Raw genomic sequence first — 72,089 nt, 5'->3', positions numbered from 1 at the left:
TATGGAAACCAGTGTGCAGGGTGGATTTGCCTGATGTCGGCCCCACATGTGAATGACCTCAGAAAAACCAGTTTAAAAAAAATAACATGCAGCAGGCGCTGCTGCTGTAGGCGCAGGCAGCGCCTGCGTCATTACGGGCGGGCGGACAGCAGTGACCCACGGCCCCTGTCGTGGGCCCCACCATGATGTATGTTTAGTATCCAAACTGTCCATTGGGTGGGCCCCTCCTTGAAGTGGGCCCCTTCCAAAGATCAGGCCAATCTAAGTCTCAGATGGCCCACATCATGGGAAACAATGGGATTGAACGTCTGCCCTTAAAACCCTTTTGGGTGCCACGAAAGTTTTGGATGATTATGAAATTTATTTTTCCTATTCAGTCAGGTCCGTGCGACCTTATTAACGGATTGGATTGTAAGGAAGCATTATGGTGGGCCCCACGTGGGATCCATAGTGATGTATGTGTTTCATTCACACCGTCCACTGACCGTGGATGGTGGAACCCACCATGATTTATGAGTTTTATCCGCACCGTCCGCACTGGATGGTGGGACCCACTCCACGTATGGGACTGCAGTGTGTATGTGTGTGTGTGTGTGTATAAATATGCATATATATATATATATGTACATTTTATTATATATATATATTATATACTATATATAGATTATATATTATATTATATATAATATATACATGATGGTGGGCCTTCATGTGGACCCCCACCATGATGCATGTGTTGCATCCAATCTGTCCAACCATTTTGAAAGCTTGTTTTAGGGCTTGAGGCTAAAAATAAGACAGATGTATAGTTCAAGTGGACCCCACCTTGGTATATACATGTGGCCCATGTGATGTGGCTCACTTATCATATTTATGACCCATTGTTGAGGCCCACCTTGATGTGTATGAGGCCGTTGTTTAAGCCCACCTTGCTATGAATGTAAGGCCCATGTGATTAGGCCCACTTTGATGTATTATAAGGCCCATGGGTTATGGCCCATTGTAATGTACATAAGGCCCATTGATGTGGCCCACTTGATGAATATAAGGCCCATGCGATATGGCCCATTTGATGTATCTAAGGCCCATGGGTCGAGGCCCAACGGGATGTCCTTAGGGTCCATTGCAATGTGTGATGCCTCTATGATTTGTGTAATGATGTTTTATGGCGGGTCATGCCTTGGGAGCAATGTTGGTTTGACGTCCACATTGTAAGAATAATGTTGGTTTAATGTCCGCATTATAAATCTCCCTAGGGCACATTGATAGGCCCATACATGTTGTGAGTTGGCCGTCTAGGCCCATCTTCGTTGTAAGGATAGTTCATCTTTTTATAACATGCTCAGTATAATTCCATGCTTCATGCCATACGCATCATATGTATGCTTGATATGAGAAATGTTTGATCAGAGCATAAGCCGTTGGGCTGATACATTTACGGGACTCCTTATGAGACCGAGTGCTCCACATGAGCGCATGGTACGTGCGGGATTGCTACATGACTGTACGGTGTGATTCATGCATCTCGCATATGAGTGACTTGATCATTGTACGCCCTAGCGATATCAGGGCCATGGCTCCACAGGCACATCGAGGATGGTCGTATCGGATACTGAAAATGCTTGTTTCTAGCACTGTGGGTACTTAGGATGTCCTTGGGTGAAAGTCCCACAACCTTTTTGGTACTAGGAGATGCTCCAATGTCTAGACCGAGTGGATACACGAGCGCCCGAGTGTCGAATACCAGTAGGCCGCGTCTCCCACTATGTCGTGGTCGGTTGGAAGGGAGTGTGGCCTTATCCACCCGAGTGAGGGGGTTATAAGCTAGGCTGAGTTTGACCAGCTCGCAAATGAGTTCGATATTGATGAGCCGGGTAGGTATTGGCAAACTACTGGTCAGGCAGATAGTGTGGTCTCTTCCACTTGCTTGACTGTGCAGCTAGGGAGGAGGCAGTCAGTGTGAGGTGTATTAGACCCCGGTAATATCCAGAGAGGAACTGTACTGATATGTGTACTTGATGAGGACTGACATGCTTGTTTTGCATCTCGCATATAACATTTGGCTACATAGGCCTCGCATCGCATGGTCTTGGTATGACCAATAGCATTCATGCGTTGCACCACATAGCTTTGGTATAGCTGATAGCATTCATGGACTTACCGCATATTTTTGCATTACTCTAATATTGTACACTTAGCGCTTGCCTTGCGCACACACTTACACCACCCTCTAAGCTTTTGTAAGCTTATGCACGACCGTTGCGTACAGGTGTCGTTGGACAGTAGCAGCGTTGAGGCAGGAGCGCGCATCTGATCATTTTGCTGCTTTTTGATCACCCTGTATTTCTTTTTCCGCATTGTACTTAAGGTTTTTGATATAGTGGATATATGGTGATATTGTTTTGTGACTTAGTTATGCTTGTGGTTATGCTCCATTACAAAAAAAAAAATCATACTGAAAATCCTCCTTGTAGAATCTCAGAATTGAAATCTGGTATGTAAGTGTCGGAATCCGAGAATGGGGCACTACAGAGGCTGTCGGCGCCGGATTCGGTGATCATGAATTTTGTGAGCCCGTTTTCCGATTTTGGGGCGTGACATCAAATACATCTAATCAAGCCCACCATTCTAGGTGAGCTATCTACCCCATACATCTATTTTTAGATATCACCTTCAAGTGTTACCCAAATGAATCATAACGGGAGATCATCTGGGCCATACCACAAATAATCATGGAGATAATGATTCTCACTATTAGATTTATCACAGGTCTCACAATAAAGTTCATTCTCCATCCAATCTGATCACAATGTCATAAAGATCCAGATTAAGAGGGTAAGCAAATATCATATTGATCCAAAAGCCTTTGTGATCCAAATAAAAAAAAATTTAATGGTAGACATTCAATCTCCACTGTTTTGGCAGTGTGGTCCACTGATAAACAAATCTGCCTCATTTTTCTTTTAGTCTCAAGCCTTAAGTCAATCTCACCTTTTAGATGAATGGGTTGGATGTAATACATACATCAATGTGGGCCCGGCAGATGGATGGCGTGGAGATAAAATACATACATCAATGGTGGGTCCCACCGTCCAGCCATCTGGACGGCATGGATAAGACCCATACACCAGTGGTGGGACCCACAGATCTTACTGATGTCAACACGTCAGCTATATAGCTGATGAGAGGTACCCTAACCAATCTGTCCAACAGGTGGGTCTCACATGGGGCCCACCACGTACATATATACATGCATATCATATATATATATTATCATTATTATTTTATATACTGTAAGGTGGGTGGATGGTGTGATACACATCACATATTATATAAGTCCCACCGTCTAGATACTGCAGGGATGAAACACATACATCTAGTGGGCCCCACCTCCACATGTGTAGCACGTGGGGAGTGGGTCTCACACAGACGGCGAAGGATGTACAACACATACCTCTTTCAGACCCAAAGAACCTGCAGGCACTGCAACACCAACTAAATAGCTAGTGTGCGGTACTCCAATCAACCTGCTTCACAACATATGGACCCACCGTACGATGGATGAACGGATGAAACACGTACCTCAAAGTGTGGCCCACGACTATGTCTAGGTAGCTAGACAGTCTGGATAATCACGGGTGGAGCCTTGATGAAGCATACACATTAGTGGTGGGTCTCACTGTCTGGACAAACGATGTGATTATACAATACATACATCTGGTGGGCCCACACGTGTGGGACCCACCAGTAATGGATGGACGGTATTAGATATAATACATACCTCAATATCAGCCCCTCTATTGATGTCAATGCAGCAAATGGACGGCTTAGGGTAGCTCCTGAATCAGATGGGACCCACCGTCTAGCTATTGGATGGTGAGGATATAACATATACATTGAGGTGGGGTCCACGTAGATGGCCCACCAGCTCATGACTGAGCTGATGTTGTGATTTGCCCTCATCTAGCGAGATGGCCTGAAGGTGCAGGAGCACGGCTACGTCCCTGCTGTTGTTAAGGTGCAGTCCACAGAGGTGCTGGATCTGGATATGCTACACATGGACGGTGAGGATGTAACTCACATTAAGGTGGGCCATGCGGTCATCAGGTGGGGTCCAAATGGGCAACAAGGTAGGCCCCAGAATGGACAGCGTCATGGATAAAATACATAAATCATGGTGGTCCACATCTGTGGACGGTGGGTAAAACACTCACATCTAGTGGCCCCACGTCCAGCAGATGATGGACGGTGTGGATTTCACATGTACAACATAGTGGGTCCCACAACAGGAAAGAGAGAGAGAGAGAGACGTGAGAAGGGGAGGGACCCTGCCACTATGGGCCCTCTCTAAACAATGCATACATCAAGATGGGTCCCACCACATGTGGGCCCTCAAATTATCAAATCCAAACAAAATCACCCACCATTAGATCTCCTCTTCCTTCTTCCGCCAATGCATACTAGAGCTCCAATGGATGGACTTCAATGGTTGAGATCCTTCATGGAGGGTGGGATTGGATGGTAGGAAGGTGGGCCACACTAGCTCTTCTCATGGCGAGCCATGGACATTGGGTTCTTCTGTTGGGGTTGGAGAGATAGAGAGAGAAAAATGATGGATGAAGGCTTGGTTTAGTTTGAATTTTGTGTAAATAAGGAATGGGTAGGGAGAGAGAGAGTTTACTTGTGGAAAAGGAGGAATGGAGCTTCTACTTGAGGTATGGGGTGTATTGATTGATTGATTGATGAGACATGATGTTGAGATTCCCTCAAAATTCGCAATGCATGGAGTTTTCTTCAAAATGAACGTGGGCCCACATCTTCTAGCCTGGATATTAGATCGGTGCACGAGTCGCGACGTTAGAACCGCGATGACGGTGCGGTCGCTAAGATACAAGTTTCAGGTCGAGCCAACTTTGGTATGCAGGCATCGGCTTAGGATCACGCGCAAACGTTGGATATAGGCTGAGGGTTGCAGGAATTCGACCGGGAGGACTGCCGAAGCCTACGGAATGGCACGGACTAGGATACGAGCCTTATAACTCTCCCTTCCAAATAAAAATTTTATACTCAAAATTTACATATTCATCGCAACTAAACATAACTCATAAGTAAGAGGAAACATGACATTATCATATATAGATATGTCAAGGCACAAGCGGTTTACAAAGGGATGGGAATATTGCTCCCTAATCTTAACCTCACACTCCTAAGGCGCCTCATCAACACTATGGTGACCCCTACTGAACTTCAAATCCTGGATCAGAAACGATTGAAACTGTGATACCTTGCAGCCTTAGAATTTTATCAACGATTACTCTAACAAGACGGTCCTAAGAACTGGTCGCGCGAATCGTCGGCCACTCCTTCTAACGACTGAGGGTCCTGCTGGGCTGTATAAAGTCTGCCCTATGCCTGTTGGGGAGGTGCATGTCTTCTCTGTGGTTATCGCTGCCGTGGTTACTGTTGGGGTCCCGATGGTAGGAGTTGTTGTCACTGCTACCGGTGCTGAAGGCGGGGACACTCCCTCCAACGGTGTCTTACCTCACCGCACCCATGATAGACACCGGTGAACTACCTCAGAGGTGGTGCTAGGGGTGTTACCGATGCTCAGATGGCTGGGTGATTCCTGTGCCTCTATGGTCGTCGACGCAGCTGCTGCTGGGAGTTGCTAGAGGGGGCCTGCCTTTTTCGGTCTCTTCTTTGGTCACGATCCCTCTGCGAAATGACCGACTCATCCTCATAAATCTTGGCCCTCCATACTAGCTTCTCAAAAGTTGGGAGCTCATGCCCAACAACACGGCCTCGGAGACCATAACGTAAGTCGTTCTCAAAACGGCGAGCCTTCCGCTCCTCATCATCAACCAAATATGGCGTGAATCTGGACAGCGTTGTAAAACGAGCTGCATACTGCGCCACAGACATTTCTCCCTGTACTAAGGTCTCGAACTCTAATGCTCGCTGCCGTCAAGAGTAGTCGGAAAAATACTGTTGGTCGTATCGATCTATGAAATTCTCCCATGTCCAAACAAAATTAGGCCCTGTAACACGGGTAATGGAGGTCCACCAGTGCTCGGCTTCACCCTGGAGAAGAAATATAGCTAACCAGACCCGCTGTTGAGTTGTATATGCCATCATATCAAAAACCTTCTCCACATCAGAGTGCCACCTCTCAGCTGCTATCGGATCTAGCTCGCCCTAGAAACGCGGAGGATCGAGCTATCTGAACTCTCGAAGAAGGGCGCTCTCACGCTCCTGCTCTGCTTGGGCTGGCAAAATAATATGGTGCCTGCCCTGTCCCTGAAGTGCATCCGTCACAGCCTGCAACATCTGCGATAACTGGGAGGCACTCATAGGTACAGTCGGATCCACACCGGTCTCAGGTGGAGGAACGACATCCTCAGGCTAGGGAGCAGGAATCTTTGGGGGTGGAGCAGGAGTCATAGGTGGTAAAGCGGGAGTCGCTCGCGTCGCTCTCCTGAGTGGTATGTCCTATAGGGAGAAACAAAGGCGCCTATTATCCTTAAACACTCTCAAATGCACACACGATATGGAGTTATATTAGGTAAGTTTCTAAGTTATTCGAACTCGAGGATCTAATTATTCTAAGTTCTCAACAATCATAGAGTGCAGGGTAGCTATCAACAAATATGTGATGTTATCTTTAGGTATTCCCAAGTTATGCTCTGATACGAACTTCTGTCACGCCCCAAACCCAGAAATCGAATTCACAGGAACCCCAATCACCGAATCCGGTGCCGACAGCCTCCGTAATACCCCATTCTCGGCTCTCAGCGCCCATATGTCAGGTTCTGATCCTGGGATCCTATAAGGAGGATTTTCCAACGTACATTTATCTCCTAAGAAACATAACCACAAGTTTACCCAAATCACAAAAACAACATCATCATCACATATCCACTGATATAAACATTTAAATACAGTGTTAAAAGGGAAATACATATATCAAAATAAAATCAAGCTCCAGAAGTCAGCTACATGCTCCAAGCTCCACGCTGCTGCAACCTAACATCACCTGCACGCATCTATCGTGAATAAGGTTATAGAAAGCTTAGAGGGTGGTGTAAGTGTGTGCATAAGGTAAGTGCCAAGTATTCAATACAATGCTATAATCATACAATATCGAAAATACTGGTAAGATCATGAATCATACGATATCAGAGTAAGAAATACTGACAAGTCCATGAGTTAATCAATATCAGAATACGCAATACAGATCAGCTATGCAAATGAGGAGTCATAAAGAGCCAAATATCAGATGCTGAAGATGGAATGTAATATACAATTCCTAATGAGTTCACAAATACTGTTAGCCGTATTTAGACTATATAAATGTAGAAACACAGTAACCCAAAATGCCATATACCGCGGATGTAATACAATATGCAGTGCGAATGGAATGACCATGCTAGAGTGTGAAACCGGGATGATAGTACATAGTATCACAGGCTATGTGGTCTATCACAAAGGACTTCTATCCAAACCAATCTCATACCTAAATTTGGATAGATAGACTCAATGTGGTAAGCTCTTGATCTCAGGTTAGTCGCGCGCCCCAACCGAAATCTTGGTCATTGCAAAGGTGCACGTAACAAATAGTTGTGCACCACCAGCCCGAGTGGATAATGAATGGATGAGTGAATGAATATAATGCTAAGTATGTAACTCCTGCTCCACAAATCAGTACTGTACATTTCTAGGATCATCACCGGGGTCTAGTACACTCTACACCAGTTTGCCGCCCCATCAAGTGCACAACTGGGTAAGTGGAAGAGACCTCACTATCTGCCTAGCCAGTAGTCAGCCAATATCTACCTGGCACATCGATAGCGGACCCATTCACGAGCTGGTCAAACACAGCCTAGCTATGCCAACTCCCTCAGGCAGGTAAGGCCACACCCCTTCCCAACCGACCACGGCATAGTGGAGATGTGGCCTACTGGTATACGGCCCTCATGCGCTCATATATATCTACTCGGTCTCGACATAGGGGCATCCTCTGGTACCAAGAGGGTTTAGGAATTTTCACCCAGGGCTGTCTATAATAGCCTGATGCTAGTAACAGATTTTCGGTGTCCCATCTGGCCATCCACGATATGTTTGTGGTGGCTTCGGCCCTGATGTCGCTAGGGCATATAATAATCATAACACATAATGCAAGGTGCATGAGTCATACAATCCAGTCATGCATCAACGTTGCGCATAACGAGCGCTCATGTGAGATAACCTCCACCTATCAAGGAGTCTCATAACAACCTGTCATATGCAATGGTCAACCACATCTAATAACAAACATGCAGATGATGCGTATGGGCATGTATCATGATGCTATGCTGTCACATACTCATAAATTGGTATCAATAACCGGCATCGACAATTGACCTCGATAATGTGGACATTTAACCAACATTGCCCCTAAGGAATGGCCCATATAGAGCCTAACATATAGTGGACCCATGACCTCACACACAAGGGCCAAATATATAACACCATGGACCTCACTCAAGGGCTTAATACACATCACGATGGGCCTTTCACATGGGCCTAACATACATCACAATGGACTCCATCGCCTGGCCCTCAAATGCATCACAATGGGCCTCATATACATCACATTAGGCCTTAGACACGGGCTGAATACACATCACAATAGGCCTCAAATACGGGCCGCATATACATCACATTGGGCCTCGATATCTAGCCACGACAATCGGAATCAGCCTCAATAACTGACCTCAGCAATCGGCCTCGACAATCGGAATCGGAATCAGCCTCAGCAATCGGCCTCGACATTCAAAATCGAAATCGGCCTCAGCAATCGGCCTTAACAATTAGAATCGGCCACGACATTCGAAATCGGCCTCGATAATCGACCTCAACAATTGGAATCAGCCTCGACAATTGGCCTCGACATTCGGAATCAGCCTCGATAATCAGATTCAGCCTCGACAATTGGAATTGGCCTCGACAATTGGCCTAACAAAAGACCTAAGGGAATGTTACAATGTGGACATTTAAACATCATCGCACATCAATGTGGACATTTAACCATCATTGATCCCAAGAAGTGGCCCACATAAAGCCAAATGTATAGTGGGCCCACGGCCTCACATAAGGGCCTAATATACATCATCATGAGGCCTCACTTAAGGGCCCAAATACATCAAATGGGCTATATCAAATGGGTCGATACAAATGGGTCATATCAAATGGGCCAAATCAAATGGGACGAATCATATGGGTCTAATATACATCACAATGGATCGCTCACACGGGCCTAATATACATTAAGTCGGGCCTCATCACATAAGCCTAATATACATCGAAATGGGCCACTTACACGGGCCTCCTACACGACAAGTGGGCCGCATCAATGGGCCGCACCAATGGGCCTCCTATATAACATGTGGGCCGCATCAATGGGTTGTACCAATGGGCCTCCTATACAACAAGTGGGTCGCACCAATAGGCCTCCTATACAACAAGTGGGCCGCATTAATGAGCCGCACCAATGGGCCTCCTATACAACAAGTGGGCCGCACCAATGGGCCTCAAATACAACAAGTGGGCTACATCATTGGGCCACACTAATGGGCCTCCTATACAACAAGTGGGCCGCACCAATGGGCCTCAAATACATAATAGGTGGCCTCAAATACATCTAATCGGGCCCACCATTCTATGTGAGCTATCTACACCATACATCTATTTTTAGATATCACCTTAGAGTGTTACCCAAATGGATCATAACGGGAGATCATCTGGGCCATAACACAAATAATCGTGGAGATAATGATTCTCACTGTTAGATTAATCACAGGGCCCACCATAAAGTTCATTCTCCATCTAATCTGATCACAAGGTCACAAAGACCCAGATTAAGGGGGTAAACAAATATCATATTGATCCAAAAGCCTCTGTGATCCAAATAAAAAAGTTTTAATGGTGGACATTCAATCTCCACTGTTTTGGCAGTGTGGTCCACTGATAAACAGATCTACCTCATTTTTATTTATTTTTTTAGTCTCAAGCCTTAAGTCGATCTCACCTTTTGGATGGACAGGTTGGATGTAATACATACATCAATGTGGCCCCGGTAGATGGATGGCGTGGAGATAAAATACATACATCAATGGTGGGTCCCACCGTCCAGCCATCTGGACGGCATGGATAAGACCCATACACCAGTGGTGGGACCCACAGATCTTACTGATGTCAACAGGTCAGCTATATAGCTGATGTGAGGTACCCTAACCAATCTGTCCAATAGGTGGGTCCCTCATGGGTCCCACCACGTACATATATATATATATATATATATATATATATATATATATATTATAATCTTATATTATTATCATTATTATTTTATATACTGTAAGGTGGGTGGACGGTGTGATACACATCACATATTGTATGGGTCCCACCGTCCATATTTGGACGGTGGACTGCATGGATGAAATGCATACATCTAGTGGGCCCCACCTCCACATGTGTAGCATGTGTAGAGTGGGTCCCACATGGACGGCGAAGGATGTATAACACATGCCTCTTTCAGACCCAAAGAACCTGCAAGCGCTGCAACATCAACTAAATAGCTGGTGTGCGATACTCCAATCAACCTGCTTCACAACAGGTGGACCCACCGTACGATGGATTGACGGATGAAAGACGTACCTCAAAGTGTGGCCTACGACTACGTCCAGGTAGCTGGACGGTCTAGATCATCACGGGTGGAGCCTTGATGAAGCATACACATTAGTGGTGGGTCTCACCGTTTGGACAGACGGCGTGATTATACAATACATACATCTGGTGGACCCACACATGTGGGACCCACTAGCAATGGATGGATGGTATTAGATATACATACCTCAATATCAGCCCCTCTGCTGTCGTCAATGCAGCAGATGGACGGCTTAGGTAGCTCATGAATCAGATGGGACCCACCGTCCAACTATTGGATGGTGAGGATATAACATATACATTGAGGTGGGGTCCATGTAGATGGCCCACCAACTCTTGACCAAGCTGATGTTGTGATTTTCCCTCATCCAGCGAGATGGCCTGAAGGTGCAAGAACACGGCTGCGTCCCTGTTGTTGTTAAGGTGTAGTCCACAGAGGTGCTGGATCTCGACCTACTACACATGGACGGTGAGGATGTAACTCACATTAAGGTGGGCCATGCGGTCATCAGGTGGGGTCCAAATGGGCAGCAAGGTAGGCCCCAGAATGGACAGCGGGATGGATAAAATACATAAATCATGGTGGTCCACATCTGTGGACGGTGGGTAAAACACTCACATCCAGTGGCCCCACGTCCAGCAGATGATGGACGGTGTGGATTTCACTTGTACAACATAGTGGGTCCCACAACAGGAAAGAGAGAGAGAGAGAGACATGAGAAGGGGAGGGACCCCGCCACTATGGGCCCTCTCTAAACAATGCATACATCAAGAAGGGTCCCACCACATGTGGGCCCTCAAATTATCAAATCCAAACAAAATCACCCACCATTAGATCTCCTCTTCCTTCTTCCGCCAATGCATGCTTGAGCTCCAATGGATGGACTTCAATGGTTGAGATCGATCATGGAGGGTGGGATTCGATGGTAGGAAGGTGGGCCACACTAACTTTCTCATGGTGAGCCATGGACATTGTAAGGGAGAGATAGAAGTGAGAGAGAGAAAAATCATGGATGAAAAGGGATGGATGGAATGGTTGATGTAAGGGAGGGGATGGGAAGGCATGGTTTGGTTTAAATTTTGTGTAAATAAGGAATGGGTAGGGAGAGAGAGAGTTGACTTGTGGAAAAAGGAGGGATGGAGCTTGTACTTGAGGTATGGGGTGTATTGATTAATTGATTGATGGGACATGTTGTAGAGATTCCCTCGAAATTCGCAACGTGCGGCGTTTTCTACGAAATGAATGCGGGCCCACATCTTCTAGCCTGGGTATCGGATCGGTGTGCGAGTCACGACGTTGGAACCACGCGACGGCGCGGTCCATAAGGTACAAGTTTCGAGTCAAGCTGACTTCAGTATGCAGGCCTCGGCTTAGGATCGTGCACAAACGTCGGATACAGGTCGAGGGTTGCCGGAATTCGACTGGGATGACCGTGGAAACCTACAAAACGGCACGGACTAGGATACGAGCCTTACAACAATCCTAAGAATTAAATTTTAAGACTCCTAAAGGTAAATCCATAGCCCTTAAGTCTTCTAAAAATATTTCTCAAAATAATACTAGTAATTCTGATTATGAAAATTCTGAAGATGATATGGCACTATTAGCCAAGAAGTTTTATAAAATTTTTGAAAGCAAAAAGAGGGTAGATTTTCAAAAACCTTCTGAAAAGAAAAGGACTAGATCTAAAAATTGAAAATCTATTAAAGATAGCCCAATGCTTCAACTATCATAAATACAGGCATCTTGCAAACAAATGTCCAAAGAGGGACAAACCTAAGAAGAAAGGTATATTGGCCATATGGGATGAATCGTCTTGCTCTAAAGCTTCTTCTAAGTTAGATGATTCTAAACCTGAGTCTACTAATGAGGTCAAGGCCTTAATGACTCTAGCCAGAGTCACTTCCTCATACAGTTGTAACTCAACTTATGATGATAATATGAGAAACGACCCTGAAAATGATGATGATTTATAAGATGCTTATAATGCCCTATACAAGGAAAGTTACAAGATAGCTGTAAAACTAAAACTTTAAAAAGAAAATTTTTTAAAGTTAAAAGAAGATTTTGATAACTTAGTTTTAGAAAAATCACATTTTCTGATTGTTTTAAAAAAGCTAAGTGCGATTTAGATTTCAAAACATCCCAAATTGAAAACCTTAATTCAGAAAATGAAAAACTAAAACTAGAAGTCTCTTCTCTCTTAAGTTTGAAGGATACTTGGAGGTATGCCCAGTGTGACCCTAAACTAGAGAGATTGTTAACCGGATCAAGGAAATGTGGCGATAGATCTGGTCTAGGCTACGATAAAAATACACCTCCAAAAAGTAAAACCACTCCACCTAAGTTTGTTAAAAGGGAGTCTAACTCAAAAGGGAAAAGTCTGAACCAAATAGTTTCAAAAATCCTAAAACTTTTCAGGTTATGAAACTTAAAAGCAACCAAATCAATTATAGAAATCAGAATCATAACACCTTAACAGAGAAAATTGTTGATTTACTCAAGAAGCTTCTAAAATCTAACTCAAATGGTAGAATATATAACAACTACAAGTGTAGAAAAACCAACTATGTTCCAAAAACTAAAACTGTAATGAAATTGGTACCTAAGGTTGCTTGTCTGGTTGTCTGTCACGCCCCAAACTCGGAAACCGGGTTCACAAAATTCCCGATCGCCGAATCCGGCGCCGACAGCCTCCGTAGAACCCCATTCTCGGCTCCCAGCGCCCATTCGCCAGGTTCCGATCCTGGGATGCTACAAGGAGGATTTTCAACATCAGTTTGATTCGTAATAAGCATAACCAAAGGCATAACCCACAAATAACAACCAAAAACTCCATCACATTTCCACTATGATCAAAAACTTTACAAGTACAATGAGCATAAGGGAAATACAATGATGATAGACCAAAAGCTCCAAAAAGATCTGCCACGCGTCCAAGCCTCAGCACTGCTACGATCCAACGTTACCTGCACGCAACGGTCGTACATAAGCTTATAGAAAGCTTAAAGGGTGGTGAAAGTGTATGCTCAAGGTGGCAATGCAGTTATGCAGTATCAGAGTAATGCGAAACATGCTGATGAATGCCAAGAATACCATTAGCCGTACCAAGGCCATGCGGTGCAAAGAATGATGTCGGCCATACCAATGCCATGCAATGCGAAATGCAACTCAAGCATGCAAATCCTCATCTAAGTCCACATATCAATACAGTTCAAAATCTGAAATATTACCGGGGTCTAGTACACTCCAAGCCAGATTGCCGCCCCATCGCGCGCAATAAGGTGAGTGGAAAAGACCTCATTATCCGCCTGCCAATATCAGGCTCGGCTCGTCAATAGCGGACCCATTCCTCGAGCTGGTCAGACTCAGCCTAGCATTGCCCCCTACTCTAGGGCGGGTGAGGCCGCACCCCCTTCCAACCGACCACGACACAGTGGAAAGCGCAACTGTCTGGTAATCGGCACTCAGCGCTCATGCATCCACTCGGTCTAGACGTTGGAGCAACCTCCTGGTACCATAAGGGTTTAGGGACTTTCACCCAGGGATATCTATCGTACCCCATGTAGAACAGTATTTTCGGTATCCAATCCTGCCAACCACGATACGTCTGTGGAGGCTACGGCCCTGATGTCGCTAGGGCGTACAGTAACCATATCACACAATGTGAATACATGAATCACACTATCTAGTCATGCAGCAATCCTGCGCGTATCGTGCGCTCATGTAGGGCAACACCCCCTGTACGGGAGCCCCTAAACCATCTGCCCAAAGGCATATGCTATGATCAGTCATTTCTCATATCAAGCATACGTATGATGCATATGATCATGAATCATGGAACTAAACATGTTATATGTGATGGATGATGTTCATGACGAAGATGGGCCTAGACGGCCTACACATAACACGTACGAGCCTAACAATGGGCCCTAGGGAAAGTCATAATGCAGACATTTAACCAACACTATACTTGCAATGTGGACGTCAAACCACCATTGCTCCCAAGGCATAGCCCGACGTAAACATCATTACATAACTCATGTTGGGATCACACATTGCAATGGACCTTAGGTACATCCCATTGGGCCGTAAATACATTAAATGGGTCAAATCACATGGGCCTTATATTCATTAAGTGGGCCACATCAATGGGCCGCACCAATGGGCCTTATGTACATTGCAATGGGCTATAACCCGTGGGCCTTAGAGTGCATCAAATGGGCCTACTCACATGGGCCTTATGTGTATCAAATGGGCCTCGCCAATTAGGCCCCATATGTACATCAAATGGGCCTCAACCCATAGGTCCTAATACATCTTAACGGGCCTTAACCCATGGGCCCCTAACACATCAAATGGGCCTCGACCCATGGGCCCATAACACATCAAATGGGCCTCGACCCATGGGCCTTACATATAAATCAAAGTGGGCCTCAATCACGGGCCAAAAATAACTGAGATGGGCCTCCCACCACCATTATATTATATATATAATCTAATATATAATATATATATATAGTACATAAAATATTATATACAATATAATATTATATATATATACATATATATACACACACGTGCACACCCAACACACGCATGCCCAGATCACACCCACCATCCAGGACGGTGGGGTTTAATACCAGCATCACAGTGGGCTCCACCGTCCAGGCGGACGGTGGAAATGAAACACACACATCCATGTGGGCTCCATGTGGGGCCCACCGTAATGTTTGCTTTCCATCCAACCCGTTGGTAAGGCCACGTGGGCCTAGATGAAGGGTGAAAATAAATTTCACCCTGATCCAAAACTTCTGTGGACCCCAAAAGGATTTCAAAGGTAGAGGTCCAATCCCACCGTTTCCTACGATGTGAGCCACCTGAGTCTTGGATCAGGCTGATTTTTGGGGTGGGCCCACGTCAGGTAGTGGCCCACCCTATGAACGGTTTAGATGGTAGATAAACGTTAAGGTGGGGCCCACAGCTACAACCGTGGGTGACTGCCCGACCGTCCATCCACTGGACGCTGGGCGCAGGCAGCGCCTGCTGCCGTCCCTGACATAGCAGCGTTGCTGCTTTGTTATGGTTTTATTTATTTTTTTTATTTTTAGTTTTTTCATGGATTTTGCAGGTGGGGTCCACATCTTGCAAATCCACTCCGTCCAATGGCTCTCCATGCCTCACGACAGGCAAAACAAGCCCAATATTGGGCCTGTTTCAGTGTATAGAAGCAATAGGGGATGTTTCAATGGTAAGCCCACTGTTTGCCATGTTATGGCCCGCCTGGAAGTCTGATTGGTCCCATCTTCTGGCTCAACGCCTAAAACAATCTTGGGAAAGGAATGGACGGCATGGATTTAATACATACATCAAGGTGGGACCCATATGAGTGGGCCACCCATATCCTTTGAAACAAGGAGATATTTTTGATTTCCAACCAACATCCAGCGTCCAGGGACGCTGGACGATCTGGCCATGCAAGTGGGCTGCTCAGGTGGGCCACCAATGATGGGTAGTGTGGGTACTACAACATGAAGTGGGTCCCACTTAGGCGACTTAGACAAAATACGTACCTCATAGTGAGGTCCATTCAAGTGGGCCACACAACCTCATTATCATAAAAAAAAAATAAATAAATAAAATAAAAGGGAGAGAGATAGAGAGTGAGACCCGCGTGATGGAGGGACCCCGGCACTATGGGCCCTCCCTTGCACTAAATCATACATCAAGTGGGTCCCATTACATGTGGGTCCATGAAATCGAAATCCAACGGTGGAGATCCCTTCTCCACTAAAATAGACGGTCTAGATGACCCTAAGCATGCAAGGAAATAAACATCATGGTGGGGTCCATGGAGAATGGCCCCATCATGGAATGATCATGATGATCCAAGTGGGCCATCGGCCACATCTTAGGGTCCAAAGTGAGATCCAAACCATTGATCGGTTGGCCTCACTTGGCCCATCTAAAAAAAAATCAAAAACTACCCTATCAAGACACCCACCACTTGATCTTCTTGCTCCCTTGGCTTCCTTAGCTCCTTGTGCTTCTCTTTGATGGAGGAAGATGAGAAATGGATGGTTGAGATGAGAGATCTAGGGATAGAAAGGTGGGCCACACATGAGCATTTTTTTCACCATGGGAGGGCTCATACGTATGGATTTTTGTTGCTTGGGAAAGTTTGGAAATGAGAGAGAGACTTGTAAGGGAGAGAGAGAGAGAGAGAGGGAGTGATGGGTGATGAAGTGATGGATGGGAGAGAGAGGGATGGGAGTGTAAGAGACTTTTTGACTTTTTTGGCAAAAGTTGTAAGAGAGGGTATGGGTGGTGTAAGAACCTTTTGACTTTGGGGTCTGCTTGGGAAAGGGTGAAAGGTGATGTGTACTTGACATGATGGGATTGATGGGATTGATTGATTGATGTGACACCTTGTAGAGATTCCCTCAGAATTCGCACGCGCGGTGTTTTCCTCGCACCGAATGCTGGCCCACATCTCCCAACTAGGGTATCGCCTCAGCACGTAAGTCGCGGCATCAGAACCGCGGCGACGACACGGTCGCTAAGGTATAAGTCCTGGGTTGAGTCGACTCAGGTTGACGGCACGAGAATCCAGGTCGCGCGCAAATATCGGTTAAGGGTCGAAGGTTGTTGGAATTCGACCGGAAAGACCGCGGAAGCCTATGGAACGGTACGGTCTAGGATACGGGGCTTACATTGTCCACACCACTTTCAAAGCTTCAAGTCAATCAAAGTTGTACCTAGACAGTGGTTGTTTTAGACACATGACAGGTGAGAAAGATTTGTTCACTAATCTTAAAGATATGACTGATGGATCTGTCACATTTGGTGATGGTAGCAACTGTAGAATTGTTGGCCAAGGTACGGTTCAACTCTTTAATCTTACTCCACTTGAGAATGTTTTTTTTTTTTTATAGAGGGCCTTAAGCATAATCTCTTAAGAATTTCTCAATTTTGTGATAATAAAAATAGCATCAAATTCACCAAGGGTATGAGATATCTAATGAGAATGGTTCTATGATATTAACTAGTCACAGAACATCTAAGAACTGCTATATAGTCAGTGATTTAAGCTTGTCTAAGTTATCATGTTACATGGTCCAAACCAATGAGATCGAACTATGGTATAAATGGTTAGGACATGCACACTACCATAATCTTTATAGACTGAGCAAAGGTGAAGTAATAAGAGGTCACCCAAGTTAAAGAAAATGGATAAAATTTGTGGCGAATGTCAGATTGGAAAACAAACTAGGAGTGCTCACAAGAAAGTGAACTCCAGTGCAACATCCAAACCCCTTAAACTTCTCCACATAGATCCCGTTGGACCTACTAGAACGGAGAGTCGAGATGGTAAGAAATATATTCTGGTAATAGTAGATGATTTTACTAGGTATACATGGGTAGTTTTCATGAGAGAGAAATTTGAAATTCTTGATGAAGTAAAAAAGGGTACTCAAGCGTATCCAAATAGAGAATGAATTACATGTCTTTAAAATTCATAGTGATCATGGTTCTGAATTTGACAATAGTGATTTTGAAAAGTTCTGTAGCGATCATGGTATATTGCATGAATTTTCTGCTCCTAAGACACCTCAACAGAATGGGGTTGTTGAAAGAAAAAATCATGTGCTTCAAGAAATGGCTAATGTGATGTTAAGCAGCATGAAACTTTCTAAAACTCTTTGGGCAGAAGCAGTGAACACGGCTTGTTATATTATTAACCGTGTTTATAGTAGAAAGTCAAACAATAAGAATGCATATGAACTATGGTTCAATAAGAAACTAACAGTCAAATACTTTCGAGTTTTTGGAAGTAAATGCTATATTCTATGTGGCCGGAAAAATCTGAGAAAATTCGACGCTAAAAGTGACGAGGGTATTTTCCTAGGATATACGTTAAATAGTAGAGCGTATCGTGTTCTCAACAAGAGGACTGGTGTAATTCAAGAGTCTATTAATATGGTTATAAATGATCACCTGAATACACCTGTCTCAAGTTCAGAAGATGATGAAGTTTCTTTATTTGATAAACTAGACTCTTCATCTAGTAGAAATGACATTGAACTGCGGTCAGTTAAAGACCATCCAACTGATCAAATTCTTGGGAACCCTCTCACTAGTGTGCGCACTAGTAGACAATTAAAAAATATTTGTAATTATGTATGGTTCACATCTCAGATTGAACCGACCAATGTAAAAGAAGCGCTTGCTGATGAAAACTGGATAGTAGCTATACAAGATGAACTTAATCAATTCGTAAGGAATGATGTATAGTACTTAGTTTCTAGACCTAATGATAAACTTATTATTGAAACTAAATGGATTTTTAAAAATAAGTCTAATGAATTAGGTAATATTATAAGAAACAAGACTAGACTAGTTGTATAAGGGTACACTCAGATGGAAGGCATCAATTATGATGAAACCTTTGCCTCAGTAGCTCGTCTTGAATCTATTAGACTGTTTATATCCATTGCTTGTTACAAAAATTTCAAAATCTATCAAATGGATGTCAAGAGTGCTTTCTTGTTGAACGGTGATCTACAGGAAGAAGTATATGTAGTTTAGCCTACTGGTTTTGAAGACCCTAAACATATTGATCATGTTTATCACCTGAAAAAGACACTTTATGGATTAAAACAAGCTCCCAGGGCATAGTACGAGAAATTGGCTAAGTTTCTACTAAGTCATAACTTTGTAATGGGGAATGTTGATAAGACATTATTTGTAAAGAAACACAATGATCACATACTAATAGTACAGATATATGTTGATGATATTATCTATGGATCTACTTGTTCTAACATGTTAGTTGAGTTTGCAGATTTGATGACGTCCAAATTTGAAATGAGCATGGTTGGAGAACTGAATTATTTTTTAGGTCTGCAAGTGAAACAGTTTGGAGACGAGATCTTTATTTCTCAAACCAAGTATGATCTAAACTTGGTGAAAAAATTTGGATTTGAGAGCGGTAAAAATTTCGATACTCCTATGAGTACGACACTTAAGCTCTGTAAGGATTTAATAGGTAAAAGTGTAGATCCTACGTTATATTGCAGTATGATAAATAGTTTATTATATTTAACTGCGAGCCGACCTGATATTGCATTCAGCATAGGAATCTATGCTAGAAATCAATTTGACCCTAAAGAATCCCACCTGATTGCTGTTAAGCATTTTTTGAAATATGTCACAAATACAGCCAATCTTGGTCTTTGGTATCCCCATGATACTAGTGTTCAATTAGCCGGTTATACAGATGCTGATTGAGCTGGTAATATTGATGATCACAAGTCTACCAGTGATGGATGTTTTTATGTCAGGAACTATCTAGTTTCGTGGCATAGTAAGAAACAGAGTTCCATATCGCTTTCCATGGTTGAGGCTGAGTATATTACAGCCAGTAATGCATGTACTCAGCTTGTATGGATGAAAAGAATGTTAAATGATTACGGATTTGTGTAAGATTCTATGGTTCTGTATTATGATAATTCTAGCGCAATCAACATTTTTAAAAATCCAATCCAACATTCACGAACTAAGCATATTAACATTAGATATCATTATATTCATGAATTAGTAGAAGATACGATTATTTCATTAGATTATGTTCAAACTGAAAATCAACTTACAGACATTTTCACAAAACCACTTGACAGAAACAGGTTTGTTAAATTGAAATTAGATATTGGTATGTGTAATGTGATCTAAGTTAATTGTGTTTGCTTGTACTATATATATTGCATGTTTTTATTTTTATTTAATTAAAAATTGCTAAAAATGAAATTTTTGAGGTTGCTCAACCGGTTGAGTAGCTCAAGTTTGGGGGTTTTAAATGTCCAAAAAGTAACTTTTTCTTCATTTCTCTCATCTTCTCCAACAAACCCTTCCTCAACTGGTCGAACCCACCTTCGATTGCTACTTGGTTAGTGCATTTTTTTTCATTTTTTTTTGGATTTAGGATCTTTGCACTTCTATTTGCTTAATTTTGAAATTTATTTTAAGTTTTCTTGTGGTTTCTTGGGTTTTCTAGCTTAAAATCTGATTTGGGAGAAACCCTTTATTCCTTTCCTGTATTCCTTTTTTGCATTGTGTAATGGAAGGTAGAAACAAGAAGAGATCCTCTTGTCCTCCCACTTCTTCCCGTTCCACACTTATTTTGGTGCATACTCTTCGACCACCCAAAGAGGACGAATATGTGAGGGATATTCGTCTCCACAATGTGATTGTTGAGCCGACAGTTAACTCCAATCATTTGAGTCCTTTTAATATTGCTCCCCTCCTCGAAGCTGTAGGATGGGCTAACATATTGAATTGGGGCGGTCCTGCATACCGTCCATTGCACAAGTCATGTTTGCTTGTATAAGTGACTTCTCTATTGAAAATTTAACTTTTACTGTAACAACTAGAGAAGGTCCAGTTGATGTTGACTATCACTTAATATCTGGTTTGGTGGATATTCCTGTAAATGATGAAGGAATACGTATCTCTGTGTTTGTTGTGAGACCATCTGAATCTGAAAAACGTATGCTAACTAGAGTATTATGCAACATGAATGCAGAATGGAACTCTGGTACTTCACTCAGTTTCAAAAATATGTTACCAAGATACAAGATTCTTCATCATATATTCATTTCTAGTGTGTAACCTCAGTCTGGTAACAAAACTGAGTTAAATTCTTTCATGGCTCGCATACTTCACTCAGTTGTTTCTGGTGTTCCAATATGTCTTCCTTCTCTTATTTATTATATCATTATTCAGTTTCGTCTCCATCCTAGTCATAGTGATATTCCATTTGCATATCTGATGACCACGCTAACTATTCATAGTCTTGTGGTCATGCCTGTTGAAGAAGCTCTTATTAATCATCTACCCTTCAACAATTCTAACATTAACAAGATGAATCTGAGGTTGGTACCTAGCCAAGTTGATAGGGATGATGTAGAGCTGATGAAGAAACTGGAGAGAAAGATGCTTTACCTCCTGATGATGTAAATATGGATGATTTATTTAATGAATTAGAATTTGATTCGGAGGCTAATCCTGACTTTCAGCCTTCTTCTTTTGATGAGCGGTTAAAAACCTTAGAGGAAAGGGTAGAAGGTTTGCATGTATCCCAAGAGACTCAATTTAAATATATGTGCAAATATCTTCGGCACATTAACAAGGGTTTACAATAGATTGATCCTTCTATATCTACTCCTTCTAGTTCTAATTAGACTTTTTCTTTGGGCATGTATTAACTTTTAACTCTTATTTAGGTTTGGATAGTACTTGGGCATGTGAACATGACTTTATGTTTCCTGAATATATTTTGCTGATCATGTTTCTTTTTTTTTTACTCTCTTATTTCTTATACTTCTCATATCTCTTTATATCATCTGATTGTATTTCTTTCCTTTGTCATTTTATGACAAAAGGGGGGAGAAATTGTGGCATGATTTTAATGCTTTCATGATGATGGTGGATGTGTGATTGTGGATATGGTGTATTTTTTTTTTTAGATTGGTCATGTATTTGATTTATACAGGTTTTGCATATCACCTCTCCTGGATTGAGGGGGAGTAATGGATTGAGGGGGAGTTTATTTGTTGCATATCTAGTGCATGATTCTGTATTTGATACCTGATGGATGATTCTTTTTTTGGTTCTGTCACAAATTTGACAAAGGGGGAGATTGTAAATGCTATATTGTCGATCTAGCACCTAGAGTTGTTAAATTTTTTTGTGCCAAATCATTTAGAATCTGTATCATGTATTGATGAGATGTATAGATCAACTTCGTGCTTTTTAAAGTTTCCAAGTCTTTGTCGAACTTCTCTATGTATTCAAGTTGAAGAAGCATTGTCGAAGTTCAAGATTTCAAGCTCATGTGCAAATACAAGTTCAAGGCTCAAGTTCAAATATATTCTTCAAGTTTAGTACTTTAAAGACTCAAGAACTCAAGTCTTTACTCAAGCTCAAGTTCAAGATTTGAAGAGAAAGCTTCAATTATTTCAAGTGTATGAATTAGCTGAGCAAATGATGTTTCAATTGTTCAATCTCACAAACAAGGTATGGATGACCCTAGATTGACCATAGGTTAGGTCATATTCATTGCATATTTTATTTGGTTCATTTCATATATTTATAGGTCATTTCCTCGACTATTCCTAGTCTTTGTTCGACTAGTCTAAGATCTAGCTCGACTAGTCCAAGGTTTGTTGTGAATTTTCAGAATTTTCTATCGGACCTCGACCAGTCGTAGAGATTACTCGACTAGTCGAGTGAACAATGCTAGACCAGTCGTGCAGGCTTGATTCAAAGTCCAGCAAGGTTTTTTGGTCCCACTCGACTAGTTGAGCAAGCCACTTGGCCAATCGAGTAATGACCTTATCTTATCGCACCAGAAATTTTGAAATTTAGTTGGTCCTTTGACCAGTCGAACCGACCCTTAGACCAGTCAAGTGAACAGTATTTTCACCTATAAATAGAGGACGAATCTTAAAGTTTTCCATTCATTCCAAGCTAAATCAAGCCATCACTCTGAGAGATAAGTTCCTGCATTTGTTAAGCTATATTGTGTTCATTTTAAATTCGCTTAAATAGCTTTTCGCATTTGATTTTGTGATCTCCATTCAACTCAGTTTCATTCTAGAAGGGAATTGTGTTTTTACCCTTTTTTAGATCAAAATCAAATCAAGCTAGCCCAGGGTGAATTAATCGAAAAACCATTTAGATCTAGAACCTTTCATTTGTGAGACTGGACATTGAACATCTTCGCTACATCAGATTGGTTCTGCCGGGCTTCTTCAGAAGGAGAATTTTATAGATGAGTACCAATTTATTCTATGTATCTTTTGTGGTTTATGAGGTTGTGCCAAGAAAATCTCATTTTAGTTTTGTTTGAGGTAATCCAGAAAATCTCAGAGTGTAGGGTTTTTGTAATTGTGTAAGCCCATCTAAAGACACAATTGTGAAGGTTTTAAGGTGAACCTTGGAAAACCTTTTTCATAATGAAAGCCAATATCCCGTGGGTATGGATATTGAGAGTGGAGTAGTTGTGAGGTTGTTTTTCTAACAGTTGGTGTACACACAAATGAACTACTATAATTCCTGGAGTTGTGTTGGATAATTAAATTTGTTTATGTGTGTGAATGTTGTAATTTACTTTAAGCATTTGTGGTGAATGGTGTAATTTATTTTATGCACTCATAGTAAATGTTGTAATAACTTAGTTTATTTCCTTTCCCTCGTCATTAGTTTCGGTTTTTTATACTTACAAACTTTTTAATAAGGTTGTCCTGCCATAAGCCTTTGGTTTTTAGTGTTAGGTTGTCCTTGGAACTAAGTTTGTATCAACCTCTCAAGATTAGTTCATTTGAGGTTGCTATTTACTTATGCTATTTCATTATTTGATTGTGCTATCTATCTTTGTATTTCGCTTTTATTTTTAATTTGGCATAGTCTTATTCAACCCCCCAACCCCCCCCCCCCCCCTTCAGGACTTTTAGCTTGGCTTTTTCACCTTCTTTATATTGAGGATGCACTTACTCTATACTAGATGTAGCATTTATCTTACTCTTGAAAAATATTCCAATGTTGATGAAATCTTCAGTTCACGAAGAACCACTCGAGGAGGAAACAACTCGGCTAAGGATAGGAAGCGAAAGGAAGAAGGGGGGACCCTATGCTACTAACACCGAAAGAAGGAAGATAATAAAAAATAAGGCCAACGTATCAACCAATGTCTGGAAAGTTACTTCCATCAGTACACTGCCTTAAACACCAAGCCGAAGTAGGTACTTAGGGAAAGCTGGGTTGAGCAAGGAAAATGGATGACCAAGCTGAACCAGTCAACCAAGCTCGGTAATAAGGCTCATCAGCTAACCCTGACCTCAACCTTAACCTCGACCTCAGGTACTAAGGGACATATCGACTAAAAGATATGGAGGTGTTACGAGGGACATATCAACTAGAAAACATGGAGGGTAAGCTCTTACCTCACCCATGGAATACCAAGCATCTAAAGATCTACTACCTATGAGGAACTCCAACATGTGAAATGATTGTGCTCAACTGATTGCCTTAGTAGTAGATACGATAGAAGCTACTCGTGTTTGACTATGAGAAACCACCCTTAGGCAAACGGAAGAAGGTTTTCCATTTATTTCCACTATTTTATCTACCGATTTTATCTACATGCTCGACTGTGAGTGACCTCCCTCAGTTAAAGGGACGAAGGTTCTCTTTCTCGTTCTTATAGTTTTTCCTACTATGCTCGCGACTTACACGTTCGAACATGAGGAACCTCCCCCAGTTGAAGGGAAAAGGTCTCTCGTTCTTAATATTTTGTCTACAAGCTACACGACATACAAACCTACATGCTCGACTATTGTATCTACTAAGTCATCATACACAACTGCCCAAACATAAATGCAAAATGATGCTCGCCATGCTCCACATAGCCCCGGGCACAAGAATATCTTTGCTCGGGTCACAAGAAATTCGCTTCTAAATAAAACACGTACACTGTGGTGGGGCTACAAAACCAACTGCATGACTACTAGATTTGAGTCGATCGGGGAGCGACAGGCGTAGACAACTTGCGGGCCTCCTCCACTGCTTATAAAAGATAGGATGTGAATTGTTGTCTAATATCTTAAATCTATCTTTAATAGGGTCCGTCGATGCCATCAACAGACTGCTCGATCCAATCAGGAAAATCCAAAAAAATCCCAGTTGTTTGCTGGACAGTTTTAGAAGTTGCTACTCGATGGCATCAAAGGATCTTTGAAGTCAACAACTAGTCTTCGATGTCAGCTGATGTCATCGAAGGTCCCATCAAGCACGCGTAGAGTTGCATAAGTATGCATTTATTTCCTATTCCAGTTGGGTGGTATATATACTGAGTGTAATTAAGATTAGGGAGAGGATTAATGCTATTTAAGGTGTTCTAAAGTGTTCGAGGGCATAACTAGCGTTTCAAAGAAGATTCAAGGGTTGTTTGAATCGGTAGGATCTACTATCTCTTATAATTTTTCTTTCACAGTGCATTACTTGTCACTTTGTACCATGATTTTTTTTGCATGAAGGTGTTGCCACGTAAAATTCATATTACCTTCTTGTTGGGTTTTGCGTATTGAGATTACTTTGGTTGATTCTGCTCTATGTTTCCAAAAGTCCTAACAAGTGGTATCAGAGCTACCATTAGGAAGCAGATTGAATTTGAAAGTAAGGTATCAATGGCATCTAGCATGAAGTTTGATGTAGAGAAGTATTCCGATAAAAATTACTTTTAACTATGGAAAGTTAAGATGAATGGCATCCTAGTTCAGCAATGATTGGAAGATGCACTCCTTAAAAAGTGACCGGAATATATGAAAGAAGAAGAATGGAACAAGTTAAATAAGAAAGCCAATATCTTAATCCAATTGTGCTCGACGGATGAGGTCCTCTACAATGTTATGAGGGAGAAGATTATGGCTGATACATGAGCGAAGTTAGAGAACATTTATGTGAAGAAGTCTTCTACAAATCGTTTATATTTAAAGTTACAGTTGTTCAATTTGAAGATGATAGAAGGGGCAGCCGTTAAAGCCGACATCAGTAACTTCAATAGGCTTATTTGTAAATTGTTGGATGTGGATAAGATGATTAAAGACGAAGATCCAGCATGTATTATGTTAAATTCTCTTTCAGAATAGTATGGGTTGTTTAAAGACTCTTCGTGAACCAGTAGAACAACTATTAGCATTAAGACCATTATCTCAACACTTCAGTTGAAGGCGATGAGAAAGAAAAGTGGTGACATGGGTGCTTCTACGGATGTGCTGGTTACGAGGGGAAGGAATTCTGAGCGGGATAGTGGATCTTCGTGATCAAGATCTAAATCAGGGCAAGGGAAAAGGCAAAAGAAAGCTAAAGTGCTAGAACTATGACATGATATGGCACATGAAGAAGGATTGTAAGAATCCTAATTTGAGAAAGGAGAAATCAGAAAGTTCTTCTAGAGAGGCTAGCACTGTAAAATCCAATGAGGAGGCGGGTGGTAGTGATGTGTTGACCGCATCAAAATTTGGATATTTCAGCGATGGATGTATTTTGGATATGGGGGTTTCGTATCACATGACCCCTCATAGGAGTTGGTTCACCAACTACAGTGAGTGTGAGATACATGGATGCCTTGAATATTGCCCTTATTACAGATGAGGGAGATCTGTCTACTTTTCGGGAGGTTCTTGATGGTGTAGATGCTTAAAAGTGAAAAACGATAATGCAAAACAAGATAAATTTCCTATATAATAATGAGGGAGCTTGTGGAGATTCCTATTGTCCATAAAGCGATCAAGTGCAAATGGAGCTTTAAGAAGAAATAGGATAGGTATAAGACAAGGCTGATAGCAAAGGGATATGCTTAGAAAGAAGGTATTGACTTCATTGAGATATTCGCACCCATGGTGAATATTCATATTAGTGCTGGTTGCCTAATATAATCTCAAGTTGGAACATATAGATTGAAAACTGTTTTCCTGTATGGGGAATCAGAAGAGCAGATTTACATGAAGTAACCAAAATATTTGAAATACAAGGGGCATAGAATAAGGTTTGTAGGTTGAAGAGGTCATTTTATGTTCTGAAACAGTTGCTTAGGCAGTGGTACAAGAAATTTAATTCTTTCATGGTGAATTAGAAGTTTACTAGGAGTGAATATGATCATTGTGTCTATTACAAGACACTAAGTGATGGAAAGTTCATTATCTTGGTATTGTATGTTGATGACATGCTTATTGCTATCATAACATGTCTGAGATCGACATACTAAAGACTCAGATATCAGGGACATTTGAGATGAAAGATTTAAAGGATACAAAGAGGGTTCTCAGTGTTGACATACACAGTGACAGGAAGAGGAGAAGGCTATGGCTATCTTAGGCAGAATACCTTGAGAAGGGTATTGGTGAAGTATGAGATGGATAAGATAAAGCCAGTCATTGTTCCCCATGCATCTCATTTTAAGCTTTTCTTTTGAACAGTGTTTTGAAATATATGAAAAAAGTAGGTTATATCTCGTATGCCTTATTCGAGCATGGTTGGCAACTTAATGTATGACATGGTCTGTACGACACTAGATATTTCACATGCGGTGGGTGTTGTTAGAAGATACATGTCTAACCCCGGTAAGCAACACTAAGAGGTAATAAAATGGCTACTTTGATATATTCGAGGTACGCAGGACTATGTCTAGTCATTTAAAAAAATCAGGGGAGAAGTTAGAAGGTTATGTGGATTCAGCTTACATAGGCAGTATGAATAATAGAAAGTTGACTTTCAGTTACTCGTTTGCATTAGCAGGTAGAGCGATCAATTGGATGTCAAAGCTTCAATATATGGTGACACTTTCTACAACAGAACCTGAGTATATCGTAGTGACGGAAGCATTTAAGGAAGGTGTTTGGTTAAGGGGAATAATAAATCAGTCGGGGCTTTAGCAAGAGACTGTGCTAGTTAATTATGACAACAAAAATGTAATTAATTTGGCAAAGAACTTTGTTTATCACTTACGTACTAAACATATTGATGTGCGTCATCATTTTATCCATCAAGTGGTTGAATAAGGTGTGACTCTTGAAAAGATACACACAAGCATGAATCCAGCTGACATGCTTACGAATGTGGCTCCCATGGAGAAGTTCAAGTTATGTGCAACTTCTCTGGGCTTAGCGAAGCTGTAATAAGGACAAGTGTGCATGAGAATGACGATGAAGCACGATGGAAGGCAATTAAAGATGTGGTGGAAAAGGAGTAATTGAGACTAAAGATTGAAGACATGGTGGAAATAATTATCTAATGTCTTAAATTTGTCTGTAACCATCGATAGACCATACAATCCCATTGAACAGATGTGGATGATGTTGATGCCATTGATAGACCGCTCAATTCCATCGAGAAAATTCAGAAAAATCTTATTTGTTTGTTGGATATTTTGGAAGTTGCTACTCAATGGCATCGAAGGTCCCATTTAGCTTGCGCACAGAGTTATGTAAGTGCATGATTTTATTTTTTTTTGTATTCCAGTTGGGTAGTATATATATCAATTGTAATCGGGATTAGGGAGAGGATTAGGGCTTTCTAAGGTGTTCTAAAGGGTTCAAGCACATAGCTAGGGTTTCAAAGCAAATTCGAGGGTTGTTTGAATTGGTAAGATCTACTATCTCTTTTATAATCTTGTTTTCAAAGTGCATTATGTGTCACTTTGTATCATAGTTGTTTTTTCCCACAAGGGTTTCTCTACATATAATTTGGATTGCCTTCTTATTGGGGCTTTTTTTTTAATGTGCGATTTCGATTACTTTGCTTGATTCTGCTTTGTGTTTGGGCGAGTCCTAACACAGATTGCATCCTACCCCCTCCCGTCTCTCACCACGAACGGGTAGATTTGTGGGGCAACCCACCGTGATGTATTTGTTTATCTACGTCGTTCATCCTTTTTTTTTAAAAGATCACTTTAAGACATGAGCCCAAAAATGAGGTAGATTCAATGGTCATGTGGACCACACCACACATGACTCTTGCATTTATGGCTTTATGCATTGAAGACAACCCAAGTTTACTAATGGTGTGGTCCAGTTGAGCATTGGATCTGCCTCATTTTTTAGCTCTTACCTTAAAATAATATGAAAAAAGGATGGGCAGTGTGGATAAACAAATTCATCACGTACGAGTGTGCATGATAAGTGACTATGAAGTTATAGTAGAAAGCAATTAGAGATGGTGGTGGCAAAGGAGCAATGGAGACTAAAGATTGAAACATGGTGGAGATTATTGTCTAATGTCTTAAATATGTCTATAACAGGGCCTGTCGATGCCATCGACAGACCACTCAATCCCATCGATCAGATGTAGGTGATGTTGATGCCATTGACAGACCACTCGATTCCATCGAGAAAATTCAAAAAATCTTAGTTGTTTGTTGGACAGTTTTGGAAGTTGTTACTTGATGGCATTGAAGGATCTTTGATGTCATCGACTGGTCTTTGATGTCTGTCGATACCATTGAAAGTCATATTAAGTGTCGGAGTATAGTTGCGTAAGTGCGTGATTTGTTTCCTATTATGATTGGGTAGTAAATATACCGGGTGTAATCGAGATTAGGAAGTGGATTATGGCTTTCTAAGGTATTTTAAAAGGTTTAAGGGCATAGTTAGGGTTTCAAAGCAGATTGGAGGGTTGTTCGAATTGATAAGATTTACTATTCCTTGTAATCTTATTTTCATAGTGCATTACTCGTCGCTTTGTATCGTAGTCATTTTTTTTTTCAGGTAAAATTCAGATTACGTTCTTGTAGGGTTTGTTTGTGTGATTGCAATTACTTTATGTTTGTTTGTGTGATTGCGAACACTTTGCTTGATTATGCTTTGTGTGTTTAGGCAAGTCCCAACACTGATTACGTCCTACCCCTCACATCTCTAGCCACAAACGGGCAAATCTGTGGGGTAGCCTACCGTGATGTATCTGTTTATCTACTCTGTTCATCCCTTTTTTTAGATCACTTTAAGGCAACCCAAAAATGAGGCAGATCCACTGCTCATGTGGACAACACCACACATGACCGTTTGATTTTTCTTCATATAAGTAAATCACGGTAAATAAGTAATTATTACTTTTTCTACATGTTTGAAAATGTGAGAGTAAATTCATCTCGAAAATTGATACAAAAGTGTTGACTTAAATATGTAGACCCTACCATAATATATATAATATATCTGTATCGTCCATCTATTTTATTAGAACATTTTGGAGCATGAGAGGAAAAATGAGGCAGATCCAACCCTCAAATGGCCCACACAAAAGGAAATAGTGGCCGTAATTCATCCACCATTGAAAGTTGTTTCCTTAACTGGGCCTACATTGAGGTTTTTTCATCATCTAACCCGTTCAAAGGGTCACACAGACGTGGATAAGAGGAAAACACAAATATTAGCTTGATTGTAAACTTTTAAGGGCCCCAAGAAGTGTTTAATGGTAGGTGTTCGATTCCTGCTATTTTCTGTGGTATGGTCCACTTGAGCTTTGGATCTACCTCATTTTTTTCTCATGCCCTAAATTCAGCTGGCATAACAAATGAGCGATGTGGATAGGTCACATACATCACGATGGGCCCCACATTAATTTTGTAAATTTCTTGATTTAAGTGTTAAAAAAGTAAGTTGTCACATTTATAAAGGGAAAGATATGGTAATTACCTAGGTAAATAATTATTACCCATTTACATGCTAATTACAGTTGAGCTGAAAAATCAAACAGCCCTAAAGCTACGTGCATTCAATGCAACCCAAGCATACTATTCGTGTTGTCCAGTTGAGTATTGGATGTGCCATATTTTTGGGCAACAGATACATCACGGTGCAACACCCGCGTGGCTAGACACATGCGGGGGTACGATGCAAGCTGCGTCCTATAAGATAATCCTACTGTCTCACCCAGGCGGCCAAAAAAAAAAAAAACATGAAAATCTTCTCAGCCATTTCGGCTCTCATTATCTTCTTCTTTCTCTTCTCAATTTCCAAGCGCCTACTCCAGAAGCGCAAGAACCTTCCACCATCACCACCTTCCCTCCCCATCCTCGGCCATCTCCATCTCCTCAAAAACCCTATCCACCGCTCTCTCTCCACTCTCTCCAACCGCTATGGCCCCATCCTTTCACTCCGTTTCGGCTCCCGCCCTGTCCTCCTCATCTCCTCCTCGTCTTCGGCCGAGGACTGCTTCTCCAAGAACGACATCATCTTTGCCAACCGCCCCCGTCTCCTCGCTGGCAAGCACTTTGGCTACCATTATTCTGGCCTCTCATGGGCCTCCTATGGACCCCACTGGCGCAACCTCCGCCGCATCGCCACCGTCGAGATTCTCGCATCGAACCGCATCCAGATGTTCTCCGCTGTCCGAATCCATGAGGTCCGTTCACTGGTAAAAGACCTCTTCCGGGATTCGGAATCAGGAAAATCAGTGGTGGAATTGAAGTTGAGGTTCGCCGAGCTCACCTTCAATGTGATGATGGGGATGATAGCTGGGAAACGGTATTACGGAAAGAATGTAGTCGATTTGGAAGAGGCAAGGCGGTTCCATGAGATCACAAGTGAGGCGACGAAGTTGATCGGAGCACCGAATTTCAGTGATTTCGTGCCAGTTTTGGGTTGGATGGATTTTGGACGTGTGGAGAAGAGGATGATGAGATTGGTGAGGCGGAGGGATGAGTTCTTGCAGGCTATGATCGACGATCATCGAAGGAGAAAGAAGGTCTATTTCTCTTCCTCAATGGAGGTAGAAGTTCAGATCGAGAACAATAATAAGACGTTCATAGATGTGCTGCTCTCGTTGCAAGAAACAGAGCCTGACTACTACACTGATCAGATCATCAAAGGGATGATATCGGTATAATACTCTCATCTCTCTCATCTCTCTTGACAAAATCTGTTTCTGTCTCGCTACGTAGTGATCCAGACCATTCGTTCATCTGAGGTCCTTCCATGGACTATTTTGGAAGGACCTCAGTTGTTGGAGACCACGCCGTCCACACAAAAGTGAATTTCTTACTCGAATTTGTATGGACGGAGTGGTTTTTGAGCTTCTGTGACCCATGCATAGTTTTTAGACTCGGATCGACTCCTTCAGTCTCCAGTTGAGTTTCTACTTGCACGACTTGGCCGAGCCCACCCATTGAAAACCATGCCTGAGTACATCACGACGTGTTCTGGTGATACGTATCTGTCCCACCATATGACGATCCAGGCCGTTTACCCAGTCTGATGCGACTAGTTTGAGTCGACTCAGACTCGATACTAATCGACTGGGTTTGATACCACTGTTTCCTCAGGTGTGGTCCACCTAAGATTTGGATCTGCTTAAATTTTTGGATCTCGTCCTGAAATGATCTAGAAAAACAGATGGACAGCGTGGATATGCAACCCATCATCAAGGTGGGCTCACTCCCTCACTGGGAATACTTCTAAGAGTAGGTTCAAGTTTAACTCCGTTCACCTTAGGGCATGGTTTTCCGTCTGAGTTGTGTCGGGGGACTTGTGGTGTCATATGTGCCTTAAAACTTTTATTTTTTATTATTATTATTATTTTAATACACACCCATGCCTCCACCCACAACAATAAGTTCAGGACCCATGACCTGCCATAATTAGGGCGTGTTTGGGCATTGGGATTAGAAGGGATTAGGTGGGATGGGATTCATCTGGTCCTGGCCAAAAAATCAAGTAAATGTAAAGCTCAAGTGGACCCCACCATAGAAAATAATGAGAGTTGAATACTTACTGTTGAAAACTTTTTTGGGCCACATAAGTTTTGGATCTACCTCATTTTTAGGCCCATGCTATAAAATAAGGTTATAAAATAAATGAACGATTTACATATAACACATGTATGTTATTCTCGGTAATTTCAAATGATGGTGGGTATATACATTCAATGTGCCACTGTATTGCCAACAAAGTATGGAATTAATCTTATCCCATGGCAATAGGGGACAATCCCTGCCATGGGTAATAATTATATTTTTTGAATCCCATCCCTCCTAATCCCACCGCCCAAACACGCTCTTAGGGAACTCCTTCAAACGGGAGCGGATTGGATACTATACGCTTCGGTAGCCAAAACACTACTGAAGTGACGTGGTGAAATTCAGTTGGTTGAATGCCATGAGCGTTTTCTCTCCCAATAAATGCTCTTTTCTTCGGAGTTCCGTTAGACGGCTCTCTCCGTTTGCCGGTGCACGCGACCAAATAAAGGGTAAACAATATTTTCTACTCATTTCTTCTTTTCTTCGCCCCCGAAGGAAATGACATCACCGCTTTCCATGGTGCCACCATGATGTATGTATTGTATCCACACTGTACATCCACTTCGTGATATCATTTTAAGGCATAATGCAAAGAGTGAGAAAGATCTAAATTTCAAGTGCACCCTACCATAGAAAACAATAGAAATTGAATGCCTACCATTAAAACCCCTTTGGGCCACAAAAGCTTTCGATCAAGCTAATGTTTATGCTTTACCTTATTGCACGTCTTTTCTAGCTTATAAAAAGGTTGGATCTCAAATAAACATCATGGTCAGCCCCAGGAAGGTTTCAACAGTAGCAGTCACCTCCTACTATTTTCTATGGTGGGGTCCACTTGAACTTTGGATCTGCCTAATTCTTTTCCTCACTCCCTAAAATGATCTCTTCAAATGGATGGATGGTGTGGATACAACACATACATCATAGTGGGCCCAAAGAATGCGGTGACGTGACATCGGTGGCAAGAATAGTTACCATCTGGTTCAGTAGCCAACCGGTGCCCCAACTCTATTTAATTTAAAGAATTAAAAGTCCCCATCATCTGCAAATTACAAAAATGCGGTCACATGAGTATTAAAAGTAGTAACATATCTAGGTGGCACCCACTATAATGTTTTTGATAAATCTATCCCGGCCATCAGTTTTTCTAGATTATGTTACAACATAGACCTAGCAATGATATTGATCCAAACTTCTAGTGGGCCACACGATAGGAAAAGGTGAGGATTAAGCTTCCGCCATTGAAATATTCAAGTGGCCACAAAAGCTTTGGATTATGTTAATGTTTTTTTTTAAATTTCAGTTAATCCCAGTAGGAATGACCTCATGAACCATATGGATGACATATATACATTATGGTGGGCCCAGGAAATTTTCAACCACAGAATTCCCCCACTTACTGTTTCCAAGCCGTACGACCCACATGAGTTTTAGATCTGCCTCATTTTTGAGCCTACATTATCAGATGATAAGAAAAAAATGATGAACAGAGTGGATTTCTCACAAATATCATTGTGTGCCCCACCTAGCTTGCCGTGGAAGGAAGTTCATGCGGATGGCTTTGGCCGCAGTTGGAAACGGATTGGAAAAGGAAGCTGTATGGCTTCTGAACCAGACGGATGTTACGGCACCAAGTTCTTTGGGCCCACCATGATGTATGTGTTGTATCCACACCATCCATCCATTTGGAGAGATCATTTTAGTGAGTAACTAAAAGAATTAGACAGATCCAAAGTTTAAGTGGACCCCACCATAGAAAACAGTGAGAGTTGACGGCCACCGTTGAAACCTTCCTGGAGCCGACCATGATGTTTATTTGAGATCCAACCTTTTTATAAGTTGAAAAAGACATGGAATAAGGTAAGGCATAAATATTAACTTGATCAAAAGCTTAGTGGCCCAGAGAGGTGTTAATGGTAGGCGTTCAATCTCCATTGTTTTCTATAGTGGGGTGTACTTGAAATTTGGATCTTTCTTACTGTTTGGATTATGCCCTAAAATGATATCACGAAATGGATGGACAGTGTGGATACAATATATACATTATAGTGGCACCCATGAAAAGTGGTGACGTCACTTCAGCAGGCGAGCACAGAAGCAAAAAAAAACTTGAAAATAAAGTTTACCATTACGAGGCCGAGTGCGTGCACGGGCAAGAGGAGAGAGACGTCTAACGGATCTGAAGGAAAATAGCATTAATTATAAGGGAACATGCTATTAGTATGCAATCAATTGTATTTCACCACGTCACTTCAGTAGCATTTTGGCTACTGAAGTGTTCAGTATCCAAACCGCTCCCATGAATAAAATAAATTTTACGTGGGATAGATAGTCAAAGGGAGGCAATACCTGGGTATGTCTCGACACTACGAATAAAATAAATTATATCTAGATCAGATATAGTAGGCATGTGACAACTATGTTTCTAGAGTTTACGTTCAATTATAAAATAGGAATGTGACGACAATTTATAGCTATGTTCTCAAGTTGGTGTTTATATTACACAGGATAATGCTTGATTAAAATCATTTTTCGATTTTGTTGTATTTTTAACCTATCCTAAAATTTAGGGTGCGGCGGATCATCTGTGCGGAAGGGGGGGAGCGGATTAGGTGTTATGGTACCCAGCTAACACGGGTTACCCTTAGCGGGGCCCACCTTGATGATGTGTTGTATATCTATACCGCCCGTCCATCCGTTTCTGGAGTCCATTTTTGCACTGGGTATCAAAAATTAAGCAGATCCAAAGTCTCAGGTGAACCACACCACAGGAGACTGGTGATTGAGCGCCTCACCATTAAAAATCCAGAGGACCCATATTAAGGTTTTCGTATTGTTTATTTGCCATCCAACCTGTTGAGAATGTCAAGACCTGGATGAAGGGAAAATACAAACATCACCTTGATCCGGAACTTTTGTGGTCGACAAAAAGTTTTTAATGGTCATTCATTACTATTTCAAGTGATTTGGTCCACCTAACTTTTGGACCTTCGTAAGGTTTGAAATTGCATTCTAAAATGAGATGGGAAAGCAGATATAGGGCATGGATATACAAAATATACATCAAGGTGAGCCCCGCCTATTTCACTAGGCATAACGTCAGATGACATTAGCTATGGTTGTTAAATTTAAAAGAAAAGGAGAATTACATATGTTACACGCAATTTGGATACAATTATGCACCCTCATCCACGACTTGTACAAAAAGTGTATATAATTTCACTCATCATATACTTGTGTTGGAGGCTCAATTCAATGTATTCTAAGTTCACACCGAATTAATATTTATATGTCCACATATTTGCATACTTTCCATTCCTATGTCTATCACATTCACAACCAATCATTAAATCTAAAATTCAACTACCTCCATTCATTTGGGACTTTATTCAAACATAGTTTCAACAAAACAACCATAGTGAGGGATGTAGGTAGGTGAGGAAGGAGGGTGTAGATGCGGGCAATGGGAAACATGGAGAGGATCTAAGATGAGTCATCGTGACAGAGCACCTTCGAGAAGGTATCGGACAGATGAATCTCTAGGAGAGAGGAGGAATAGAAGAGGAAGATCGCCTCCCAGAGCCAGTTCATCCCTAACCCAAAGACGAAGAGAGAGAGGTAGGCCATAGCCTGTTTGTAGGCAACCTCCTGTTCGACTGTTCGCATGTCGACCTCCTGAAAATCTTTCGAAAATATGGTAAGGTGTTAGATGTCTTCAACCCAAGAAAGAAAATCTTTCAGAAATATTGTAAGGTGTTAGATGTCTTCATCCCATCCTTTCCTGGTTCCTTATCCTCTAGGGTATATGCCTTTGTTAGATTTCAGTATGAAAAAGATGCTAGAGCAGCAATGGGAGTTCTGGACGGGCACAGGATCGATGGAAGAATAGCAACAATTAGAGAAGCGAGACCTAGATTTCCAAAGTAGGGGACAGCCCCGCAAGATTAGCCTCCCCCTCCACCCGAGCAAAATGATGCCTCTTATGCAGAGGTGGTTCGAAATAGGGCTCGAAACCAGCAGTTTACGTCAGATCCAGAAGAGGAAGATCTCCTTACCATTGTTGTTGATCAGGGAGCAGTTACCAAAAACCTCAAAGACTTGGAACTAGGTATGGTGGGGATGGCTTCAGATAGAGGCACATCTATCTTGAGGCTCACATCGGCCATTTTAGATTCAAAATTTGGGGCCTCAGCTATAGATGTGGCCAAGATTTCCTCTCAGTGCTTCTTGATAGTCCTCAAAACAGAGAGGGACCTAAAGGAGTTCAAACTTGATTCTGCCTTACGCGCTCAAATGGGGCTCGAATTCATTTTCCCATGGTCCCAATCTGTTATCGAAGACCTAAGAGGCCATTGGATCCGAATATTTGGGATACCTGCCCACACCTCATTCTAGATTTGGGGAACTTTTTCGGAAAGGTAACCCAAATAGACTCGAATAGCAGGTACGACCTATTTCATATGCACGCCAGAGTTAAAATCAAGCTTCGCCCAGGGATTAAAATAAATCGGGTGCTGAAACTGAAGGTTCTGGATAAGGTTTATCTGATCCACGCAGAGATTGAGAATCAGATTGTGGCAAGGGATTTCGGTAAAGACCCTAACGCAACAAGTAACCAGTGGGTAGAAGTGGAAAACACAAGAGATTGGGTAACTGCTAGTTTCCCCAAGGAAGATGTGGAGAAAAACCACTGTACTCCAACTGTTTGTCAAAAAGATGCAATGGAGGGAGACATGAGAGAGGGTCACCCGATCTTCTACCATGCTAGAGGCCTCATAGAGAAGGGTGGCCCTTCTGCTACTCCGACGCCAGGAGAGTGTGGGGAGGATCTTTCCCTAATAGTGGTTGACACTCATGTGTACATCCCATCTACTAAGGAGCATCCTTCCAAACTAGCTAGTACCCAGAGCTTTCAAGATCATATCCAAGTAGACCAGCAGGAAACCATTGTTATAACTCCCATCCAGCAGATAGTCACAGCTATGGAGTGAGACAAGGCCCCAGTCCACCTACAAGTTAGACCTATGGAGGAAGACAAAGCTATTCAGCCTTTCCAAGCACAACTCTGTGACGTTCAGCACCAACAGGAAGAAGTTGTTCATCCGCTCCATACAGCGGAATGTAGTGTCCATGCTAGTGGAAGAGGAAGTGTTCTCAAGAGACGAGTAAGATCCCTTGGTTGCTGACCTCTAAGGCCTGATAGGAACCCTCGGGGTGGCCCAAGGACTCTCAGGAGCCAGATCTCATGATAGTTGTGGATCTGTCTCCATATTTTGTCCAAGACCCTGTAGACAGGTTGAGGGAACCTCAAAAAACTTCGGGATCTGAAGATCTACCAAAGATATCTGAGCCCTTGGACCCTCCATTTCAAGAGCCTTCCCAGTGATTAGAGTCCAACAGTCAGGAAGCACCTTAGCTGGTTCAACCCAAGATTGATAGCCCTCTACGGAAGGGAACCCCCGGGGTAATCATAGAAGGAACTTCCGAAAGGATAGCAAAAGGGAGAAGGAGAAAAATCGATTGTAGGAAAGTGTTAGGAATAACCATAGAAAGCGAATGGTATAGCAAATTGCGCAGGCTGAAAAGGAGGGCTGTGAATTCAAGATGTGTCACGGATGGATAACGTCCTTATCCGGAACACCTGGGGAGTGGGTAACACGCCCACCATCAGATCAATCCGGAAGATGATCAGAAGATATAATCCTTGGATAATAGTGATTCTAGAGCCTATGCTAAGAGAGGAAAGGCGAGTGGCCATCGACCTAAAGCTCGGTTCCACTCCTCTCTTTAAAATGGAGAGGCGGGGGGGAATTTTTAGGTGTTTTTTCACAACCATCTTAATGTCTCTATTCTTTCCATTTCTAACCAGTTGCTTTCCCTAAGTAATTGTATGCAGAACATCAGGGATACCATTCTCCTTTTAGTTGTGTACGTTGCTACAAAATACAAAGGCGATTACTGTGGGTAGAGCTGGCTGATATTAGTAGCAACAACCACAGTCTGTGGGCTGCTGGAGGTGATTTCAATGTAGTGGCAGTGTCAGAGGAAAGATTGGGTGTGCAGGATCCAGATTCAGCCAGTATTACAGACTTTGCCAAAGCGATCCAAAACTCATGTCTCCTTAACTCTGGCTTCACTAGAAACAGATATACGTGGAGCAACAATCGCTCAGGAAATGCTTAAGTGTGGGCGAGGCTAAATAGGGTGCTCATCAACAATTTGTGGGCTGGCTGTTTCTTGAGTTTTAGAGTGGAGCATCTCCCCCGCTCTAGATCCGATCACGCGTTATTGTTGCTATCCTTCCCCAGGCAATCCCAGGCAATGGCTAAACCATTCCGTTTTCTTCGAATGTGGACGCTTCATGACACCTTTCAACATGTGATCAAGGTGGCCTGCACAGGTGAATGCTCTTCTCAGCCTATGATAAACATTCAGCCAAAGTTGAAGAAAGTGAAACAAATACTCAAGGTGTAAAACAGGGAGGTTTACGGAAATGTGTTTGCCCAAGTCAAAAGAGCTGAAGAGGATCTATAGGCTGTTGATAACAAAATGCAAAACTCCTTAAATGAAGATTTCCTGCTGAAAAGCTCGGAACTCAAGTAGCATCTAGCTCACTTGGAGCTGAAGAAAGAGGTCTTTTGGAAGCAAAAGGCAAGGGTTTCTTGGCTGGAGGAAGGAGACAAAAATACTAAGTTTTTCCATGCTTCGACTACCGAAAAAATCAGGCGATCCATTATTTCCACCATAAAGGATGTAGAAGGAAATGTTATCTCAGGCCAAGAGGTGATCAAATCAGCCGCGATTAATTACTTTGCAAATTTATTCAAGGCTGAACCGACAACCAACTTCAATGACCTCTTGCTGGCCATTCCTCACCTAGTTTCCCAACAAGACAACGACGCTCTCATCTTTCCTCCTTCGTTATCTGAAGTTCAAGTTTCTATCTTCACCATCCCTAAGGACAAAGCCTTGGGTCCTGATGGCTTTTCATGTGCCTTCTTCACAGAGTGCTGGCAAATCGTGGGGGAAGATCTACACAAAGCAGGGAAGTTCCTTTTCGAAGGGGTGCTTTCCCAAGAGCATATTCAGTTTCTCTGATCTGTTTAATCCTCAATACTTCAGCTACAAAATTCTTTGATTATAGGCCTATTAGCCTCTGTAACGTAATCTATAAGATCTTCTCTAAAATCCCAACTTCCAGACTAAGCATTCTCCTCCCTAAGCTGATTTCGATTGAGCAAGGAGCTTTTGTCCAGGGGCGATCAATTACAGAGAACATTGCTCTGGCCCAAGAGGCTATGCGCGCTATAAACAAAAAGGTTTGAGGAGGCAACAATGTGCTCAAGCTAGATCTGAAAAAGGCCTACGATAGGGTGGAATGGCACATCCTCAAGCGGGTGATGTTTAAGTTTAATTTTAGCGATAAGTGGATTGGCCTGATGGAGAAATGCTGGGGTAATAATTGGTTCTCAGTTCTCATCAATGGCGAGGCGGCGGGTTTTTTCCAATCCTCGAGAGGTCTTCGACAGGGTGACCCGCTGTCCCCTGGCCTGTTTATCCTGGCATCTGAAGCCTTCTCTAGGAGTTTCAAGCAGCTAGTGGTTAGAGGCCGGTGCAACCCTTCCAAATCCATTGCGGGTGTCCTCTGATCTCGTGTCTTCTGTTTGTAGACGACACCTTGTTGTTCCTAAATGGCAGTCATTCATCCCTCCAATCAGTCAAGGATTTCCTCTCGTCATTCCAAGCAGCTACAGGGTAGTTAATTAGTAGAGATAAGAGTTGTTTTCTCTACTCTGATAAATTTTCACCAGGCAGAATCAGGACCATAGAGCGGCTGCTAGGCATCTCCAAATCTTCATCAACAGTCCGTTACCTGGGGGTGTTGTTATTCAAAGGTAGAGTGAAACTATTAGACCTCTAATTTCTCCTTGACAAAGTGGACAAAAGGGTCAGTGGTTGGAATGCCAAGCACCTTTCGCAGGCAGGCAGGGTGACACTCATCAGGCACATGTTGGGGAGCATCCTGCTGCATGTCATGGCAGTGGTGCAAGTCCCTAGCCAAGTGATCTTGAAGTTGGAGAAGAGTTTTGCAAACTTCTGTTGGGGTGGGGCTGAGGGTAAGCGTAAGCTTCATTGGATCGGTTGGAAGAAAATTGTTAAGCCCTTATCTGAAGGAGGGCTTGGGATCAGGAAGCTTAAAGATGTTATGGCAGCCCTTTGTCTTAGGATGGTGTGGAGCATCAAATTCGAAGATAGTAAAGGCCCGTGGGCGTCGCTAATGCGAGCTATGCATTCTCCTAACCTTGAGATGGCAGATTCGAGTAGAGCTTTAAACCTAGCATCCCCTCTCTAGAAAAGCGTCGGGGCCTTATTTCCAAAGCTAGTAGAAAATGTGCAATGGCACGTGGGGCAAGGGGACCTTAATCTGTGGAAGGTTAACTAGACAAGGCTTGGCCCTCTCCATCAGCACGCCACCAACCATGTCCCGGCCTTGCTACTCTCCCTAGAGGTCAGATATTTTCTAGGAGCCGCTGGGCTGATGGCCCCATCCTCGGTTTTCCATTTTCTACCCCAGGAAGTCCTAGATTCCATTTTCCATGGTGGGTTCGCCACGTTTAAGGATAGCATTGCACCTTTCTAGCCGCTTGACCCTTCCAGTTCCTTCTTTGTCAAGTCGGCGTGGAACCTTTACAGAGTTAAATCCCCTGCTAGGAGGTGGTCGAGCTGCGTTTGGCATGGGAAAATGCCCCCCCCAAGATTGCAGTTTTTCTCTGGAGGCTACTGTAGAAAGCCATCCCGGTGGATGATAGAGTGCAGGCCAAGGGGATTCCGCTAGCTTCCAGGTGTGTCTGTTGTGATGAAGTCTCCCACAACCGACCTGAGGTGGAATCCCTGTCGCACCTCTTCCTCCAAGGGCAGTAGGCGGTGAAGATTTGGGAACATTTTAGTGTGATGTTTGGGATCTCCCTAATGCAGAATCAATCGATTGAAGGGATATTAACCCAATGGTAGCTTCCTTTTACATCCGGCGTTGCTCCCTCCATCCGTAGGATCCTCCCTAGTCTGATTTTTTGTAAAACCTAGTGTGAGGCCCGTATCCTAGCCCGCACTGTTCCATAAGCTTCCACGGTCCTCCCGATTGAATTTCGGCGACCCATGATCTGTTATCAGCATTTGCACGTAACCCTGAGTTGTATCCCGTATTCCATAGTTGGCTCGATCTGAGACTTGTATCCTTACGACTGCGCCATCGCCACGGTTCTGATGTCACATCTTGCGCACCGAGACGATACGCAGGCCAGGAGATGTGTGCCTGCATTCAGTTCAAGGAAAACACCAGGCGTTGCGAATTCCGAGAGAATCTTTACCACCCATCAAATTAAATTAATCAAGTACAAAGCAACCCAACCCATCCCTCTCTTACATAACCTTACCCAAAGTCAACTCTCTCTCTCTCTCCACCCATCCCTCTCTCACCCAAAATTCAACCAAGCCCATCCCTCTTCTTACACACCCATCACTCTCTCCCTACATCACTCACCTCTCTCTCATTTCTCTCTCATTCCAAGCAATTCTCAAGAGAGATCCAACGTCCAAGCTTCCATGGGAGAGAAGTTAGTGTGGCCCACCTTCCTACCTCCCATCTCCACCATCTTAAGATCATCTTGACTGTTGAAATCGTTCCCTTGTAGCTCTAAAGCCTATTAGCAGAAGGAGGAAGGAATTCGAGGTGTGTGATCTTGTATTTGTCTTTTTGTGATTTAAGGGCCACATATTTGGGACCCATCTTGATGTATGCGTTATATAGGGAGGGCCCATAGTGGCGGGGTCCCTTCCCTTCTCACGATCTCTCTCTCTCTCTCTCCCTCTCTCCCCCTCACTTTTTCCTTGATTGCATGGCACACCTTAACATATTATCCTCACCATCCAATCTGAGGCCCACCATGTTGCTGCCCATTTTTGGCAGGCCCTGTATGAAGGGAAACACAAATATCAGCTTTATAGCAGCTGAGGTGGGCCACACGTGTGGACCCACCATGACATATGCTTTAGATCCCCATCGTCTAGGGGCAGGACGGTGGGGCCTGCTTTCTACAGCATGTGTGGGATCCACACTAACCCACCGTGATGTGAGTATTCTATTCACGCTGCCCTGCAGCCGTGGGCCCCACACGTGGGACCCATCATGATTTATGTGTTTCATACCGTTGCACGTGTGGACCTCACATCAACAGCGTTGAGTTCAGCAAGTTTTGTGGTCCCATCCGATGGACGTGGTATGATCCACGCCGTCCATCTGTTGAAATGTTGGGTAGCAACCCAGCAACACATAGTTGGTGTGCATGACGTCACCAAGCTGAGGGTCCCACCATGGTGCGCATTTCATCTGGTGTGAGGCCACCATGATATATGGGTTTTAACCCATGTCGTCCATCTGTTTTGCAATCCCAACCGTCCAGATGGCTGGACGGTGGGCCACACATGACACATGTGCTACATAGCAGCCGCACGTGTGGGTTTGATCCACACCGCCCATTAACGGTGGGACCCACCTTTGCTGTGTCTGTTTATACACACCGTCCATCTGGGACGCACGTGCAGCATAGTTGCCTTACCATGTCAGTAAGATCCGTGGGTCCCAAGTGATATAGGTGTTGTACTCTACCGTCCAGTACGTGGACGGTGGGGTCCTGATGTATGTGTTTTATCTACACCATCTCACAATGATGTATATGTTTTATCTACACTGTCCATGGACAGTGGGCCGTGATGTATGTGTTATATCCAAACCGTCCATCTAATTAGCAAGCTTGTCTTAGGCCTAAGACTAAAATGAGGCAAATCTATCATATGGACCACACTGTAGAAATCAGTGGGGATTGAACACCCACTATTGAAGCTATTTGGTGGTCACAGAAGTTCTGGATCAAAATAATACTTGTTTCTCCTCTTAAACCAAGTCTTTGTGACCTTATAAATAGACTGGATGGAAAATAAACGTGATAGTGGGCCCTGTGTAGTTTCAACAATGGAAATCATCATCTCCACTGTTAATTGTGGTATAGTCCAGATGATCTTTCCATATGATTCATTTTGGGAATTCTTCTAAAATGATCCCAAAAATAGATGAATGATGTAGATTGTGCGGCCCACTTGTTGTATATGAGGCCCATGGGTTGCGGCCCATTGTGATGTACTGAGGCCCATGGGTCGTGGCCCAACCTGATGTGTATGAGACCCATGTGTAGGGCCCACATGTTATGTACTTGAGGCCCTTTGTAGTGGATATAAGGCCCATTGGTGCGGCCCATCTATGAGGCCCACCTTGATGTATTTTGTGGCATATCCATGAGGCCCACCTTGATGTATTGGTGGCCCATCTGTTAAGGCCCACCTTGATTGCAATTGCAGCCCACATGACGTGGCCCATTTGATGTATATGAGGCCATTAGTGCGGCCCGTTGATACGACCCACTTGATGTATATGGGCCTATTGGTGCGGCCCATATGATGTGGCCCATTTGATGCATGTTAACCCATTGGAGTGGCCCACATGATGCGGCCCACTTGATGTATATGAGGCCCATTGAGACGTATTTAAGGCCCATGGAATGTGGCCCTTTATAATGTATATTAGGCCTGTGTCAGAGGCCCAATGTGATGTATATGTGGCCCATATGATGCAGCCCACCTGATGTATGAGAGGCATATGGATGTGACCCATCATGACGTGTATTAGGCCCTTATGTGAGGCCACGGGCCCACTATATGTTCAACCCTATGTGGGTCACTCCTTGGGAGCAATGTTGGTTGAATGTCCACATTAATGAGCAGTGATGGTTAAATGTCCACATTGTGACCTTCCCTTAGGACTAGTCGGGCCCATTCTCATCATTCTCTAATGAGTTAACCCAAATGAATGGGCCCCATTGATATTGCTTGGTCCATCATTGACCATCCATTTATGGACCCTGCCTTGTGTCAAGATCGATTACCGATTCTAATTATCGAGGCCAATTCCGATTGTCGAGGTCGATTGTTGAGGCCAATTCTGATTGAAGAGGCCGATTGTCGAGGCCAATTCTGATTGTTGAGGCCGGTTGTCGAGGCCGATTCCGATTATCGAGGCCGATTCCGATTATAAAGGTCGATTCCGATTGTCGAGGCCAATTGTTGAGGCCGATTTTGATTGTCAATGCCGATTGTCGAGGCCGATTCCGATTGTCGAGGCTGATTCTGATTGTCGAGACCGATTATCGAGGCCGATTCCGATTTTGATTGTCAAAGCCGATTATTGAGGTCGATTCCGATTGTCGGGGCTGATTCCGATTGTCGAGGCTGATTCTGATTATCGAGGTCGATAGTTGAGGTCGATTCTGATTATCGAGGTCGATGGTCGAGGTCGATTCTGATTGTCGAGCCCGATTCCGATTGTTAAGGCCGATTCCGATTGCCGAGGCCGATTTTGATTGTCGAGACTCATGTGATGTGTATGCGGCCCGTAGTTGAGGCCCATTGTGATGTGTATGCGACCCGTGTTTTAGGCCCCATGTGATGTATATGCGGCCCATGTTTGAGGCCCAATTGATGTATATGCGGCCTGTATTTGAGGCCCATTGTGATGTGTATTCAGCCCGTGTTTAAGGCTTAATGTGATGAATATGAGGTCCATGTGATGTGGTTCATTATGATGCATTTGAGGGCCAGGCGATGGAGCCCATTGTGATGTATATTAGGCCCATGTGAGAGGCCCATCGTGATGTGTATTAAGCTCTTAAGTAAGGCCCATGGTGTTGTATTTTTGGCCCTTGTGTGAGGCCACAAGTCCACTGTATGTTAGGCTCTATGTGGGTCATTCCTTGGGGCAATATTGGTTAAATGTCCATGTTGTCGAGGTCGATTGTTGATGCCAGTTAATGATACCGATTATGAGTATGTGGTAGCATAGCATCATGATAAATGCTGATACGCATCATCTGCATGTTTGTTATGAGATGTGGTTGACCATTGCATATGACATTGGATAGGTTGTTATGAGTCTCCCAGATAGGTAGAGGTTATCCCACACGAGCATATGGTATGCACAGGATTAATGCATGATTGGATTGTATGACTCATGTACCTTGCATTGTGTATTGTGATTACTATACGCCCTAGCAACATCAGAGTCGTAGCCTCCACGGGCATATCGTGGATGGTCAAATGGGACACAGAAAATCTGTTATTAGCATCGGGCTGCTATAGATGGCCCTGGATGAAAATCTCTAAACCCTCTTTATAGTAGAGGATGCCCAACGTCGAGACTGAGTGAATATATATGAGCGCATGAGGGCTGTATACCAGTAGGCCGCATCTCTCACTGTGTTATGGTCGGTTGGGAGGGGGTGTGGCCTTACCCCCCTGAGGGAGTAGGCATAGCTAGGCTGAGTTTAACCAGCTCATAAATGGGTCCGTTATCGACGTGTCGGGTAGATATTGGCTGACTATTAGCCAAGCGGATAGTGAGGTCTCTTCCACTTACCCAGTTGTGCTCTTGATGGGGCGGCAAGCTGGTGTAGAGTGTACTAGACCTCGGTGATGATCCCAGAGAGGAACCGTACTGATATGTGGACTTATTGAGCAGAAGTTGCATACTCATTCATTCATTCATTCACTATCCACGAGGGCTGGTGGTGCGTAACTATTTATTACGTGTACCTTCGCAATGGCCAGGATTTCGGTTGGGGCGCGCGACTAACCCGAAATTAGGAGTTTATCACATTGCGTCTGACTATCCAAATTTAGGTATGGGACTAGTTTGGATAAAAGTCCCTTGTGATAGACCCCATAGCCTGTGATACTACGTACTATCATCCGGACTTCACTCCAGCTTGGTCATTTCATTCGCTCCGCATATTACATTGCATCCACAGTACTAAATATTTTGGGTTACCATGTTTCTGCACTTATATGGCCTAGACGGACTTAGCAGGATTTACATATTGCATTGTACCCTCAGCATCTGATATTTGGCTCTCTTTGACTCCTCATTTGTATAACTGATCTGTATTGCGTACTCTGATATTATATGACTCGTGGACTTACCAGTATATTTTCGCTTACTCTGATATCGTATCTTGTTAGTATTTCCATTTATTCCATAATATGATTTATGGCATTGTATTGCATACGTGGCACTTACCTTGTACACACACATTCACCACCCTCTAAGCTTTCTATAAGCTTATGCACGATAGATGCGTGCAGGTGGCATCAAGTTGTAGCAGTGTTGAGCTTGGAGCATGCAGCAGACCTCTAGAGCTTTGATTTTATCATATGTATTTTCCTTTCAACACTGTATTCAAATGTTTATATTAGTGGATATGTGATGATGATGTTGCCTTTGTAATTTGGGTAAACTGTGGTTATGCTTATTACGAGTTAAATATACGTTGGAAAATCTTCCTTGTAAGATCCTAAGATCCGAATTGTCGGAATCTGGCGTATGAATGCTAGGAACCGAGAATGGGGTACTACGGAGGCTGTCGACACTGGATTTGGCGATTGGAAATTTTTTGAAGCCGGTTTCCGAGTTTGGGGCATGACACCTAGCGAGCTAGAAATGAAGCCAAACTAGACAATAAGCTCATGGTTGTTGCTGTTTCTATTACCCAAATCAAATGGTGGGCTAAATCGTTGTTTGAAGGTAAGGAGAAGATTAGTTTCATCTAAGATCAGATTTTAGAGGGGCTGGGGCGAAGCTGGTCAGGAAATGGGTCAAGTTGAATGTAGATGGCTCGGCAAGACGTAACTCGGGTATGTCTGGGGGTGGAGGTATTTATAAAGCTGACTGAGGTAACTTCCTTTTTTCATTCTCGACTGGGTATGGGATGAGATCAAACAATTGAACTGAACTCCGAGCTGTTTATGACGGGCTAATTTTATGTCTGGATAATGGGCTAAAAAAGATTGAGGTAGAATTTGACTCAAAGGTTGTCATTGATCTTCTTACGGGTAAGTCGCCCATTTCTTGGAAGTGAAGACCGTGGGTCTCCAAAATTGTCAAGTTGAAGCAAAAAAGTTCCTTTTCATTTACGCTTATCCATAGAGAAGGCAATGTCTCGGCCGAAGGGATGGCCCACAAGGGGAGCGACAGCCAGTCTTTCTTCCTTATCAAGTAGTTAAATGACCTTCCCACGCAAGTTCAGGGCCAAATCTTCTTAGATAAAGTAGGTTTGGGTGTTATTAGGTCCTACCCCATGAGTCCCTAGGGAGGCTTTGTATATTGGTGTCTCATCCTATGCGGTCCCACATGATAGGCGCCCCTCGGTTTTTTGCTACGGGGGTCGGCCTAAATTGTCTAGCAGGGTGTATAGCAATCTTTATGTCAATAGACATTTTGTTTTTTTTTTTAATGTGAATTTTGGTTCCAAAAAAAAAAAAAAAAACAAAACAAAACAATCATAGCTATAAACGAAGTCAAATTTAATCTAAATATAATTGATTATAAAGACTGAAATCTAATCTTCTATTAATTAATTGTATAAAAAAGTTATCCATCTGATGCAACAAGTTCATCTTCTGCCAAATATAGCCATTGCTCCTAAGTCTCATCCACCAATTAGGCCTTGTTATCCGGCACCTGATTCAGTTTCCTATCTCGGTTACCTCTGTATGGTTATCAATCCACAACGTTAACTGGTCAGACTAATGATTGAACCCATCATTGTCCATACAAAGCACAATATAAGATACCATAAATGAAAATGGATTGTATGCATTCAAGCATAAGTATGGATCTTGAGATGTCATGAAATGCATGCCAAGTGGCATAATCATCCACTTGCTTGGGTTGGATAACCATCAACCCGAATCTATATTCATCAGATTTCTATCGTTGGTAGTCATGGGAAATTTATATATCTACTCCGTGAGTAGGCTTCCACTAACATGGACATCTGCCAAAGAATCTACAAGGAGAACCATCCAGGGAGATCTCCTAGGAACCTAGGCACGAGGTGTACATGCAGTCATCTAGAGCGTGCCTCTAGGAATCAAAACAAGAATACTATGGATGCATGTAATGCATGCTCAATATCTATGCATCATCATATGTTGTCAACATATACATCTCTTTGAGAGGAATAATGAATTCTTGATATTAATGTTTTGCATGTTATGGAGTCAACTGATAATTGTACAAAATATAAATCATACACCGGTATCATACTCACATAGCATCATAGTAATTTCATCAGTCATGGCAATTATAACAAAACACTAACATGACGAGAAACTGACCACTAGTTACGAAGCTCCAAAAGGTATCCAGAGGGCTATCATAATCAGGTGCAAAGCAATTGCCCCCTATGCAACAATTATATAGCCATTATATAATCCATCTTAACCATACAGATATGAGACATGTTAGGATTCACTCACCTATTCTTAGTGGAGCTAAATCCACCAAACAATTATATGGTTATGAATTTAGAGTCTAAATCCCTATTAAAAAAAGTTTAAGAAATCACAAATTTGATTCAATTATCAAATTACTAGTGATTTGGGTAAGGAATTACATGCATTGAGGTCCTACTAATCCAAACATCTCAATTTGGAAAGTTGGGAAAACTATATAGGAGATTGTCGATTAGTCCAATCGATCCCCCGATCGATCGATCATCGATTGGAAAAACTCATCACCTGGAAAAAAAAAAAAAAAAAAAACGTCTCTTGAAACTTTTGGTTACTTTCGATCAATCAAACCCTACCTATCAATCAATCGATAAGGGTCTAATTTAATTCAATTTGGTTGCTGAACAATTTTGATCATCTTCGGTGGATGTCTTTGATCGATCAAGACCGCTCAAGGATCTCCTCGATCAATCAAATCTTGACTTCAATCAATCGAGAAAACTTTCAAATTAATACTTTTGGTTGTTGGACGAAAATCAACCTGCTCGGCTGATCGAACACTAGCTTCGATTGATCGATCAAAGTCGGTTAGGTTCTGCTACAGAATCCAATTTTTGTAAATCTTAGAGCTTCTTCTCTATCTCTTAGCATTTGTGTCTCCAATTAATAAAATGGTTTTGGTCCAAATCATCCATCGATTTTCCATTAATAAATTTGAAAAGAATAAGGATTTCTCATATCCGAATCATCCCAAATCTGTAATCGATAACTAAATTCTGTAACATAGTCTATTTTGTTATTACCTTCCATTGATTGCTGTGGAAAATCTAACAGTCAGATCACTTTAAGATTTGAGACCCCGACTGGATTTGATGATAGAAAGTCATTGATTTGAATTGTCTTATACTGATATGGATGGATTTCTTAAAGTTGATCTCTACAATATAAGATCTCTCTCTCTCTCTCTCTCTCTCTCTCTCTCTCTCTCTCTCTCTCTCTCTCACGAGCTGTCTTCTTATCTTTCAAAACCTTTCCATAGATCAAAACAAAGAACGTAAGGTTGATACACCTCATTCATTGTTTAGATCCAACGTTTTTAGCTTAAAATTCAGAGAATTAAACGAAAAGATGATTGAAAACTTACCAGTCGGGTTTCTCTCTCTCTCTCTCTCTCTCTCTCTCTCTCTCTCTCTCTCTCTCTCTCAGATGCTCTTAGGTTTTTAAGGTTTGTGAAGAAATTTCTTGCGGTTCCTCTCTTTAAATACAAAAAGATCCTTAAATCTCGAAGATTTTACTAGAGTTTTGTAAAATTTATCAAAAATTAAAATTAATACTACAATGTTAAGACTTGATCCTTCGACTTCTCCTACCATCGTAACTACCCTTGCCAATTAGGTTAAGTGCTTGATTTTTGTTATTAATTATAAAAATTAAATTTCTAATTCTAATTAGCCCAAGTCTTGTATGACTAAAAAATTTCAGGGTTGTTACATTCTACCCCCTAAAAAAAAATTTCTTTTTGAAATTTACCTTATTTAATCATCAAATAATTGGGGATACTTTTCTTAAATTTTCACTTCTTGCTCCTAGGATGCTTCGTCGGCTCCATAATAAATCCATAACACCTTAACCAGTGGCACGATCTTGGTCCACAAAACGTGCTCATTTCGATCTATAATGTGAATCGGTTTCTCAATGTATGTCATATATTCTTGAAGCTTGAGGCCTTGTCAGTTGATGATGTGCAAAGCGTCTCTTTCATACTTCTGTAGCATCGATATATCAAATACATTATGTACGTTAGCTAGCTGAAGTGGCATCGCAAGGGGATAGGCTACAACTCCAACTCACTCTAATATCTCAAATAGTCCTATAGATCGAGGGGTCAACTTCCCTTTATTTCCAAAATGCATGAGTACCTTTATTGATGAGACCTTTAGAAATGCATGGTGTCTAATCGAGAATTTTAGATCACATGTACGATTATCCATATAACTCTTTTGTCTACTCTAAGCTGTTAACAGACACTTCCCAATAAACTCCACCTTCTTCATAGCCTCTTGAATGATATTGGGTCCAACTGACTATTTTTCTCCCACTTCAATCTAATAATTTGACACATGATACTGACGCCCATAGAGTACTTCATAAGGAGTCATTCCAATGTTTGCCTGATAACTATTGTTACATGAGAACTTCACAAAATGTAGATTATCATCCCAATTTCCTTTAAAATCTAAGGCACATGCCCATGAAAGGTCAAGTATCTGATTCACATGTTCCACTTACCCATTAGATTGGGATGATATGATGTATTGTAGTCCAATGGAGTGCCCATGACTTCATACAACCTCCTTAATATATAACTTGGCAATTAGAATAATTAATACAAATAGGAATAAAATGTGTTGACTTCATTAGTCGATCAACAATTTCTTCATATACTGAGTCATGCTTCTTCTGGGTCAAAGGGAGTCCAACTATAAAATCCATCGAAATACAATCTCATTTTTATCCATGTACCTTCGGAGGTTGCAAAAGACCAGAGGGATTTTGATGATTAGTCTTAACTTTCTGATAAGTAAAGCATTGGGATACATACTCGACTATCTCACTTTTCATATTCGAACATCAAAATATATACTTCACACTCTGATACATCTTAGTTCCTTTTGGATGAATTGTAAACTTTGATCGGTGTACTTTCTTTAAAATTTCTTCTCTTAGCTCCGGAACATTTGCTAACACAGACGATCCAAATCTGGAATACTTTTACCATTCTAACCCTTTCATTAGGATTTATCCTTATCTTGCTATTTAGCCATCATCTTAGTTAACCATTCATTACTTCTTTAAGCTTCTATGATTATCTCCTTTAAAGTCTGATTAATCATTATATTGCTGAGATAAATGTATTGTTTATGAAATTACGACTTTACTTTGAACTCTTTTATGAAGTTTAACATCTTCCATTCTCAAATCATTAGCCTGGCTATACTTTGCTGCTTATATTGCTCCCTATTTAGAGCATCCACCACTAAGTTTGCCTTACCAGGATAAGAGGATAGTTCAAAATAATAGTCCTTTAAGAATTCCACCCATCTTCTCCGTCTCATGTCTAAATCCTTAAATCTTCAGCTCTTCTAATTGCTTCCTGAGCTCCTACAACTCCACTAGTGGCATACGATAAGGTTGTATTGATATTAGCACGATCCCTGGTATGAGATCAATGTTGAAATCCAGTTCTCTTTTAGGCAGCAATTTAGGTATATCTTAAAAAACTTATGAATAATCCTTCATGGTTGAAATTTTTTCTAACGCCAACTCCTATGATTCTTCATCCTTCAACATCATAATGTGGTTTACTTTTTCATCATTCTACCACCCTCGAATTTTGAAAGACTCTCTTCCTTAAATAGAGAATGTAACTATCTTGGCATAATAGTCAATCTTGGTGTGATAGGAAGTGAGCTAATATATCCCTAAGATAATATCATACCCCTTCATCTCCATCATTACTAAATCTATTAGCGTAGGATTACCTTCAATTCTAATTTTATAAGATTTGCATATTTTGTCTAAAGTGACAGTTTTTCCACAAGTGACTCTATTGAAATTAACTTGGTAAGAGCTACGGGTTTCACACCTAACTGTTCAACTATCGCAGTTGCAATAAAAGATAACAAACCTCCAGAATCAAACAATATGGCAATGGACTGATTGGACATGATAACCATATATTCTATGATGTTATTCTTCACTTCTAGTTCTTTAGTAGGTGCGATGGCGTAAACCTTGGCTTGTATAGGCTGTTGTCTGAACGGTTGTACTCCTTGAGAATTCACAAGTCGAGATAATTTCTATGGTCAATTTTGTTGATTTTAAGATAGTTGAGGAGGTAAAGAATGCAATGCTTGAGGGTATGAGTGCGATGGTCTAGATGTCTATGACGACTGGATGGATTGTTGAGTCGGGCGAGGGAATGGTAGTTGTGAGGTTGACTATTGAAGTGGCGACAACTACCTAATGTTTCTGAGTTGAGTCCTAGAAAATTGTGCCTTATGCTCGTACTTTTTGCAATACATGCAATTTTCTACAAATTTTCATTACCGATTATTTTGTGCCATTGTCGAGGCATTGATGCATTATTTTTTTCATGCTGGTTGTTGTTGAGTGGGTGCAGTTTTGTTTTAATATTCTCTCAACTATGTGTGGGTTTGCTCGTAATCTCTTTTGGCTCGTAGGGCCTTGTCAACAATCTTAGAATATTTCTTAATGTCAACGCAGTAAAATCAGATTCTAATATTCCGATGGAGGTATTCTTCAAACTTTTGAATTTTATACTCTGTCTTCTACCACATTCGGGGCATATCAGGATAGGTCAGCAAACTTGGCCTCATACTATGCTATTATCATAGCCCATTGCTCCAACTTCAAAAACTTAGTCATCTCCTGAAAACCATAGGCCTTGGGGAAATAGTTCTCACGAAACTTCCCACTGAATTTGTCATGCCCCAAACTCGGGAACCGGGCTCACAAAATTCCCGATCGCCGAATCTGGCGCCGACAGCCTCCGTAGAACCCCATTCTCGGCTCCCAGCGCCCATTCGCCAGGTTCCGATCCTGGGATGCTACAAGGAGGATTTTTAACATCCGTTTGATTCGTAATAAGCATAACCAAAGGCATAACCCACAAACAACAACCAAAAACTCCATCACATTTCCACTATAATCAAAAACTTTACAAGAACAATGAGCATAAGGGAAATACAATGAATATAGACTAAAACTCCAAAAGAAGATCAGCCACGCGTCCAAGCCTCAGCGCTGCTGCGATCCAACGTCACCTGCACGCAACGGTCGTGCATAAGCTTATAGAAAGCTTAGAGGGTGGTGAACGTGTATGCTCAAGGTGATAATGTAGTCATGTATCAGAGTAATGCGGAACATGCTGATGAATGCTAAGAATCCCATTAGCCGTACCAAGGCCATGCGGTGCAAGGAATGATGTCGGCCATACCAAGGCCATGCAATGCAAAATGCAAGTCAAGCATACAAATCCTCATCTAAGTCCACATGTCAATACGGCTCAAATCTGGAATATCACCGGGGTCTAGTACACTCCAAGCCAGATTGCCGCCCCATCGCGCGCAATAAGGTGAGTGGAAAAGACCTCACTATCCGCCTGCCAATATCGGGCTCGGCTCGTCAATAGCGGACCCATTCCTCGAGCTGGTCAGACTCAGCCTAGCATTGCCCCCTACTCTCGGGCGGGTAAGGCCGCACCCCCTTCCAACCGACCACGACACAGTGGAAAGCGCAACCGTCTGGTAATCGGCACCCAGCGCTCATGCACCCACTCGGTCTAGACGTTGGAGCAACCTCCTGGTACCATAAGGGTTTAGGGACTTTCACCCAGGGATATCTATCGCACCCCATGTAGAACAGTATTTCCGGTATCCAATCCTGCCAACCACGATACGTCTGTGGAGGCTACGGCCCTGATGTCGCTAGGGCGTACAGTAACTATACCACACAATGCGAATGCATGAATCACACTATTCAGTCATGCAGCAATTCCTGCGCGTATCGTGCGCTCATGTAGGGCAACACCCCCTGTACGGGAGCCCCTAAACAATCTGCCCGAAGGCCATGCTATGATCAGTCATTTCTCATATCAAGCATACGTATGATGCATATGATCATGAATCATGGAATTAAATATGTTATATGGGGTGGATGATGTTCATAATGAAGATGGGCCTAGACGGCCTACACACTACACATATGGGAAGATGGGCCTGACGGCCTATACACTACACATATGGGAAGATGGGCCTAGACGGCCTATACACTACACATATGGGCCTAACAGTGGACCCAAGGGAAAGTCATAATGCGGACATTTAACCACACTACACTTACAATGTGGACGTCAAACCAACATTGCTCCCAAGGCACGACCGTCGAAAAATATCAGTTCATAAGCTATTTTGGGATCACACATTGCAATGGACCTTAGGTACATCCATTGGGCCCTTAAATACATCAAATTAGCCAAGTCATATGGGCCTTATATTCATTAAGTGAGCCACACCAATGGGCCTTATGTACATTGCAATGGGCTATAACCCGGGGGCTTCAGAACCTATCAAATAGGCCTAAGCTTATGGGCCTTACACGTGTCAAATGGGCCTCGACAGTTGGGCTCCATATGTACATCAAATGGGTCTACTCACCTGGGCCTTATATGTATCAAATGGGCCTCACCAATTGGGCCCCATGTGCACATCAAATGGGCCTCAACTCATTGGCCCCATTACATCAAATGGGCCTCGACCCATGGGCCCCTAATACATTGAATGGGCCTCGACCCATGGGCCTTTTATATACATCAAAGTGGGCCTCAACCATGGGTCACAAGTACTGAGGTGGGCCTCAATCACGGGCCTCAACATTAGTAAAAAAAATATATACATATAATGTAGTATATAATATGTATATAGTATATAATATATATACATAATACATGTATATAATATTATATGAAATATAATATTATATATATATATATATATATATCTATATATATATATACACACACACACGCACACATCATAGTGGGCCCACACACTCATCACAGTGGGCCCACACACATCACAGTGGCTGTGGCTCCACGTCCACCATCCAGGCGGACGGTGGGAGTGAAACACATACATCAATGTGGGCTCCATGTGGGGCCCACCATAGTGTTTATATCCCATCCGGACCGTTGATAAGGTCCAGCAGACCTAGATGAAGGGTGAAAATAATTTTCACCCTGATCCAAAACTTCTGTGGGCCCCAAAAGGATTTCAAAGGTAGGGGTTAAATCCCGCTGTTTCATACGGTGTGGGCCACCTGAGCCTTGGATCGAGCTGATTTTTGGGGTGGGCCCACGTCAGGTAGGGGCCCACCATATGAACGGTTTAGATAGCCTATAAACATCAAGGTGGGGCCCACGGCTACACTGCAGACGGCGCAGCGTTGCTGCTGTGTTTTTTTTTATTTTTATTTTTTTTTTTGATTTACGCTTTTTCCATGGATTTTGCAGGTGGGGTCCACCTCTTGCAGATCTGCTCCGTCCAAAGACTCCCCATGCTTCGCGACAGTCAAAACAAGCCCAATATTGGGCCTGTTTCAGCGTATAGAAGGGTTAGGAAAGGTTTCAATGGTGCAAACCCCCTTTTGCCACGGTATGGCCCGCCTGAAGGTCTGATGGATCCCATCTTCCAGGTCAACGGCTAAAAAGAGCTTGGGAAGGGAATGGATGGTGTGGATTTAATACATGCATCAAGGTGGGGCCTACATGAATAGGCCACCCCAAAACTTTGGAAAAAGTTGATATTTGTGTTTTTCCCATTTACACGTCCAGCGTCCAGGGACGACGCTGGACTGTCTGGACATTTGAGGTGGGCCTGATCAGGTGGGCCACCACTGATGAGTGGTGTGGGTAGTACACATATAAGGTGGGCCCTACTCAAATAAAATACTTACTACATGGTGGGGTCCATTCAAGCGGGCCATACAACCTTATCATCACACAACAAGATAAAAATAAAATAAAATAAAAATAAAACAAAAAGGGAGAGATATAGAGAGTGAGACCGTGTGATGGAGGGACCCCGGCACTATGGGCCCTCCCTTGCGCTAAATCATACATTAAGTGGGTCCCATTACAAGTGGGTCCATGGAATTGAAATCCAACGGTGGAGATCCCTTCTCCACTAAAATAAATGGTCTAGATGACCCTAAACATGGAAGGAAATAAACATCATGATGGGGTCCATGGAGAATGGCCCCATCATGGAATGATCATGATGATCCAAGTGGGCCATCGGCCACATCTTAGGGTCCAAAGTGAGATCCAAACCATTAATCGGTTGGCCTCACTTGGTCCATCTTAAAAATATGAAAATCTACCCTATTAAGACACCCACCACTTGATCTTCTTGCTCCCTAGGCTTCCTTGGTTCCTTGAGCTCCTCTTTGATGGTGGAAGATGAGAAATGGATGGTTGAGATGAGAGATCAAGGGGTAGGAGATGGGCCACACTTGAAACTTGGGAGAAAATGGGAGAGGGTCTCATACGTATGGAGCTCTCTCTCTTGGATTTGGATTTTTTTTAAAAAAAAATGAATAAGAGAGATAGTTGTAAAGGGAGAGAGAGAGAGAGAGAGAGAGAGAGAGAGAGAAGGAGATGGGTGATGGAGTGATGGGGGATGGTTTGGGTTGAAAATGGTAAAAAGAGGTATGGTTGTTGTTGAAATTTGGAAAAGAGGAGTGGTGAGGTGGAAAGAATGGTGGACTTTTGTAAAAGGTGGAGATGGGTTGATGTACTTGAGGTATGGGATGCTTTAATGGTTGATTGATGGGACTAATAGTAGAGATTCCCTCGAAATCCGCAACGCGCGGTGTTTCTTCGGAATAAACGCTGATCGGCATCTTCTTACCTGGGTATCGGTTCAGTGCGCAAGTCACGGCGTCGGAACCGCGGCGACGACGCGGTCGCCATGATATAACTTTCGGACCAAGCCGACGTTGGTGCGCGGGACCTGGCTTAGGATCGTGCGCAAATACCGAATACGGTGTGAAGGTTGCCGGAGTTTGACCGGAAGGATCGCGGAAGCTAACGGAACAGTACGGATTAGGACACGGGTCTTACAGAATTCCCTCCATGTCCACACATGTTCTTATGTAATCATTCTCTTTGCCGATCTCCATCATATATCTGCTTCTCCCTAAAGAATGAAGGTCGTCATCTTGATCATTTGGTTTCCTGAATTGTCCATTACTTCACGAATCTTCTCAACTTGTGTCAACCAATCTTATGTTACCGTCGGATCTGAAGTGCCCTTAAACACCGGCAGTCGTAATTTCGTGAATTTCTCTAATAGGTCCACTTCACCTAATTGCTCGTCTTACAAAGGCCAAATTTCGTTAGCCCTGAGGTACCTAACTCATGTTTACAATCATATTCAATTGGGTTGCGAATTGATCTTGTTGTTGTTTCATCATGGTTGCCATCTAAGTTACCAATATAAACGTTGCGTCCCATGGATGAAACTTGATCCAATGAATTGAGTGTGTATAATAGTCAATGATAAAGGAAGTTGTACACTAGGCCCAACACCATCCAAATTTTCTGCTGGAATGTTCAGGTTTACTGTCAGTTCATGAGGGAGAGTCATACTAGTTGTGGGAACCATATCGAGGATGTTACGCATCTTCTTTGGGGTCATCTTGTCCTATAAATGTTTAAGGTTTAGTATATGAATAATCTCTATTGTTAATCTCTGTTCAAAAGTGTTGTGGATGAAAAAGAATTCAGATTTCATTTATCATATCATACATGCATTTCAAAGTATTGACAACACCTAAACTTGGTTTCTAAGTTCTCTGTCAATCATCACAATCAGAGGTGAACTCTAAATATAGAGTTTCTAGTTTTAGGGATTTACCAATAATGTAAGTATGCATGTGAACATAACTTATCGGTCACTCTAAGTTTAATGAAAGCATCTCTTTAATACTGTTCTGTTACTCCCCACAATTTAGATATAGAGTGTGCACCCTCAGACCTGAATTACGGTCCATGACTCATACACCAAATGTACATAATTCCACTCATTATACACTTGGTTGGATGCATAATTCAATGTATTCTAACTTCACACCAAATTAAAATCCATACGTCCACACATTTACATACTTTCCATTCCCATATCCATTACATTTACAACAAATAATTAAATCCAAAATTCAACTACATCCATCCATTTGGTACTTCATTCAACCATAGTATTAAATATTGTTCAACAAAAAATCATAGCTATAAAGAAATTCAAATTTAAGCTAAACATCATTAATTATGAAGAATAAAATCAAATATTCTATCAATCAATTATATAAGCAAGTTATCCATTCAATGCGGCAAGTTCATCGTCCACCAAATATTGTTATCGGTCATGAGTCTCATCTGCCAACCGGGCCTCGTTATTCGGCACTTGATTTGGGTTTCTTGTCTCGGTTGCCTATGTACGGTTGACCATTTTACAATGTTCAATAGCTAGCCTAATGAGTAAACCTATCATGGTTCATACACAACACAATATAAGATAGCACAAATGAAAATAAATTGTATGTATGCAAGCGTGAATATGGATGTTATAAGATGTCATGAAATGCATGTCAAGTGGGGTGATCGTCCCCTTGCAATTGGGTCGGATATCCGTCAACCCGAATCTATACTCGTCAAACTTCTACTGTAGGTAGGTATGGCCAATTTATACATCTACTCTGTTAGTAGGCTTCCACTAATGTGGTCATCTGGCAATAAATCTATCAAGAGAATCATCCAAGGAGATCCTCCAGGAACCCAGGCACAAGGTGTGCATGCAGTCATCTTGAGCGCTATAAGAATCAGTACAAGAATACTATAGATGCACGTAATGTATGCTCAATGTTTATGCATTTTCTGTGTGTAGTCAACATATACATCTCTCTCTAAGAGGAATAATGAATTCGTGATATCAATGTTTTGCATGTCATGGAGTCAATTGATAATTGTTTAGAATGTAAATCTTACAACACGAATCATAGTTACATAGAACCACAATAATTTCATCAGCCACGGTAATCATGGTAATCTCAACAGTCATAGCAATCATATCATCTATCTTAATCATACATGTATGAGACAAGTTAGAATTCACTCACCTATTCTTGGTGGAGCTAAATCTGCCGGATAATTATACGATTCTAAATTTAAAATTGAATCCGTATTAAGAAAGTTTAAGAAATCACAAATTTGATTCAATCATCAATTCACTAGTGATTTGGTCAGGAATTACGTGCATTGAGATCTTACTAATCCAAACATCTCAATTTGAAAAGTTTGGAAAATTATATAGGGGATTGTTGATCAATCTGGCCGATACCGGATTGAGCCCGCTCGAAGGCTTTCGATCGATCCCCGATCCACCGATCAACAATCGCAAAAACTCACATTAAGAAAACATAAGTCTGGGTGCAACTCTTGGGGACTTACAATTCTTAATTTTTCTTCAATGTTTAAGTCATATATGAGAATTTTGAGTTATTGCCATGATGAGCGATGAGAAGCTCATGTCCCACTAGTTGTGCCCTTAATTTACTGTCCAACCAATGAATAGTTTCCATCATATCATGCATGTGACCTGCAACCCATCCAAAAAGTTATCCTACTGCTACGAGGACACTGGAAAATTATCCCGATCCACTCATCAGGTGAACGAAAATGTATTTTTATTATATCAGCGACTATCCAATATTTTCTAAGTTACTTCCTACCAGATGAGTGGCTTAGGATGATTTTTTGCACTAAGTGATTGTAGCTGTGGGTAAAGCGGCTGGACCGATTATATGTCACACATACTTGATTGAAAGATTATATATATAATATTTTCCTTTTCAGTTGAATATGAACCATTTTTGTATGCTCATTCTTAACTATCTATTCATTTGGACACATATGATGATGCTAAGAAAATTTCCATCTGGGTGTTGGTTCATGGACTATCCAAAGTGGAGCCCATGCCAATGGTTAGGATCACTCAACCACGTGAGCCTCACTGGTAAACTGAATCCAAATTCTCTGGTACAAAACATTAATCAGAGTATTGTCTGACACCTAACATAGAATACGTCTGATCAGGAACTACTATCCGCTGGAACGGACACATCAGCTCTGACCACGGAATGGGCTATGTCGCTTCTACTGAACCATCCAGATGTGCTGGAGAAAGCTAAAGCTGAGCTTGACAAGCATGTAGGACCTCATTTGTTAGACGAATCGGATCTCGCCAAGCTTCCGTACCTCCATTGCATAATCAACGAGACTCTCCGATTGTATCCGGTGGCCCCACTTCTATTGCCTCATGAGTCATCTGAAGAGTCCATCGTCGGAGGTTTTGACGTGCCACAAGGCACGATGCTATTGGTCAATGTGTGGGCTATTCATAGAGATCCCAAGCTATGGGTGGACCCCGCCGATTTCAAGCCGGAGCGGTTTCAAGGCCCAGAAGGGGCAAAGGAAGGTTTCAGGTTTATTCCATTTGGGCATGGAAGGCGAGCATGTCCGGGTGTGAGCCTGGCTACGCGGATGGTGGGCCTGGTATTGGGAACTTTGATCCAGTGCTTTGAGTGGGAACGAGTCAGAGAAGAGAAGGTGGACATGACTGAAGGGTTTGGGCTCACCTTGCCTAAGGCCCAGCCTTTGAACGCTGTGTACAAACCACGCCTCACCATGTTCAACGTACTTTCTCAGCTCTGAATACCATCCATGGCTTTGAATCTGTTTAATTTAGCAAACGTCATATCATGCTTTGGATAGTATAGCCTGGTTATGGTCATTTTATTAAGAATAATAATGTTGTAATGACAATTTATATCTCGCATTTGGAACCAAGGATACCAATCGGCACAAGCCCATGTGAGATCACGCCACACACCCACCACTCTGATGTTGTACACGCTTTTGTGAGATGTAATCCATTTGCTAAGTGAGGCTCCATCCAGAGTTGAGTTCAACGATTTGGATGGTTTGATTATTGTGTAACTATCAAGTGTATATTTACGTGCCTACGCACATGCCAATATGGCACAGAGCAGTGAACAAGTAAAGTAATGATTGTCTAATAATGATTTCTATAGACAACATTGAAAATGATCCATTTTAAGGGTCCAATTAGATAGTAAAAAAGTATGCTTCAAATTTGTTAGACAATAGATACCTTATTTCTTACATTTAAAAATATTGGCTGAAAATAAGGTTACAGTTTTGTTTGTTTTTTTTTTTTTATATGGCCAGCCTATCTAACCAAACAGCCACTGCAAATAACGAATTGGTTTCTTTCCGTTACTTCTAATGCTATGGAAAATGCCCAGACGATAATAAGTCAAAAGAAATACACAACATTGCACCTACTTAGATGATCCTCAAAAGCAACGACCTAGATGATGATGATCTAACTTCTTAGTGGGACACGGCGTACGTGAACTAGATCTTTGAGATTGTTCATGCCCTTCAGTAGAATTCATCGGTGCAACCGGCCAACAACGTGCTATCTTAGGATACATACAATCTCCTAGCATAGGTCTCCACAATGTACACAAGTTGTCTGAAACCCGATACTAAAATCACCACCATGCCTCCAGCAATGCATAAAGACAAAGAAAACATCTATTTCCAGAGAAAAAAAAAAGATTATTTTTATTTTTTTATTTTTTTATTTTTTTTTATTTTTTTGGTTCTATAAAACACTAAAGAAGCCTCTAATTTTATATTTGAGTATCTATACAAGGAGGAATGTCACACGATGGAAATGGCCTTAAGAAGTGGGCCACAATATCCAATTGTAAGATAAAAGCTAATTAAAATGAGTAATTAATGATGTAGCCAACCCTTTCCTAGACTCATGGAAAGTGACCCACTTATGCCCAACTGGGTTGGGCTTAGCACACTCCTTATAAGTACCGTGCACATGTACCCAGGTTCTCCAACCGGTTTTGCCCACGCATCCGCGTCGTGCCTGTGTACAAGCTATGGCATAGTATTTTCACAAGGCTATAGTGTGAATGCTCTTGTATAAGCTCTACTCTTTTCTTAGCGGTTTACTATGTGGGACAACACTTTTACACTAAAAAAAGCCATAGAATTAGTTTTCCAATTGTTTGCAAATAACATAAATTACACTATGATATATATATTTGAAATACACCAACAGTTCCATATTTTGTACTTACATGATTTCTCTAGTAACATATCACATATGACTCTTGGGATCGAAAAAATGCGAAAAATTATTCTAAACCAAAGGAAGGTACGGCTCACTATTTATGAAGGCGTGGACCGAAAATGCCACCCAAAGTCGTGAAGATATGGAGGCGTTGTTGTGTAGCACTCCAACAACGCAGTGAACCAAGATCCAATCTCCGATCTCACCCACAAATGATAAATAGAAAGAAATATAATCTAGAAGTAAAATCAAAGCATACCAAACAAACCACAAGACAAGATATACGTGAAAAAACCCCAAACAAGGGTAAAAAATCACAGGTGCAAACTTCCACTATGAAGAAAACGAGATTACAAGCAATATACTAACCTTTTCCCTTAGATGTATAGAGAAAACTCTTTGCCCACACTTTAGAATAACTCTCATAACCCTAGAAAAGCCCGAGGGACCCCTATTTATAGTTTAGGCAACTTTCCTTTCACACCTCTTGCGAAACCATCTCAAAAATCCGCAGTCCATATCAAATTTGCAAAACGAATCTACGTAACCTTGACCGGTCAAGCACCTCAGACCTAAAAAACTACAGCTCGCTGGACTTTGAGTCGAGCCAGCCCTCGACTAGTCGAGTAGGCCACTCAACCGGTCGAGCACCCCTGTCCAGATGTGGCTCCACATTTCAACAATCTCCCACTTGGAGACACATCACCATAAACCTTTGTCTTTTATATCCGAAGTGCACCACCTCCCCGTCTTCAAGCCTGAAGACTAATCAAAGGTGAACAGAGCTTCAGCTTCTCCCATGTGACCGCCTTGGTCAGCATATCCGCAGGATTCTCACTTGTATGAATCTTCTCTAGAGTAATCAATCCATCTTCCAATAATGAACGTATGAAGTGATATTTGATGTCAATATGTTTGGTCCTAGAATGAAAGGCTGAATTCTTAGCCAAGTGTATTGCACTCTAACTGTCACTGTACAGCTTGCAATCTGCTTGCTTCTTACCCAACTCTTCCACACCATCTCCTCGTACGCTTCTGTAGCTGCAACATATTTTGTTTCCCAACTAAGAGACCCAACTGATTGCAGCACTACCCAGAGTAAAGCATAACCTGTAGTGCTTCTTCTGCTATTGATATCTCCTACCAAATCTGAATCTACGTAGCCTTGTAACTTGATTTTCGATCCACCATAGCACAGCCATATATCCCAGTACCTACCACGTATATAAAGATCCACTTCACAACTTCCCAATGTTCCTTCCTAGGGTTGTTCATAAATCTGCTAACAACTCCCACTGCTTGAGCAATGTTTGGCCACGTGATCACCATAGCATACATGAGACTCCCAATAGCTGACGCATATGGGACTTTAGCCATGTAGTCCCGTTCCTCCTTCATCTTTGCACCTTACTCATTAGAAAGCTTGAAGTGATTGGTTAATGGAGTGTTAACCGGCTTAGTACCTCTCATATTGAATCGATCAAGTACCTTGGCTATGTACTCTACTTGTGACGAAACTAGTTTTTTATTTTCCCTTCACACTTTATCCTCATGCCTAGGATTTGTTTTACAACTCCTAAATCTTTCATGGTAAATTCTCTAGGCAGTTGTCTTTTGAGATCTGAGATGTCCTTCATGCTTGAACCAGCTACAAGCATATCATCAACGTACAGAAGAAGGATGATGTACGACGTATCAAACTTCTTCAAATAGCAATAGTGGTCTACATGACATCTCCTAAAACCGTTTCCCGACATGAAACTGTCGAACTTCTTGTACCACTGCCTGAGGGCCTACTTTAGGCCATATAGACTCTTCTTCAGTCTACACATCATGTTCTCCTTTCCTAGTGTCACGTATCCTGTCGGCTGATGCATATATATCTCTTCTTCAAGGTCCCCATGAAGAAAGGCTGTCTTAACATGTATCTGCTCTAGATGTAAGTCCTTTGTAGCCACTATACTCAAGACCATACGAATCGTAGACATTTTCACCACTGGTTAAAATATTTCGACGAAGTCGATACCTGCCTTTTGTTAGAACCCTTTCACAACAAATCTAGCCTTGTTATGAAGAGATTTCTTACCCTTAGGTTGAGTGACTAGCTCCCATGTACGATTAGAATCAAGAGATTCCAACTCATCATCCATGGCCTACTCCCACTTAACCCGTGTATCTGACTGTAATGCCTCTTCAAAACACTCTGGGTCACCAATATCTGTCAGCAATAGATAATCTAAGGAGGGTGAGTATCGAACCGTGGGTCTCCTCTCCCAAGTAGACCTCCTCACAACCGGTGTCTGCGGCTCTGCCTCAATATGCTCCTATACATGTTCATCTTCTAATGATGTAACACCCATGTCCGATAACTCTTCCAAGTCAACGAATTCTTTCTCATCGGCCTTATTTGGCTGCACACTATCCTTATGCATTACTTTTTCATTGAAGACTATGTTTTTGCTTTTGATGATTTTTCTGTTTTCTGTATTTCAAAACCTGTAGCCAAAATCATGCTGCACATAGCTTGTAAATGTGCACTTCCTGGACTTCGTGTCCAGCTTGTTTCTATACTCTTTGCAAGGTTCACTTCTTTTCCAGTCAACATTTCTTCTGGTAGCCCACCATCTAATGGTGCTGAGGGACTTCAATTGATGTGATATGCGGCAGTATTCACAGCATCTGCCCAAAACATCTTAGGCAACCCCACATATAACCCTATGCTCCTAGCACGCTCAAGGATAGTCCTGTTAATGCGCTCAGCCACACCATTCTGTTGTAGTGTCCCTATAATCGTTTTCTGATGTTTAATTCTATTTGCTGCACAATACTCCTCAAACCTCTTACCACAGTAGTCTCCCCCATTATCTGATCTGAGACATTTTACTGCTTTACATGTCTCATTTTCTACCATTACTTTCCACTTCTTAAATACATCGAATACATCAAATTTATGCTTCAAGAAATATACCCACAGTTTTCTACTAGCATCATTAATAAAAGAAATAAAATAACGTGAGCCACCAAGAGATAATACCTGTGCCGGTCCCATACATCAGTGTGTACAAGCTCCAACAGATGAGTCTTTCGGCACGTCTTGTCTTCTTAAAACTTACCCTCTTCTGCTTGCCATACACGCAGTCCTCGCAGAATTTCAAGTCAACAGACTTCAGCCCTGATAACTTCCCTTTTGACAATATCAATTTCATCCCTTTTTCTCATTCATATGTCCCAACGTCTGATGTCATAACTGCTCATTCACTCCAGTTGATGCGACTACGAGTGAACTATACGATCATGAAGTCACATACAAAGTACCTTCCTTTTTACCTCGAGATATCACCAAGGCACCTTTTGTGATCTTCCAGGAATTACTAGTGAATGTTGTCAGATATCCGGTATCGGCCAACTGCCCCACTAAGACTAATTCCGTTTTAAACTCAGTACATGTCTAACAGCCTTCAATTTCAAAGTCATTCTATCTTTCTGATTTATATGAACGTCTCCCTTTCCAACAATATTGCACGGCTCATAATCACCCAGGTAGACTCTCCCAAAGTCACCTAACACATAATCACACAGAACTTCTTTACATGAAGTGGCATGAAACGAAGCACCCGAGTTTATGACCCAAGACTCATTCCTCATATCAAAAGACAAGATCAACACCTCTGTGTCACTCTCCTCAGATAAATTCACTGAATCCTTCCCACCTTGAGAGCTTCCTTCTTGTTTCTTAAGCATGCTGCAATCACGTTTCATATGCCCCTTCTTCCCGCAATGCCAACACCCGTCTTTGTCTTTCGATCCTTTAGACTTCTTCCTCGACTTAGAACGTTCGTGTTTATTGCCTCCTTTGTTCAACGAGCTTCCTCTTCCTTCAACGTTTAGAGCATTCCCTGAATCCCTTGAAACTCCCGATGCCTTTCTTTTAGATTCTTCGCAGAGAATTAGACCAACCACATCATCGAATTTTAATTTTGTAGATCCTAAAGAATTGCTCACAGCAATCACCAAACCATCCTAACTATCTAGCAAACTGTACAAGATCAATAATGCCCTAACCTTGTCCTCAAAAATAATGCCAACAGATTCCAACTGGCTCGTGACTGTATTGAACTCGTTTAGATGTTCAGTCATGCTCCCACCATCTGACATCTTCATGTTAAATAGTTGTTTTATAAGATGAACCTTATTAAACGCTGAGGGTTTTTCATACATCGTAGCTAGGGTTTCCATCAATTCTTTTGTGGTCTTTACCTTTGATATAATGAAGGCGACGCTCTTAGACAAAGTGAGTCGGATCGTTCCTAAAACCTTTTGATCCAATAAAGACCATTCATCATCTGTCATCTTTCCTGGTTTCTTCTCTTTTCTTCCTAGAGGAATATAGAGGTCCTTCTAATACAGATAATCCTCCATCTGCATCTTCCAGAAGGTAAAGCTTGAACCATCAAACTTCTCAATTCTAGTCTTCCCTTCTTCCGTTATCACTCCTAATAGACTAAACCAGTAACTCTGATACTAGTTGTTGCATAACACGCCAATAACACAGTGAACCAATATCCAATCTCCGGTCTCACCCACAAATGATAAACAGAAAGAAATATAATCTAGAAGTAGAATCAAAGCATACCAAATGTTGAGGCACAAAAAATATTCCATTGGATTAGTCAGAGAATTTCATGGGTAAAAAAGTAATAATTTGGGGTATTTTGGTAAAAATGAGTAAGTTGGGATATTTTGGTAAAAATGAGTAAGTTGGAGTATTTTGGTAAAAATGAGTAAGTTGGGATATTTTGGTAAAAATGAGTAAGTTGGGGTATTTTGGTAAAAAATAAGTAAGTTGGGGTATTTTGGTAAAAATGAGTAAGTTGGAGTATTTTGATAAAAATGAGTAAGTTGGGGTATTTTGGTAAAAATGAGTGACTGAGGGTATTTTGGTAAAAAGGAGTGGATGAATATTGTTTTGTATGGAGGAAGAAGTGGTTGTACACCACTATTTAAGGGAGAGCTTGGTGGACACCATTGTTTAAATGAGGAGGTTGGATATTGTGTGAAGGAAGAAGTGGTGGTGATCAACACAATTTAAGGAGGGGACTGGGATGCCTATAAATACCCCTCCCCATGCCACATTTAAAAGGTTGGTTGTGGTTGGTTGGCTAGAAAGTAAGAAAGAAGCAAGGTAAGAGAGGGAGAGAGGGAAGCCATTGCACGACCCGTGCAACAAGAAATCCATTGCACAACCCGCCAAATGGGAATGGAGAAAACTCCCTTGCGCCACCTTTTGTGGAGATCCATTGCGCCATTTACACAATCACTTTGGGAGAATTCCCATATACCACATAGTGTGGAGCTTTGTCTGGAGGGGAGAAATCCATTGGGAGAAATCCCAATGCGCCACACCTTGTGGATATTGTCTAAAGGGAAGATTTCCCTTCCGCGAACCGCGCAATGACATTAGAAAAATCTCCATTGCGCCATTTCCTATGGAACATTGTCCTAATACTTGGCTTCCTGCGTTACTTCTGGTGGAAACATGTCTTGATGCTTGGCTTTTAACGCCACTTCTTATGGAGGGTTGTGTCTTAACGGATACCCCATGCGCTACTTCTCTCTCCCCTTTGTCTTAAGGGGAGGCTTTTGTTGTCTTAACGGATACCCTATGCACCACTTCTCTCTCCCTTTTGTCCTAAAGCAAGCCTTTGGTTATCTTAATGGACATTTCAAGGGATATTCGCCCCACATTTTAAGGGATGATCGTCGCTCCACATTTTAAGGGATGATCGTCACTCCACATTTTAAGGGATGATCGCCCCCATTTCAAGGGATGATTGTCGCCCCACATTTCAAGGGATGATTGTCTCTCCACATTTCAAGGGATGATCGTTACTTTACATTTCAAGGGATGATTGTCGTTCCACATTTCAAGGGCTGATCGCTACTCCACATTTCAAGGGATGATCGCTCCACATTTCAAGGGATGATCGCCGCTCCACATTTGAAGGAAGTGCGCTCCACAATTCAAGGAAAGTGTGCTCCACAGTTCAAGGAATTGCGCTCCATAATTCAAGGAAAGTGCGCTCCACAATTCAAGGGAAGTGCGCTCCACATTTCAAGGAAGTGCGCTCCACATTTCAAGGAAGTGTGCTCCACATTTCACGGGTTACGCTCTATAAGGAAGAGAATTCCAGAGGAAAGAAGAATCTGTTCGTACAACTGTAAAGATGAATGAAAGGATGATCAGAACCTACCGCACGACCAAAGCAAGGGTTTCAAGTCGGTTTCTAGTCCGCACAACCAATCCACCTTTACAATGAACATCAAAAGCATCGAAATGCTATCAAAATTGCCATTGGACTGTCTTGCCTTTCATTCATTGCGTTGCATTGATTGTACTCTGTTTTCAGAATCAAGGGAATCCGAAGATCTAAATGAACTTAGAAAAAATGTGATCATTGTTCTCTCATCGAATTCTTTATTATCATTGAATAATTCCCCCAAATCAAATGCATTTGTTTTCTTGTTGAAACAAAATGGCGACTCTGCTGGGGACCTTTTCATTGATAACTTAGAAAATATTCAGAGAACATTTATCACTTTTTGGCGTCTGTTTGGACGCCAAAATGGCGACTCTCGGTGGGAACATCCTCCCCTTCATCTCTAGAAACAAAATACAATTTTATTTAAATAAAATGACTACCACTTTGTTCTGAATAACAGGTATACCGCGACGGCCTTTCTCCCAACTAACGTGGTTGTCTACTTCGCACCCAGCGGATTTCCACCAGAAAGTATCAGAGAAGATCAAATCAGTTGCGATCAAGAACGGACAATACCAAATAATATTCAGAATAGTTTTTGCCTCACCAATAGCATAGCAAGACGATGGAGAACGAATGATGGTAAACATCAAAAAATGAAGGGTTCGATCTACCGAGGATGGTTAACGGATCAATCATGCGCAATACTATGAGGCACAGTTTTACCTCAGTTCATCCTCCCCGATGGCATCAGCAACACAGTTTTCACTTTCTCCTTCGATATTAGTGCATTCGAAGTGTACAGAAAACAGAAAAAATTTGATAGTAGATGTTAATCAGCCTTCACCAAATGAACACGTTACTGAAATCCCTAATTTCCCAACAACGACTATCGTGAACAATATTTCTCCCTAAAAAGGGCCTTCAGATAAGAAGTTAGTTCGACTGAATCAGGCGTTACTCGCCAACAAGAAAGCAAATCAATTAACAAATTCATCAGCCAATAGAGAACCCTGAGGGCATCGTCACGACTTGCCAAAGTAGAAAAGCAAGTCAATTTGAAAAGAATCAAAGTGAAGCTACTCAACTCTCATATGAATCGGCTATTTTAAAGTCTTAAGAAAATAGTAACAAATATTGCCAAAGAAAGAAAAGCAAAATAAAGGATCGTCAAAAGTAAAAAATCGAATCATTCGATAAAGAAAACATGGGTGATTCTACAATTAAGAAAGTAAAGAAAGGGTTCAGACAATTCAAGGACTACGGGAAACATACAGTCAAAGAAGAACGATATACTTCCTATAAGGAATCAATGGCTAGCTGCAAAGAAAATCAAAGGAAATGAAGAAAAGAAGGAAAAGGTATTCTATCAAAGATGACGGACGATAGTAGAAATTGTCATAAAGAAGATATATGGAATAAGTGAGGAAGTAACAACATATGGTCCTGATTAAAAATATTCTCTCCATAGAAGACCAGACAAGAAGAAAGCTAGACAAGTATATTCATCATGGGGGCAAATTTTCATCAATATACCTGTCAGTTCAACAAAATATATCATCCCTAAATATTCAGAAGATTCACGGCGTTTTAACTCAAAAGATTCACAACATAATTATTCAGGGGGCAGATAAAAACATACAAAATATGTTATCCTTGAAGATAAATTACAGTTTTAATTTCGAAAATTATTATCATAATACTTTCAAATCAAAAGGGGGAAAGATAAGCAGAATACCAAGAAGGCCAAAGTTTCAGATAACCAAAGTCTCAGATAACCAAAGTCTCAGGAATGCCAAGTCTCAAAATGTCGATGTCATACATGAAGAAAAGGCAAACTTTCAGGCACATCAAGTGCAAGCATATTATATTCAAGCGTTAGCTGACAGTTATTGCCAAATCAGGAATAGTTACCATTGTCATCGCCAAATTGCTGGCATGAAGATTATTCTAATTATCAAAGTTTATCAGAATTGATACTATTACCAAGCTGAAGCTCCATTCGGACCAAATTTTATAATATCATCAATCATCAATCTGTTATCTTCAGCAAAGCCTGTACGATCAACTATTATGTCAGCGACAATAGTTTATCATTCAAGGCAGCCTAGCCAAGCCCTATACAGCCAGCTACGCATAAGACCTATCATTTTCGCCATTCAACCAGCAGTGAGAAATCAGTGGCCCTAAAAAGCCCGTGAAGGCCATCATATGCATACCCATGCAGGCAATAGATGAAGCTAGCGACTTAAAGCCCTAAACAGCCAAAAAGTCCTCAACGGCTAGTCATGCGTAACACCCATGCCACCTGTATAGCTTTTCGACAACGTTATCGGGAACGGATGAAAATGCCCTCCCATGAATGAGTCCGACCTTATAGGCAAAGAAAATGTGGGCTGCAGTGTGAGCTATTTGGCTTTGTCCATAAATAGGCCAATCATGTGTAAGACCCCCCAGATCCTTAGCTTGATTTCAGTATTAACTCATGAGGAAGGGCCTAAACCTACTCATTGATGTACTGGAAGCCCTAGATTTAGTACCCCAAAGGTCGCCTTGTGCGCCCC

General features: G+C 42.0%; 1 protein-coding gene across 1 annotated transcript; it reads left to right on the top strand.

The window, feature by feature from the left end:
* The first annotated feature begins 31,204 nt into the window (after window positions 1-31,204).
* Window positions 31,205-62,057, top strand: LOC131229622 (cytochrome P450 81Q32-like). The gene is made up of 2 exons (XM_058225613.1): window positions 31,205-32,137; window positions 61,183-62,057. The coding sequence occupies exons 1-2, from the start codon at window positions 31,214-31,216 to the stop codon at window positions 61,798-61,800; spliced, it is 1,542 nt and encodes a 513-aa protein (XP_058081596.1). The 5' UTR covers window positions 31,205-31,213; the 3' UTR covers window positions 61,801-62,057.
* The last annotated feature ends 10,032 nt before the right edge of the window (window positions 62,058-72,089 follow it).

This window comes from Magnolia sinica, chromosome 16 (genome assembly GCF_029962835.1).
Source record: "Magnolia sinica isolate HGM2019 chromosome 16, MsV1, whole genome shotgun sequence".
Classification (NCBI taxonomy): Eukaryota; Viridiplantae; Streptophyta; class Magnoliopsida; order Magnoliales; family Magnoliaceae; genus Magnolia; species Magnolia sinica.
This window is presented reverse-complemented; position numbering and strand designations above follow the sequence as displayed.

Excerpts from the sequence above, each read along its gene's own strand:
- LOC131229622 (XM_058225613.1), top strand. The coding sequence starts at position 31,214 with ATGAAAATCTTCTCAGCCATTTCGGCTCTCATTATCTTCTTCTTTCTC. Across the intron at positions 32,138-61,182 it reads TCATCAAAGGGATGATATCG|GAACTACTATCCGCTGGAAC; the intron begins GTATAATACTCT and ends ACGTCTGATCAG.